Source organism: Columba livia, chromosome 2 (assembly GCF_036013475.1).
Source record: "Columba livia isolate bColLiv1 breed racing homer chromosome 2, bColLiv1.pat.W.v2, whole genome shotgun sequence".
Classification (NCBI taxonomy): domain Eukaryota; kingdom Metazoa; phylum Chordata; class Aves; order Columbiformes; family Columbidae; genus Columba; species Columba livia.
Genome location: NC_088603.1, coordinates 131,214,992 through 131,287,080, shown reverse-complemented (window position 1 = coordinate 131,287,080; position 72,089 = coordinate 131,214,992). Strand labels below are relative to the sequence as shown.

Sequence of the window (72,089 nt, the reverse complement as noted above, 5' to 3'; positions counted from 1 at the left end):
TGCTCTAATTCTACACTACAAATCTTTAAATGGCAGTTATATTTTAATTAATATGATTATGTGCTGCCATTAGCAGACCCTCCCCCAGCACATTTCTCCTGCCAAACCCATGAATGCCAGTAAACCATTAACATAAAAGGGCTGTTTGCTTATTAAATTCATCTACACAAATAGGCAAGGGTTGCAATTGTTGATTTGCCATTGAAAGAACAGAACATGAGTGAGTTGCACAGTAGCTGGCAGTTGCAATTATCTAGTGTAATTAAGTCTAATTTATAAGCCCCCCTCAAATGAGAAAGTAACAATTTTTGTTAATTAACAAGAGCATTTGTAAAGCTCGTTAACTCCATCATTCACCATCTGCTTGGATAGATGGGAGCATGCAGTTATTATTGTGGGACATGTTGCATATGTGTATTTGTGTAGTAATCTGTTTGGAAAGTCTAATGATTGAAATGGGAGATAGGAATGGATGTTATATTACAGTGAAAAGAAGATCTACTGTTTTCATTTATCTTTACAGCTATGCAAGTGCTTTGTCATTATCTTGTGCATACGGTTTCATTATTCTGATACAGCACTCTGTTACATTGCCTCATACCATCATCCCTACAAGCCTGCAGGGTACAAGAGCACTTATCTTTCCTGATGACTGTTGAATCATTTAAAACAAGTTATTAGTGAAACAATTAAAATGATATTGGTTCACAATTGTATTGATAGCTGCCAGGCATAATGAAACATTCTGAATAGCAGTTGGGGTTCTCAGAATGGATAGAAAACGCTGTTAATCAGAGACAAGAGAAACCTCTAAAGAAAAACTAAATTGCAAGAACACATTAATTGTATTGGAACATTTCATTTAATTGAGAACAAAAGGAAGGTAAAAATCATATTATCAATGTTTTATGAACATGAAGGAATAAGAAAATTGCTATGTCATTTGTCACATATCTTATGTTGGAAATGAGAATTGAAAAGGTTGTATTTAATTTCAACGGGAGCAGGCCAAATACATCATGTTGTTATGCATTTTGTTTTTCACTGGGATTGCAAAAACTGAAAGGAATAAGGAATTTTTCTGCATTAGAAAGTGACTGTGAGTGAGTAAGCAATAAGCAAGTTACAGTCGGCTAGTCAGCCATGTAAGTGAACGGGACATCTGTGCTGTCCTGCCCATTCATGGAAGTCTTGAGAAATTGCTACTATAAAATCAGATATGAACAATGTGCAAATGGCACTGCACACACACACTTCTTTTTCATTTTTCATATTTTCTTAGGAAGAAGATCATGATTGATATTGTGGAATTGTAATGCTCGTAAGAAGTGGGCATATAATGCTTCTGGTTAATAATAGGCATATTTGACTGATCCGATGCTCTGTTGTAGCTGCTGGAGAGGCTCAGATCAGATGATTCTCATTTACACAAAAGATCTTAATGTGGTTGCAAATGTACGTAATTTAAAGCCTCTTACCCTGAACAATGTTATAAAGGGTCTCTGCATAAATGGGAATTGGGCCCACTGAGTTGACTGAACACTGGACAAATTTATCTTAATCCCACCCTCCATCACCACTGACCTCCTGACAATGGGAAACATGGAGAAAGGTTTGCTGTTTATACCAGGTTACTGGGTGGCTCTGTGATTTTCCCCTAGGGTGAAAAGAGGGATGAACAAATGATGTAGACATCATTCTTTTTTTTGAAACGGTGGTTGATATGAAAACGTAAGACCATTGACAATGAAGAAAAGTCTTCTAGCTTAAATATAATTAAAGTTTCATTATTTTCTTTTTTTTTCTTTCCCTTTGAAGTTTTCTGGTATGCTGTGGACAGAAGGGAAAGCTGCCATTTCTCCAGCTTTCAGGATGAACTCAGAAAGATAGTGGAGTAACAAATTTCTGTGTATGACATTTTTCTTACTTGGCCTTGAAAGCTTTTAAATTAGACACAGTTAAAACACAGATCAAACTATTTTAAAGCGGAGTTGGCATTTCCTTTGGTTCACAAATTATTGCATTATATGCATCTTTTTCTTACCTGTGATTGTTGAATGGATAGTGTTTACAAAGGTATCTGAGCTGGAAGCATTTCATGAACTACTTAGCCCAGAAAATCTGTTAGGAATTTGTTACACTGTTACACATAAAATTGGTCTTCCTTCCTTCCTTCCTTCCTTCCTTCCTTCCTTCCTTCCTTCCTTCCTTCCTTCCTTCCTTCCTTCCTTCCTTCCTTCCTTCCTTCCTTCCTTCCTTCCATTGTAATATGGTCATTTCATTTGAATAGTACATTTCTTCTTTTCTCAGTGGATTGCCTAACCCTTACAAGTGAACATCTTGCCTCATTTTGGAATTTACTGCAGCAGTTCATTAGCCTCCCTGGGTTCTTGTTTGTGCAGCATCCCTCCTTTCTTCTGCTGTTTTCAAGATCCTGTGCAAGACACAAACCAATCAGAAATACTGTTGAAAAAGGGAAGAGTAAATTTCGTAACTGTTATTCATTGCATGTGCCATTTATTTATAAATTCTTACCTAATTTTTTGCTACTGACCAGCCTCGATGATGCGACACTGGACCAGTTAGCACAGTAAACTGTTAGTATGGCTATTATAGATTTTAAACCCAAAGGAATAAAAACCACTACACATATTATACTGAGTTATAATTCAAATTTATGGGCCTGGATATAATGCACGTTACTACAAATTATCAAAAGCAGGGACTTATTAAAAACCATTTCTGTCAGGGAAAGCTTTTTTTCTCATCTTAAGGCTGAGAATCGAATTAGACCTACATACTGATTGTTACTTAATAGAGAGGTAATAAATGTAAAGTTTATCACAAACAGTTATTTTGACAGTAGCTACAAAAATGAAATATTTGTTCTGTCAGTGTCTTAAGAGGAGAAAGACAGACTCATTTTGGAAGAAACTTAAGGCCAAAACCTGACTAACAGAACAGGAAAAGTAGCATCTGTAGGGTGCACTAGTATGGTGACAAGGACTGGCAGGTGGGATTAACTTTATGAATGCTGGGAGAAAGGCATGCAATTTTTGTGAGTGATTCTTCAGAAGATCAGCCTCTAAAGAGTGCTGGACATGGGCAGTTTTTAATGGCTTTAACTGGAGTTTTGAGTACTGAGCACTTGCAGAATTCATTTCTGTAGTAGAGAGAGGGAAAAAAATACAAAAGGATCTCACTGTGTATGTGGTCTCCTGATGTTTTATTTCAAAGAAAAAGGAAAGCTGGAGTTTTGCCTGTCTAGAAAGAAAAGAAGTATATAGACCAGATTTATTGGCTGCCTAGCAGATTTTACATTCAGTTTTATTTTTACATTCAATTTTCTGCCATGTGCATATATAGATCAGCTAGGCAAGCACCTTCAGCATAAAATACCCCTTGCTTGTCTATAAATATGTTGATTCACATGCAAATAGGTTCATTCATACATGAATACGCATGTTTGCCTTGATAAAATATTCCAGACATTCATGACAAAGAAGTAAAAAGCCCAGCAATAACAGTACAGATGATCACAGCAAAGTGAAGAAAAAAAAAACCTAATCAAAATCCTGTCATGGGCTGAGCAAAAGTATTCATAAAAATATGGTTCCATTAAATTTCTAACGTCTGCTTTTCCTTATTTACTTGTTATGCAAGGAAGGTCGTTCTCATAAAAACAGATTTTACATATGAAGATTGCATACTTGTGTGACAAAGAGGTTGTACAGATGGAGAAAACTGCCTAAGTGAGCTGCAGTGATGAAGAGCTGCACTTTCACTAATTTTGAACCAAATATATAAAAAAATATTTATAGAGAAAAGGGTGCATATTCCAGCAAAAGCAAATCCTTGCTTTGCAACCAACGGTTTATTCATTTTAGGATGATAACTAGGCTTTCCATGCCATGGTCTTATGGTAAAAAAGGTTTCTATGACACTGGTTCATCACTTAGACAGTGCTTCAGTACTGTTGCAGAGACCAAGACAAAAAGAAAACACGTTAATTTTGCATCTGTTTTTAGCTCAGAAGACTATCTCTGGTTTTGCTAGTCACATTTTTTACTCTAGACAGTAAGTCTTTTTGTCTTTTCTGATCTTTGGATATTTCAATAAAATAAAAAATTTGTATTGGTGCTCTCTGGCATAGTTACATGTGCATGCTTCTCATTTAGGATGACACAGAATTAGTCCTCCGTCAGCAGAGAGACTTTCTGAATGAGAACGTAATTGCCATGATGGGAACATTTTTCCCTACAAGACCAGCACGGTGTTTTAGCTTAAAGATCTCTTCCCTTTCTGTGGTAGTTACTCCTCTCACAGGATAGAGCATAACATTTCCAGGGTTTCATGCTCTTAGATTAGACAGCTGTTCACTGTGAGGGCTTCTCCCCTCTCCTGGCCATTCAGTTAGTTCTTGCTATGCTCACTTCATCCTCTGTAAAACATTCTTGATGATGGGTGACCAACAGCTACAAGTTGTTCCTGGAAAGGTCTCATTAGTATTCAGGGGTACAAGTCTATCCTTGCCTTTAGATCCTAGGATAATTTTTCCTTTTTTCATGGCTTTGTCATATTGGCAGCTTAACTAGAGGTTAGCTGTGACTGTTTGATCAGGTGAGCATGCATTGTTCCCTAATGCTCCCATGTCACTCCAGCTGATTAATCCTTGTTCCTTCATTAGTTCCCCAGTATTACTAAATTTTATCACATTTCTAACATTGTAGGTTTCAAAGACAGACAGATATTTTGGTATGAGATCCCAGTCCTTCTTCACTATTGATAATTCACAATATTAGAATCAGCAGACAATATTTGTGCACTGCTATTTTTTGAAAAAGGTATTAATGAAGATATCATGCAGTGTGGATCCTAAGAATGAATTTTCTGGATGAAATTAGTATCATACTTGCCTCACTTCCTTTGTCTAGTAATGGGGTTTCCTTTTCCTTTTTCCTTCTTCATTTTCCTTTTTTCTTTTTCTTTTTCTTCTCCTTTTTCTTTTTCTTTTTCTTTTTCTTTTTCTTTTTCTTTTTCTTTTTCTTTTTCTTTTTCTTTTTCTTTTTCTTTTTCTTTTTCTTTTTCTTTTTCTTTTTCTTTTTCTTTTCTTCTTTTTTTCTCTTTCTTTTTCTCTTCCTCTTTTTTCTCTTTTTTATTTTCTTTTTTCTTTTTTTTTTTTTATTTTTCCTTTTTTTTTTTTTTTTTTTTTTAAATAATGCTCAGTTTGCTAGAGCAGGAACTTTAGAACACCATAGTTGGGATTATTTCTTTCTATATTTTGTGTGTATTACACCCATTAGTTTTACTTCTGCCTTAATTACAGGTAAATTTATTTCTTTTTCTTTCACATTATCCCTATGTTTTTTTCAGTTATGTCAACATCACTTCATTACTGAAAAAATGAGATGGAGTATTTATTTATCTTTTCCCTTTGATTTTACTGTGGACTTTTAGAAATACTTTCTCTTTAATGTACCCCATGGATATCACACTTATTTTTTTCTTCTTCAAATTCATATTAAGGAAGAACAATTTGTTCTTTGTTTTAACATTCTTTATCTTCATGAGTTTGACTTGGCTCATAGCAACTCTTTCATGTCTCTAGATAAAAAACATAAAGACTTTTTACCATTCCCTGTAGGCTTTCTGTTTTTCTGTATATTTTTTCCCGGTGTGGTTATTCCTTCAAATGTTTCAGGAGATCCTACCTAGAAGTGTTTTCCCTTGCTTTGGATACAGAGTCTGATATCTTAGATTTGAAGACTTTCCAAACTTCCTAAATATTTATGTCTCACTGCTCTTAGGTGTAGCTGATCTCTCTAACTACTTCCCTTAATTTATTAAAGTTTCCTCTCTGGAATCAAGAGTCTTAGCAGCCTATGATTTTTTTTTTTCTCTTTCTTTTCCCAGTTCTTCTACTGAAATGAAACCAGATCTCTCTGTGAGCAGTCACCATCATGATAAAATTATGAACCAGCTATCTCACCACCTAGCAATGCAGAATTTTCACTCTGCATCTTTCTCTGCAACATAACTGAACATTAGCTGACAGCAATTTCCAGTCCCACTGGTTTAGATAATAAAAAATTCAGAGTTGCTCCTGCGTCGTCTTCATTTAAAAGCTTGAAGTCAAGTCATCAGGTCAGGCAAATCTTGGGTACGAAAGTTTGCTGTTGTACTGGGATAGAGTTAACTTTTTTCATAGCAGCCTGTATGGTGCTGTGTTTTGGATTTGTGACCAAACCAATGTGTTTCAGCTGTTTCTGACCAGTGCTTGCACAGCATGAAAGCCTTCTCTGTTTCTCACTCTGTCCCTGCAGTGAGATGGATGGGGATGGGTAAGAATTTGGGAGGGGACACAGCCAAGACAGCTGAGCTGGCTAAAGGGATAACCCGCAGAAAATGCTGTCATACTCAGCAATATAGACTAGGGAAAAAAAAAAAACCACAAAAGTTTTTATCTCAACCCTTGAGTTTTCTTACTTTTGCTCTTCCCATTCCTTCCACCATCTCACTGGGATGGTGAGCAAGCAGCTATCTGGATGCTCAGCTGCTGGCCAGGGTCAACCCACTACAGTAATTTACTTAGGAGAGGTGAGAGCCTAACGTTTACAAGAAATTTTCTGTGTCTCAGGAGTTCAGAAATATGCGAGTGCTGTGAACAACATACTGCTACAATAAGTTTCAAGAGTTTTATTTTAAACAGTTGTAACAAAAACACCACTGATGGGATTATGCAGTGATTGTCCTTTACCACAGTATTGTATTACCGTAGCACCTACTTGGAATGTTTCTAGGACAGATATATAAAATGAAACTGCCTCTGTATCCTTATATTGTAACCGAATAGCTTGAGACATTTTTAAACGCACAGGATGTTGAAGTTTGACTGGGAGGAAGAAGCTTCTTGTGTTCCAAAACCTCTGTGGATGTCTTATATTACCCCCTGTTAGAACAGTGTACCACAATAATTCAGTGCAACTGGAAGGAGATCTTGAACTTAACCACTTCTTGGCAGTGTTAAGAAGGTGCAGCAAAGCTGAATTACCTCCCAGGCCCAAGTAGCATGAGGTGCTCCCTAAGTCACCCCTGGGCTAGTCTAACATTTCTACTGAAGTGGCTGCGTTGATGGGAACCTGGATCCCAGCAGGCTGTGGCAGGACTTTGTGCAGCTGGAGAAAGCTAGCCGTGTATCAACTGCTGGGAACAGTTTTTGCTTACATGGGAAGGACTCCCAGCCACTGCTTTAGCTCCAGTGACCTATTCTCCTGTACTGAAAACTAGCAAAGAACTTGGCAAGGCAGGAAAAAAAAAAACAGGTTTCTGAATTTTGGTTGGCAAGCGTAGGAGTTCAGTAGCTACTGAGAGTATAAGAACCTCAGGGCAGAAGACCAGTTGCAACTGCTGAAACACATCAAACTTTTCTACAAATATCATACTGTCTATGACAAATGTTCTCTGCAGAGATGTTTATCCTAATGATACCTACACCTGCTCACAAACACTTCCTTTTGTTTCTCTGCTTGACATAGGACTGCCAGAGGATGAGTATTAGTGGTGCCTGTGCTTCAATTAGTAGTGTTTGTCTCAGAACTTAACAAAGCCTTTCCTAACATTCTCACTGTATCAAACCTTTTCTCTTGCAACTCCCATCCACTATCAGGTAAGTTCAGGAGATGAGAAAAGTGTGCCTGTTTTCAGCAGGGAGAGCATTTATTCAAAGCACTTCTTTCTGCATGTTGATCTGTTACATGTATGCCCAGCTACCCCTGTCTTAAAAGAACATTCTTAACCTTTGACTGGGATTTTGAGGACTACAGCAGCCTCTGCTGTTTTGACAGCCTGTCTTTGTTGAAGTGGCTTTTTGGAACTTGCATTTGGTATATTAACCATAGATGTGCTCGCTCTCATTTGTTTAATTCATACTGTACTGAAGTCAGCCTGGCTAGTACATTATGCATCCCTTTGTACACTACAGGGTGTTTTATTAGCATGATGCTTAGTAGCTCAGCCAAGGTTTATCAATTTATAATTTGAAGTTGCAACATCTGGGTCTGGGAGCAGCATGTTATCTACCCAACTACTGGTGTAACTCACAGATATCAGAAATTAAGCAGAAGAATAAGATATTTTCGTTCTCTGGGACTGACGAACTGCAGTAGGCTTCCCCCCTTCTAGGCAGTATTAACCATGTGAGGCTTTCACACACAACTACCCTGTTTATGTTATAATTCCTACTCACATCAGGCAGAAATAGGATTCACAGAACACAATATAGCAATAAACACTGGTTAAAAAATGTAAAAAAATGACTGACCAGGCATGCAATATGCTTCTTGCCTCTGTATAAATCCTATGTGGATGTGGATGATTTGATTTACTTTCCATATCAAAAGCAATATCTTTCCTAAGGCAATATTAGAATACTTTTTAATGATAACAGACTGTGTAGCGATGACTTTTTAATATAAATTTAATGATTTTTACTGTAGACCCTCCTGTTTGAAAACCTATATGAAATCAAATGGATGCTAGCTAAATACTATCCTCCCCATCCGAACTACAGGTGAGTGTGATTTTGAAAAGATACTTCCTTAATTGGACTGATTTTGTCTGCTGAATATAATGGTGACAAGTTTAAGAAAGAAAAACATTTAAGGATTATTGCCTTAAATTAACAATCCACAACTTTGTAGGCCCAGTTGCAGTTTATCTTGTTAAAGATAGTCAAAGTTAGTATTCAGATATCCTTCTTACATTTTCCAGGGTCTCTTGGCCTTATTAATTCAAATCTTACTTTCAATGTATGCATGTAGCCAAGATAATTATTAGAAGGAGAGATCAAAGAAAGCATATTATAGTCCTATTCCATTTTCTGCTGATGTGAGTGATCTGCCTCTTCTTTGATGTTGTATGCTTCTACAGTGAAAGTACAGAGGATAAAAATACTACACCATGTAATCTGGCATTTATCCCATGAGAGCAGAATTCCAAATTGTGACACATGTCAAGAAGTTAAAAAAAAAAACTTAAAAGAGCCCTATGCTTTATACAGTGACATACTCTGCATTTAAACACCATCAAACATCATTTTCCATTACAAATTTAGTCCCCTATATAAAATTCAAAGAATTTCTGTAACTTTAGTCAAAGAAAATGACAGCAATAGTTATAAAATAGCTGCTATATTTACTAGTCGTCACATTAAGACTGCAACTTAGCTTTATTCAAACCAAATTTTTTTTTCTTAAAAAGGCAAAGGGAAGACAAAATTAACATCTTTGTGAAAGCACAAATGCATTTTCTGTACAATTTGGTTTCATCTCCAGCAGTTTGTTTATTCTAATAGGGTTTTGTCACCCTTTGTAAAACAGCTGTGATTCTGGGTGCAGAACCCAGCACTGTCTCTGGCTCATAGGATTCCTCCTCAGAGTGAGGAAGCAGGATTTGGCCTTTATTATTGTATATTTAAGAGGTAATTGCCCTACATTTCTTGTCAGAATTCTGTCATATTGACACATATATTGGAAGTTGAACTCATCATATTTCTGCCTTTGTAGCATGACACTTGATTATTTCAGATTGTAAAGAGCAGAAAGAATGTCACTTACAGCAGCATAACATTTGGTCTTCTTGGGTTTACTGGAAAATGTCAGAAGTCTTTGGACAGGTTGAGAATTTTTCCTTCACTATTGAAATCAATGAGAATTCTGTTATTATTTCCAGTGACTTAAGACAGTAATGCCTATTTCATTATGTCTAGAGGATGAAGCAGGCCAAATAAGAGCTTCACATTTTCCCTTTTCTTCATGCTTAATATTGTAATGAATTCCAAACAGGTTCCTTATGAAGTATGAAGATTATTTTAAATTTTATTTTCATGATTTATTTCCATTTTCTGATGTCCAGGGTTTACAGGGAGCAGAAACAAAACTGTCAAAACATGAGAAAAAAGAAAAATCTGTTCACAAATGACAACTGGAGTTGGGAAGATCCAGAAATATCACCAAATACCCTAATTCCTATTTAACCTTTGCAGATATGAGATGTTTGTGTACTCATATATGGATTGTCAGCCTTAGATTACTACTCTTGCAGTTGTTGCTAAGAATGTCCTGATCCTTTCACTTTATCATTCAGGAAAAGTCTGTTTCATTTCTGCTATTTTCTAGCAATGCTTCCAGGTTTTGGTGAGCTTTTTTTTTTTTTTTTTTCACTAGAAACTGAGAAAACAGTCTTGCATGTTGTTTTTTTTTTTTTGCAATGTAGAGCTTTTGTTATCGACTGAGGGACAAAATCGCAGCCCTGTGAAGCTGACTCATATTGGCAGTTCAGGATTTCCCTAAACAAGACATTCAAAGGAAAATATTACTGGATTTATGGTCTGGGATCCTCCTAAACTCTAAGTCACACCTAGGTAGACATGAGTGCAAGAAACATTCCCTTTCATCTACGTCTGCCTTGAAGATTACCCCAGATTCTATCAGACTGTCATCTGGCACAGGGGTACATGCTCCTGTCACATCCAGGCTTGATTACTGCAAATCATAAGACTTAGGAATGAATCTTGCTGAAGAAAAAAAAAAAAAAGCTCAAGGTGATTTAGAGTGCATCTGCTTGTCTGTTGAGCAATATGGGCCATATTGTTCTCTCTCCATAGTGCTCCCGCAGAGTTTGGAATCCAGATGTGCTTCTGAAGATTTTTTGTGTTTTGTTATTAAAATGATTGTCAGGTGGACAGTAGGATTGCTCCAAAATCTAAACTCTCTCTCCAATGACTTCAGTTCTTCAGCTAATTTCTTTTTTTTTTTCCTCAGAAATTCCTTTCCCAGCTCCTCCATGTGTCAGTAAGGTGCCAGTCTGGCTACTCCAGCTGTGGCTCCTATGTTCTGTCTTCCTTAAAAGTCTGATGCGCAGAAGACTGCCAAGACATAGGGCTTGTTCCTTGCAATACACTAATTTGCTTGGAGGGAAGAGGACAGAGTGCGCTAGACAACACGAGAGTATTCAGAAACATTTAGAAATATGTTGGGAAACCTAACAGTGAAAACTTGTTGGAAACAAATTCCAGAATTTTGCCTTCCAGAGAAGTTTAAAAACACTGAATTATAATCTGATTCATAGGTATTTTTTTTTTCCTGAAAATTGAGACGTTCCCATTCAACAGATATTCCAATTTATCACTGGTTCTGCCTACAATTTTTGGAAACTTGTTGTGGATTCAGACATGACTGTCCCAGGAATTTGCAGAGTGAAGGTTCCCAGGGCACAAAGCAAGGAGCACAGGCAGCACTTGTGTTTAGCTGCCGTGAAAGGCTCAGCAGGGCTCTTTGCTCCCTCCCTGTCTTGAGCGTGAAGAAACCAGCCAAGCAAAAGTCAGAAGTTCTTGGCTATAATTCCCAGACTATTTTCAAAAGGGTGATGTTATACTGTGTTTTTCCTTTCATCTACAAAGAATGTCTTGCATTCATGCATGCGGCTGTTCCAGCAATCCACCTTGTACAAAATCATTCACTAAGAGAGGTCTTCTCTAAACAGTGAACAGAGTCAAAGAGAAGAAGTGACAAAAAAAAGCATTTATTTGTTCCTCTTCAAATGCCCCCTTGGACAGAGAGGTGAATTTGTGTTATCAGTGTGGTAGGAAGTGGCTTTTTCTTTTTATTGAACTACTGACTTTACACTCAGAGCTAAAGCAGAACAGTGCTCTCACAGTGTGGCATTCCAGCAGCAAGCAAAAAGTAATAATAAATGTTGGAGACCTACACGTGAGTAGCTTGCTCTCCTATGAGAAGAACTGGATTAATGAAAAATTAAGATGTTGAAGGTGGTATATAGTTACTTGGGAAACACTTTGTCTCAGGAAACTTGAGAGGAAGGAAGGATGTGTAATGAAAGTAATGGACTGAGTGGCCTTTTAACAGTTAGTTCCCTAGTTAAGTTGTTCACTTAAGTAGAAACAGCTCCAAAATCCTTGTTTTATTAGAGAGCATCTGTACAGCACATAACCTCACCCCGAATGACCCCTGCCCTCTGGTGAGCACCCAAACTCTGTTGCTCTGTAAAGGCATGGAGCTCATGGTGAGTTGTCGGTGGTGTTATTTTGATGCCTCTGAATGGCTGAAAGAGGCCACAGTACTGATGTGCAGGGTGTTGGGCTTCCAGGATATAACTGAGTAACCACTACTAATTCTTAAATCAAAAACTCTGATCTGCCCAGATATTTAAAGGGCCACTCGGCCAGAGGGCAAGAGGTGGGGTGTGCACAGGAATTAACTTTTTTATAAAAATATGTATTCCTTACTTTTTCTGAGTAAATGCCACAGATACCTACATAAATGGTGCATAAAGCTTTCATGGATCAGGCCTCAGGCTAGACATTTAACCGGTCCCTACTGTATTCACATACAAACAGTTGCACAGTATATTAAGAACTGCAATAATAGAAAAATAGCTATAAAATATTAGCATGATTTTACTTTTATTTTTATAGCTCCTTGTCTTGCTTGACTTATTTTTTTGGAAATAACGAGAAAGTCAGTAAAATATTAAAAGCATAAGTAGACTGGAGGGGTACTGGGCCAAAATTGGGAGACATTTTAGACTTTCCATGTTCATTGATTATACTGGAAGAAAGCTTAGGAGGGAAAATATCCGAGTCTGGGTTATACCGAATACATTTCACATACAATCCTCCTAGTTATCAATTAATTCAACTTACTTCCTCATCAATTTTTTTCTCCTTTAGTCCTGATGGTTTTATGACCTAGACCCAGGCGATACCCTTAGGCAGTCCATCTGATAATTGACACATTTTCTAACACAGCATAGTGATGCCCAAGTCAGTGCTTTCAGGCCGTGACTTCAGCTTATTGGAGACTGCAGCAGGGACTCCTTTTATCCCTCATACATCAGAATACACTGACAGCTCTCCCAAGCAGGGACGAGGCAGATCTCTCCCTCAGGAAAATGTATGCGAACACCTCCGGAACATTGTACTGGTTGCTAGGCATCACACTGGTGACATCTTTATGATAAACATGGTATGCAGAAGAAGGCCTAATAAAAGAATAACAAATTATTACATCCAGAAGGCAATTTTACAAGATTAACTGGTGTAATAAATTACCGCTGTAGTCAGAATACTGTGTTACCTTTTAAGGTATTTCACAGCAGAGTCTAAATGAACCAGCCTATAAAAACAGAGAATGTCTCACAGAAAATAATAAACCTATTCTTATATTTTTTTAATACTCATCATGATACCTATGCGTGGTATTTGGCTTGCTGCATGGTTGGTTCAGCAAGTGCTTGCTGTAAAAGAAGGCTATACATGCAATTCATACCAAGATGTCTCTGTTCATAATTATTTTTTCCCTGCTGCTGGACATTCAGTACCACGGCAATCTACATAATGTCAATTTGAACAAAAGCCTGTAGTATCTTATTTATAAAAATATTTTCATACATAAAACATTACAAAGAAAATGCCAGTAGCCAAATACCTTTCCTACTAATTATCAAATATTTTGATTTTTTCTGCATGCTTTTTCAATACAAAAAAATCCCAAACAAACCCACAAAAAGCAAACCACCTCCCACATTTTCACTCTCTCCCTCCCTTTCTCTCTCCCATTCTGACTTGCTTTCTTAATTTTTTCATTCATTGGTTGGATATTCAAAATTTGTTCATTAGTGGTTTTGTTTGCTTGTTTGTTTGTTTAGGTTTTTTAATTTTAAGGCTTCATATTTAACATTTAGAATATGATAGCCCTTTTGTTTTAAAACAGCTTTGGAGGGAAAAAGGATCCTTCATTTGAACCTTAACTAAAAGACACCCCATGTATTGTCATGTACTACTTTTATACTAACACAGAAGTGAATTTACATTTGCATTTAATTTGTAAATGAATTAGATGTGTTTTCTTGTGGTTATTTCAGTCAAAATCCCAAGATTTTCCACAACCCATAAAAAGCAGAGCCTACATCTGGAGTTCAAAGGCCATGGATGTACTGCAATTTATCATAAACTCTCCTATGTTACCCTAGCATAATACATTAACAGGATAACACAGCTTTGTGTTTGTAAGCTGCAGACCATTTGCATCTGGTTATGAGGTCATATTCTTGCAGTTCCACCAATTTGATATAAAATGCTTTTATAACTGAAGACACCAACCTCTCCACTTGCTCTGGATGTGGTATTTGCCCTGGTTTTAGTCAGAGATGCTTCTGAGCATTAGTCTGCTTCAGCCCTGTCCCGGGTTTGGCTGTGTGCATTGCCTTTCCTTTGCTAAGGGTAAGCCATGTGGGACTGCAGCCTGACAGAAAGCAGCGCCTCCCAATAGCCCTTTTGCACAGCTGGTCAGAATTACTTTTTCACTCCCTGTAGGGAAGGAAAATTGCCAATAGGAACTCGGTGCCATGAGCTTCCTTGGTAGCTTAATCTAAAAGATGGCTTTACATGTGAACAGGCTAGTGTTATACTGGGATGGTCAAAATGGTTGCAGCATTGTAAATGCAAACACAGAAGAAGATGCAAATATTTGAAAAAGTGCCAGAAGGGTAGGTCTACCCAGGCTGTTGGGTCCCCAGTCTGCACGTGAACTGACAACTCATTTTAGAGATTCCCTCTTATCTATCTGCATAAGCGAAACAGAAATACATGTGTTTTTATTTGTGGATTACCTGAGTTCACACACAAAAAAAAATGTCTGTGGCAATCTTGCATACTGAACAGAGATCTCCTGAATCTCCAGCAAAAAGTGTGAAGCAATGTCACAGTGGAGAGAATAATGGGTGGTGCAAGATGAAAGAAAAATAAATAAAACAAGAGAAGGAGGAGCTAAGCATGGTACACATCCCTTGAGGCACTCTAAGAGGTGACTGTTAGACATCATCATCATTGGGGTTCAAGTGGAAGATTCAAAGAAAGCTCTTTGCCTTCAGCAAACAAAACAATGGGTGGAGGACATGGAAGGCCGGGAGACAGCATGCTGGAGATAAGATGACACATAAGGGCTGAAATGAGAGATTGAGCTGTGGGAAGAGACCAGTCAGGGCAGTGCTGGGGGAAGGAGAGAGAAGGGGCATGAGGGGCAGAAGACACGTGATCCAGGAAAGACCTTGAAATGTAGGGATTAATCTGAACCCATGAACTTCATCAGACAATATTCTTCAGTTTACAGATGGCTGACTGTATGTATCTATTCGATCTGGCCAGAAGGTTGTCAGTAGAATATGTGTTATTTGTAGAAAAATGCCTAGAAAATGCAGATCACTGGTAGGTAAATGTCAGACTCAACACAGTTTAAAAGACAGAAAATAAAAGTGTTTCTGAATGGTAGTAGCTTCTATTTCAGCAAAACATAAACAGTGATGTAGTCTTCCTGCATCAAAACAAAATCTATTTAAAATAACAAACTGTAATTAAAAGCAATTTTTTTTTTAATTTTTTTTTTTTTTTAGAATTATCTAAATCCATTGTAATGCTTCCTACTTCTTTGCAGATTTATAACATTCAAGACTTTGATTTCATGTTTTAGTTCAGGACCAGGCGGTTTTTGAAAACTGAAGAGCTCTTGAAAGATAAGAAAGATCATCAGTACTTTTTTTTTTTTATTAATTGAGTGCAAGACTCAGTGTCTTCCTGTATTAAAAGTAAGTGGTACTTTCAGCAAACAAATTTCACAAGATATTTTCACAGCGTATTCTAATAAGGCATTGGTGTCACAAAAAGTTTACTCCCACTCAGTCAGATGTAATAACTACTTACATAGCTAGAGGACTGTTAAGCGTTCAAATGCAGGAATACTTGCACTGAAAATACAACACTGCTAAGGTCATCTGTTAAAGTAGCCAAATAAGTAAAACTCTAATAAATTTATCTCTAGGAAACATTTATAATTCTTTAAACCTTGCCCTCACTCTGCAAGTTTAAACTGTAATTTAAGAAGTAATAGTTCTTTGGCTACAATTATTTCAGGATATTCAGCATGAATACCTAGTACTTAATTGAACAACAGAACAGTACTAGATGCTTTTCCATAGATTTTATTTGATTTACTTGTTTTAAAAGGGAACACTTAATAAGTCACTATAAGGAAGAGAGCAGCAGCTGGATGGAGCGGTAAAATGTGTTGTGCATGGGGTATGGTAAATGCAACTTTTTGCTAAATACACAGGACTTGGAACCCAGTTCTAAAGAGTTATTTGCACAAGACCTTTATCTGAATGATATGAGGGGGAGGATACTCTTCATAATCAACAACCATTCAAGGGAAAATTGCACTCGGGAAGAAAAGGCAGCTCATCAGCAGCTCGCTTATCAACTCCACAGGCACATCCTTGCACACAGACTCTTCTGTATCAATGAACCCAGATGAGGTGTTTGGGAAGAAGCCAGTCCTTAAACCAGAGTAGACACCTGTAGTGGTGAAACAGAACCTATTGGATCAAATGTACTCTGCAATTAAGCACCATGCAAATAAGAAAAAAAGGTCAAAACCAACTTCTGACGAGGTAAGCTGAAGCACTGAACCGACATGGTTTCAGGGGTTTAATTTTTTATTGTTTACACATTTATTACTGCATCTTTTAAAAAAAGAAATAGCCAGCAACTTCCAACTGCAGTGTTCAGTTGGAAAGAAGTCATATCTGCTATTTAGAATTTTCTTTCTGAGCGTTATAAAAAGGAAAAGAGAAGATCCAACCAAGAGTTACTACAGAAGTAACCACAAAGTAAAGCAATAATTATTTGTGAGCAATGGTATCAAAAGATCACACGTATTATATAGATATGTGTTAAATAGATCAAGCTAAACTGTCACAATGGCTCCTAATGCCAGAATATGTAAATTTCAACATCTTACCTTGATTTTGTGTATAGAGAAGTCATTGGAATGTTAGTAACCATACACTATCAGGTCCATATCTGTAACAGAAAACATAGGAGTAGATAAAAGTTCTCAAAGCATGAATAGATAAAATCAAAATCTTCATACCATATGTAACCATGGAGCAGGTGGAGTTATATATAACCAATTATTAATATAAGATACTGGCTTTCTCAAAACACATTAAATCACAAATTACTTGAGCCTGCTTTCCTAAGGGGGAGGTTATCGCTCCTCAATATTGTACAAATAGATCAGTTTTGCAGATGCTACACCATAGTATCTGAAGTTTACAAAAATTTACACAGAAACTAGTTAAAAAAAAAAAAAAAAGAGTATGCAAATCTGCCACTTGGAAAATCTTCCTGCTCCCATTAAGCCTACTCACATCTGATCTCATCTAAAAGTCAGTGCTTTGAAATGAAAAATTATATGACAACATAGATTGGTTGAGAAAATCCAAGTTAATGGGACTATTTGTAACTTTTGACTACTGCTGCAATTTTGAGATTTTTAAAATGCTGAAATCAGAAAGAAGAATTTTCTGCTACCTACACTCCAGCTATCTCACCTATCACTTAATTTCTTGCAGAATCTTATGTATCTGCTGTGGGAGGAAAAGAGCTTGAGCACAGATGTCATTTTGTCAGTGGCAGAAAAAAACCCCACATTTATAATATACTCCTGGAGCACTGTTGGGAAAAATAATTGCTGGCCCCCTTGCCTAGGGTACACTACTTGTATTCAGCCCTTCAGGAAAAAACAAAATCACTTTCCCAGGAATCTGAAAACAGTAAGGAAATTCAATGAGCTGAGCATGAATAAAGAATATTGAAATAATTGCTATTTCTTGCCTAAAATACAAAAGGTTTTTTTGTTGTTGTTGTTTTGTTTTGGCTTTGTCCTTCCCTTTTCCTTTTCCTTTTCCTTTTCCTTTTCCTTTTCCTTTTCCTTTTCCTTTTCCTTTCCCTTTCCCTTTCCCTTTCCCTTTCCCTTTCCCTTTCCCTTTCCCTTTCCCTTCTCCTTTCCCTTCTCCTTTCCCTTCCCCTTTGCCTTCCCCTTTGCCTTCCCCTTTGCCTTCCCCTTTGCCTTCCCCTTTGCCTTCCCCTTTGCCTTTCCCTTTGCCTTTCCCTTTGCCTTTCCCTTTGCCTTTCCCTTTGCCTTTCCCTTTCCCCTTTCCCTTTCCCCTTTCCCTTTCCCCTTTCCCTTTCCCTTTCCCCTTTCCCTTTCCCCTTTCCCTTTCCCCTTTCCCTTTCCCCTTTCCCTTTCCCCTTTCCCTTTCCCCTTTCCCTTTCCCCTTTCCCTTTCCCCTTTCCCTTTCCCCTTTCCCTTTCCCCTTTCCCTTTCCCCTTTCCTTTCCCCTTTCCTTTCCCCTTTCCTTTCCCCTTTCCTTTCCCCTTTCCTTTCCCCTTTCCTTTCCTTTCCTTTCCTTTCCTTTCCTTTCCTTTCCTTTCCTTTCCTTTCCTTTCCTTTCCTTTCCTTTCCTTTCCTTTCCTTTCCTTTCCTTTCCTTTCCTTTCCTTTCCTCCCAGAGCTGAATCTGAAATCATGAGATTGGAGTACCTGGACCGAGAAGTTTGTACAAGAGTAATACCAGTCCAAAACAAACTCAAGCCACCAGGATAGCCTTTCCAAGGTTACTTAGTTTTGTTTGAAAACAACTGTTCCAACCCCTGTCCCACAGCTGTAAGAAGCCTGCTCATCTTGCTTCCAGAAGCAAAGTTTGTTCTGGCCCACAGAGGTCATGAGGAGACATTTTTTCCTCAGAGGCTGCTGTGATACCAGCCTGTCCACGGAGATTAGTGGAGATGTTGTGCCTTTTTAGCTTGTGCCTCTCCCAGCCACCGACAGCATCCTCACAGCTAAGTTGAGGAGGTGTGGTCTAGACAATAGAGTAGTGAGGCAGGTTGCAAACTGGCTTAAGAAGAGAAGCCAGAGAGTGGTAGTCAATGGTGCGGAGTCTAGTTGGAGACCAGTATCTAGTGGAGCGCCTCAGGGGTCAGTACTGGGGCCAATATTATTCAATATATTCATTAACGATTTGGACGAGGGAATTGAGTGTACTGTCAGCAAGTTTGCTGATGACACTAAGCTGGGAGGAGTGGCTGACATGCCAGAAGGCTGTGCTGCCATCCAGCAGGACCTGGACAGGCTGGAGAGTTGGGCGGGGAATAACCTGATGAAATTTAACAAGGGCAATTGTAGAGTCCTGCATCTGGTCAGGAACAACCCCAGGTTCCAGTATAGGTTGGGAAATTACATATTAGAGAGCAGTGTAGGGGAAAGGGACCTGGGGGTCCTGGTGGACAACAGGATGACCATAAGCCAGCACTGTGCCCTTGTGGCCAGGAAGGCCAATGGCATTCTGGGGTGTATTACAAGGGGGGTGGCTAGTAGATCGAGAGAGGTCCTCCTTCCCCTCTACTCCGCCCTGGTGAGACCACATCTGGAATATTGTGTCCAGTTCTGGGCCCCTCAGTTCAAGAAGGACAGGGAACTGCTGGAGAGGGTCCAGCATAGGGCAACGAAGATGATTAAGGGAGTGGAGCACCACCCTTATGAGGAAAGGCTGAGGGAGCTGGGTCTCTTTAGTTTGGAGAAGAGGAGACTAAGGGGGGACCTTATTAATATTTATAAATATATAAAGGGTGAGTGCCATGAGGATGGAGCCAGGCTCTTCTCGGTGGCAAACAATGATAGGACAAGGGGTAATGGGATCAAGCTGGAACACAAGAGGTTCCACTTAAATTTGAGAAAAAACTTCTTCTCAGTAAGGGTGACAGAGCACTGGAACAGGCTGCCCAGGGGGGTTGTGGAGTCTCCTTCTCTGGAGACATTCAAAACCCGCCTGGACATGTTCCTGTGCGACCTCACTTAGGCGTTCCTGCTCCAGCAGGGGGATTGGACTAGATGATCTTTTGAGGTCCCTTCCAATCCCAAACATACTGTGATACTGTGATTAGGTGACCTTTAGAGAATTCACAATTCTGTTTTTTTTAAAGGTTGCAAATTTTGCAGGAAGAGTGGTTAGAAACAAAAGGAGAAAAGTCTCAGCATATCTCGCACTTAGGTTAATTCTGCTTTTTTTCACTTTTCTACAGTTCAGTGGACAAGCAGACAGATACTTTAAAACAAGGTCTTTCTGTTAACACACCCTGGTTTTAGAGGGTCTGTTCTAGGAGGAATGTGCAAACCCAGGGGATCACTAAAAATCCATCTTCAAAGGTAATTCAGATTCAAATATTCACCCTTGACGGCTATTCACTAACCTGAAGGAAAAGCAGTGCTTCCCACTTAGCTGTTATTTGCTACTTACTACTTTGGAGATGATACTGTACACTGAGCATGTCCGGAAAAGTTATCATATACACATGAAGGTATTTGTGGTTGTTACGGAGGCACCCCAAAACAACTCCAAGCAAGTGATAATCTTAAACCAACTTTCACTCACAACCAAAACCAAAACCAAATGACAGTCCAAAACCAATGAGAAGTGTGATTGAGTGAGCAGAGTATAATCCCAGAATCAATCAGCACTCCAGCAACATTTAATAAACTGCAGGTTTGACATACCAGTTGGGGATATTATTACCATACAGCCACAGAAGAATGATGATCCACAGTGTGCACTGACTCACTCAGAGAGAAGCCTCTCTCACTCAAGGGTACCCAGAAGAAATAATAGCTGGCCCAGGTGGGGGAGGTAGGGAGGTTAAGGGCTCACTCAAGGATATATCCAGGACAAATAATCATTTACCAAGGAGGAGGCAAGGGCTCCTTTAATAGAGTCCCAATCACAGTTCTGCTGCTGCAAGAAGACCACTGAAAGGGAGTCTGTGGCAGGGGATCTGTTTTTTTTATAGACGGGTCAGGTCTGGGCTGTGGTCATTACAAGCATGGTCCAGAAGCTTCTCCGGGCCTGTGCACCTTGTTGGCTGAGGACCCTGCCTGTTGACTGAGGTTCTCACCCATCCTTCTCCCCTAACCAAGGGAGTGTAGGTGACAGCATTCATCATGCTCTGGGGAATGGAGGATGTGATGGCCATCATCCACCAAGGTGCATAGCTTCACTAGCTCCATATCAAAAAGAAGTAAATAATTTAAGTGTCTAGTAAGTATTGAAGGCCTCTTTCACTGTAACACTTGTTTTCAAAATTAACATATTTTGTTTATTTCATTCTGGTTTAACAATCGAGGAGGCCAAGCCCCATACAAAATATTAAAATAATTCTGTGGTGTTATTTATTATTTTTTTATCATTTTCAAATGTACTCTTGTCCTGGCTGTTTTATATCTTTTTATTATAATCGGGCTTTGCACACCATTAGTGTGCAGTGATATCCATAAGTTATTGATGTATTTTGGGAGACATCTGAGCATGTCATTTTACCTGGTAGCTGTGTGAGATAGCTGAGGCAAAAGATTTCTAGGCTTTGGTTTTGTTTCGTTTTTTCCTTTTGGGTTAGACATTTTTGAACAGTTTTTCAAAGTCTGATTAAAACATTCAATTTTCCAGCTGATCTGAGGGCAATACATGGATGAGTATGTATATGCTTAGTGCTTATTCCTCTTGAAAATCTGCAGATTCCCCCAGATATGAAATGAATAGTCAGAGTCTAGTTTTCAAATTTCCATTGCAAGTAAAAAATTTTAACAAGAATTAGATTACATGTGTGGAAGCAGCACAGCGAATAAAGTTTGCTTCAGGCTGTTTGCTAGTTAGTTACTGTGAGAATGTAAGGGTTGTTACTACAGCCATTTTGAAAGGGTCAAAGGAGTCTGTAGCCATCTACTAGGAAAGAAGGATCAGGCATCTGAATTTAACGCAAATAAATTACACAGTTATAATTATTTTGAGAAATGGCTAGAAAGTACTACCCAGGGGAATGGCAGGAAGATGTGCAAGGGGAGGTTTAGATTGGATATTAGGAAAAGGTTCTTAATCCAGAAGGTGGTGGAGCCCTGGAATAGGCTCCCTAGGGAGGTAGTTGTGGCACCAGGCCTGATAATATTCAAGGAGAATTTGGGCAACACCCTCAGACACATGGTGTGAATTTTGGAGTTGTCCTGTGCAGGGACAGGAGTTGGACATGATGATCCTTGTGGGTCCCTTCCAACTCAGGATATTCTATAACTCTATGAATTTTACAGACTTGTCAATTTGTGGCTGTTATAGCAGTGGATTTGGAACTCATATGATCTTGACAGTATCATGATCAGTGTGTTCAGGTTCATAAATATAGGGAACTGGTAAAATGGGTTAGAGAGAATTCATAAGAACTCTTTTCCTTTACTGGTTCACATAAAACATTGTGCAAGAAGTAGGTTCATTTGAAAGTTAGGTTGATCTTTTTCCCTCTGTGCAATTGGCTGGTGGGCATCTCTTACCTCCTGGACCTGAGCTCTTCAGAAGCCCTGCTGGCAGTGTCAGGCACTCTTAGAGGTGCCTGTTTCCTCAGTGTCAGCACAGGTCACCTCTTGGTTACCCATCTCCTTTACCAACTCCTGAACTCTTTTATATAATTAAAAGCCTGATAATGTGACAGCAGTGCCAGTCATGATTCTTCTTTCATTTCTCCCCAGGTTCTCAGGGTCTCCAGACACATGTAATCACCAGGCATGCAACAAACTCTGTGCTTCCAAGGTGAATTAGCAAAGAAAAGATTGCCTTGGACTAGAAGAAAACATATGTGAGAAATCAGAATATTTCCATGGACTTGAAATAAAATATCTTCACCAACTTTAATAGAAAGTACGGATGATTCCAATCATCAGTAAAAAGATTGTGCTCATCCTCTATTAACTTATTTGATAAAGAAAACAAAACATTGGCTTAATGAATTATTTTATACATTGTAGAACCAGAGATAAGTTCAGTTATGTTAGACAAAGTTCATGGAAGGGACTGTCTCACATACTTCTTACCACAATTCCAATGTTTTTTGTCAAATGCATATGTTAGTTTTAGCTGTTGGGAAGTAGTTATCTTACAATGAGAACATACATTATTAGCCTGCTACTAATAGGTCACAAGTAAAAATGTCACACAGTGCTTCTGTAATTGCTGGAAGTTTAGAATAAACTTGAGAGGAAAAGATTTGATTGCAAAAGATCACAGGCGGGACCACAGAAGCCACAGCTACTCGTTTGGGTACTACTGTGTGGCCTAGGAATGGAGTTTATGCTTCTGTTTGAGATCAGGCACTTTAAAATAATTTCATCCTGTTAAATTGCCATATGGAAAAAAAAAATAAATTGGTTTCCAACCAACTTCATCATACAATACAATTCAGAAATTCTCTTCAGAGTCTGCTGGTGTATTCTTAAGTACAATAAAACTATGCAGTAACAACAGACCCAAGAATAGCTTTGCAAAATCAGCAGCATCATTCTCTAGGCAGCATTAAATAAAAGCATAAATCCAAATTGTCGGTGTGAAAGTGCTCCTTTCTTCCTGTTAGTGAGTTTTATAAAGTATGTAATTGAAACAACGTGCCTAGAATGTTCTGCAAAATTTATCCCATGCATCGAACAGTAAGAATATTCAAATGACATTATTAAAGGTCTTAACTTGACAAAGAATAAGCTAAGTTCTAACAAAAATAGAAACTGAAAAAATGTTTTTTTCTATAAGTCATTCTCCCCAGCCACTTTATGGTGTGCTTTTAGAATACCCCCCAGAAGCATCTACTACTGGCCATGTTGGGGGAATTAGGAATGGAACAAATGGACCACTGGTCTAATTTGGGATGATAACACCTGTGGTACATGGAAAACCTTTGATAAAAAGAGATTTTACATATCACTGGCACTTAATGTCCTCCTGTCTGTGGGAGTGTGTCATTGTCCCTCAGAATCATTTTATTCAGCTTGCACAAGTTCAGATGCATAAAACTACCTCTTTTTTCCTTGTTGGCAGGAATTTGAAACTCTTACTCTGGGAGCTAGTGTATTCTATGAAGCCATTCTTTTCTGGCTTTTGTAGCTCCTAGGACAGCTTTTTTTTTCCCCAGACAAAGTCAAACATCTAAGTTCCTGTTGTATGGGAATCACTTCTTTTCTGATGCACCAGTGCCAGAGCACAGCCCAGTGTTGGACTCAGCACAGCCTGTCACAATGGAGACAGAGGTTAAACAAGGAGGTTTATTCAGTTCTGTTGGGGAAGAAACACATCCATTAACAACTTAGAGGTTTAGAGCAGTCAAAAGGCCCATTTCAAGAATAAGAGTGTCAGTTTTCACAATATTGAACTCGGCAGGTACACAAAGAGTGTCAGGTGTCACCAGTGCGATACGATAGCCAAGTGCAGGGGTTTCTTCCTTCAAGTCTCCTAAAGTAGTTCAGGCTTCAGACTCTTTGAAAATATTGCAGATGCAGGCAGAATTGACACAACTGAACCAGTGCCTGGCGAACTGAGAGTAGTTCAGTAAAGCCAGGCTGTTCTCCAGGGAACAAGTGTCCCAGGGTGCAAGTACCATTGTAGAAAATTATTTCAGGAACAAAACAAGCTGAACTGCATTTATCTACACTCAATTCTAAGGCTGGGAGTGGAGAACTAGGAGTCAATCACAACCTTCCAAGTGAATCAAAAGCTGTATTTCAATTGGCCAGGCTCGTAGAAACATTTGTGGCAAATGAATCGTAGGCCAATAGTCAGCAGTTGCTTCAAGTTTAAATGAAATTTGTTTCAGAGCAAATGCAGAGGCAAAATGGTAACCAGCTTAGCAAATGACATCTGAATAGTGGAGAAACAGAACAGACGAACATAAAATTAGGAGGAGACTGGAGAAAAAGGGAAAGGACAAACAGAGAGTTAGAACAAAGGTTACAGGGAAGGAAGAGGGTGGAGGGAAGGAAGAAGGAAAAGGGGCTTTAGGACTAGGAGCATCCCAAGCAGTGCTCCACATGTTTCCTATGAAATTCATAGTTACCCATTTGACAGGCTGTGGTGATAGTTATGCTAACTATAGAATATTCTCTTCACTGATCAAAAACTAATATAATGCAGAATGTTAGCTATATTTCTAGGTTCTGTTTTGAAGCACATTTCCTATTAGCATTGGTCAATTTGGAATTTACTGCAAAGGATCTCAGTTTAAGTGGTAGTCAGGACCTCTCAAAAAATACTGAATGTCAAGAAATTTTTCAGGAAGTTATATAACTATTCAAATTTGTTTGGGCAACACCATCCTCTCTTTTTTTTTTTTGGACAGAGTTTCCCTAGACGGTTCTCACTTGACCTCCCTTTCTTTGCTTCCTATAGCCTCTTTGATCTGTATTTTAAAATATTGTCAAATCATACCTCAGAGTCTTCGCTTGTCCTTCTCTTTCTTTGGCTTACTGACCTCCATATGTGTTGCTATCTCCCTTCCACTCACTAATCCCCTCACATCATATAACAAGTATTTCCTGTTTTCTTGGTAAATCTGCCAACTGCATGGGTTGACACTCCCCATGTTCTCGATAGAGGTGTGCCCCTATGAGTGACAGACACCCTGACACCTTAACTGATATGATTGTTGTGTGGTACAAGCTGGTTTTCTTGATGAAGATAACTGTGCTCTCATGAATTAGTAGGCTGTCATTTGTTAGTACCGGAAAGAATATCTGAGGCTGTTTTATTTATATATTTATTTTATGAGAGTTCTGTAAATTTAGTATCTCAGGTTAGACTTTGAAAAGCGATTCCCGTAACTAGGGTTAAAGTTTCTGAAGAACTTTAATATATTTGAATAAAATTTTCAGTACTGCAGATGACTTCTAAAAATGCAGCCTTTGTCATTAGGCAGTTAAACTGGAACTGAGCTGTGCTGAGCTTTTTTGAAAATCCATTCCAAAACCACATCTGTATTTTCACTCATTCCCTTCCTTATTTTATTTTATTTTTTATCATGTTACTAGTGAATAGCATCATTATAACTCTACTCATACCAGAGCATTTTCCTGTTTTCTACATTTTGATTAGAATACATTTGGCCTAATTAGAAATATGAAATCAGGATGGATGATAACAACCCTAGAAACACACTTCAAACACCGTTACAGGCATTTCAGGAAGGGGTCAGAGAAATAAACTACAGCTCGTTAGCCCGAGGCTATGAGTGATCTACCGACCATACAGAAAATTGGCAGCCCTTCCATCTTTGTCCTCAAGGAGCCTGTGTATTAAACTAATTGTTAAATATAGCAAACAGACTGGCAGTCCAGTCAGACTATTTTTTGCACATGTAAAATAATGGGGTTATTTGGATTTCATTGAAATGCTATCCGTATATGTTTTACAAATGTGCAAGCACTTACATGCTTCATAGCAAATCTTCAATACTGGTCTGAGATTTTAAAGGAGCCACTCTAGTGTAAAGTGCCTAGTTAGAGAAATATATATATATATATATATATATATATATATATATCTTATTTATGAGGGAGAAATAAGTTAAAATGCATATTGAAATACTTTGATGGCTAATTCTCAGTACATTTAGAGTTGTTTTGTTATATGACAACATTTTTTAGAAGCATACTCAAATATTTGGAGTAGAAGTGAAAAATCTTATTGTGTTCATTATTCTATGCTACAATTTTCTAATTCATGTACATATATGTATAACGACTGTGACATGCTTCTCACTTCTGAAATGATAGTTACTGAAATTAAAAGCTTTTGTGATGGTCAAAAATTGCTAAGTGAGGTTTGTTCAATACTAACTGATATTATTCCTTACAATTCTCATTAAAAACTGGTGATGCACCACAATGACTTTGTTGATGACAATGAAAATTATTTCATTCTATTTCCTGCTTGGAATTTTTAGATTATACCAATCCACTGTCCACATCCTTTTTGAGATATAATGTAAAATTACCATAACAAAGGAGAACACTATATGCACAGAGAACATTGCCATAAGAAGAAATTGAAAACAGCATATAAAACAACCTGTGAATGGAGAAGAATGGGAGGTGGGAATGAGGGAAATAGGGGAATTAATTTTATCTAACTCTACTTATAGAAAAGGTAGGTCTATATTCTAATTTAGTTGTCTATTATCCTCCATCTCCTAACCAAAACAGTTGCTTCAGTTTAAAACTTTTCCCTGCAATGTTTTACACGTAGAGCTAGTGGATTTTGTTTTAATTGTTGACTTTGTTTGTAACATGTATACATGACAAAAATCCACGTGAAATAGAAATTGCTGATAGCTTCTGTGCTTAAATTAGAGAATTGCCATTCTCTGCAGGAGACATTTACAATCCCCTGGTCAGAATTAGTCCCAAACTTCTAGAATCAGTAGCTTATTAAGGATATTTCTTATGCCAAATATTATTGTCAATATTGTATAACTTAAGATAGGTAACTTGAATTATTTACTATTTTTGTTTTCAGACAGTTATACCCTTTCTAAAAATCAGACCATGAATTTGAGAACAAATTTTTTTCTCTGACTCTAAGCTAGACTTTCATAGGTTTTATGTCACAAAAAAAAAAGTAGTTGGCTTTGTGTTGTGAAAAATGTAAGAACTGTTAGTATTTAAAAACATTTTCAGCACAGATAAAGAAGATTACAGGATTTAACAAGTATGCATTTATTTGCATCTTATTGCTGAGGAAGAGTTGATTTCAGTAGGATTACTCGTGTGCTTAAAGCTAAGTGTATGCTTTCATGGGTCAAGCATGCAATGATCAGAGCTAGAAGGACTGAGATTTTGTTACTTACTTTGTCATCCTTCCCCTCTCATCAAGTAAATTAAACTTTAAGCCCTCCGTGGTTCTTTTCAGTGTTTGTCAAGGACTTACTTCCATTCCAAAGGAATCCTTGCTGCTTCAGTGTATGCCATATCCAATGATCACACACAAATGGGTGACGCCATACATCTGATTGTATTCCAAACAGCTGCAACCAAATCAAAGGCAAACTTTCACTAACCTCAATAACTGAAGAATTTGAATTTAAATAAAATCAGTTGGCAAATAGCAGCAAGGGAGGTTGCTGTCACATTCTCTTCCATCTTTACTTGTGTTAGAAGTTTATCTTTAATGTATTTTGCTTTTTACTTGTAATGGGAAAAACACATCCATATGATGGAGGTGGTGGCATACAGTTTTGGTTTGAGTTGTCAATAATCTAATCCAAGTTGGGAATTATTTTAATTTAAATCTGCACAAGATTGCAATATGAAGAAACCTAGATTGTTGCTTTAATGTCAGAATTATTTTAAATTAATTCCACTGTAGTTATACTAAACAAAAAAGTTCATTATGCTGTATTATTTGTTTTGTTTTCTAACTATCATGTATTCTCAAACTGAAACTGGAATTAAAAGGAGACAAAGTAAGTAATCCTACAACTATGACCTGGTAACCTAAATATTTATCCAGACTTCTTGTTTTTTTTTTTACTTTTGTATGTGACAAAGTGTTCTGAGAAAACACATAAAGTGGCTGATGGAAACAAAGCTATCAAATGTATTGTCCATTATTTTCAAATTCACAGCCTTTCTACACAGCATTGATAAAGCTGAAGCATGGCTTACTATCGGGTGGGTTTGAAAGAGTCTCTTTACACATTATCTATCACTGGCACTTAAATAGCCAGAAAGTGCACATAACAATAAATGAAATGGAAAATGGCATTTTTAAAGAGTAGAAACAGCCTTCAAAGATCAGTGTAATTTTTTCCCATGAACTACAATCATATAGGCAAATTCTGCATTCCTTTCCTTAATGCAGACAAGGCTTCTTAGGTCCAGAGTCACCAAAGTATTTAAAATCCCTTGATCAGCCAGGACCATCAAAAGGAAAAGATAACATAGCCAGATTTCTCTAACAAGATCTTTTAATCTAAGTCAAGACTTACGAGTGCTTGTAAAATAATATTAAGCAACCTAATCTGTATTTACTAAATCTAAAAGCCACGAAAATAGTTCAGAAACCCCACATTCAAGAGTACATCAAAGATATAAATCTTCCATTCAAGTTGTAGCCTGCGTTGTCTTCAAATGATTTTATACCAAGATTAAGACAGAAGCACAGTAAAAAGTCATTGGAAGATTCCATGATACATACAGGTATATTTCCTTAAACAAAAGTCCTCTAAATGTTTACAAAATTGAATTTTACATGGCTTCCTTCCTTCCTTTTCCAGTATCATGAAGCAGAACACCTAAAGACTCTACCCTGTGGCCTGTAAAATGTTTTTACTTCCTGTGAAGCAGTGCTGGACTTGCTGTGAACACTATAATGCATCAAACATGGAAGGTTAATACCAGCTCTTTCTGTAAGTTTAACTCTAAAAATTCAAGGCAAAACAATATAGATATCTATCTATCTATCTATCTATATATATATATATATCTTTTTTCTTAAGTGAAGGAGGTGTACAAGGACTCTGTATACACAGACACAAATCAGAGTAAAAGCATACCATTTTCAAAATAATGTAAGTGGAATTAATGTTACAAAAGGTCTTAGCCTGTTACAATGGACCATTTAAAGCATGAGACAGCTACATAAAATGCACACATTAGTGTTATCTTTTCATTTACACCAACTTCAAAGCATAGTAACAGCACTGTAGTTTATTCACATAAATATATTAACAAAAAGAAGTTTCAAGTGTATCCTTCTTATAAAATCTCATAATTAAACCTGTTGCAAACTCTTAAATATTGAATTCTTTTGCTTGTATCAGTTCAGACAGATGAAGAAAAGCTTTAGTAAAACATGATACTATCAAGTAGCTTGCTTCTCATTTTATCTGTTTCCCTCCCTGAGAGTGCAATGGAAACAATTAACCACATTTCGATTAACTGCTTGAAAAATCACCAGCTGTTTTTTCTCAGCCACTTAAACCTATTATTTTGACCCAGATTTAGCAAGCAACGCAGACACTAGCAACGTTTTTCCCTAGGAAAATTGAACCTGTAACATATTTATGACAACGGCAAACAGTATCTATGGAATGTCCATTTCCCCTTTTTTTTTTTTTTAAACTACATTAACACCAAATTAATTATCAAGCAAATAGGAAGCTGTCAGTGTGGTTCAGATCAGCTGAGAAACATACAGGATTCACCACAGACCTGTAAATTCATCTCAACTCTAGCCTCAAGCAAATCTGATTTTCCCAACCTGATCATCCTGTCAACAGAGCCTGGCAGGAGTTTTAATTTCTGTGATGCTTAGTTGATGTATGTGAGTCAATGTATATAATGTGAAACACTATAGATCATAATACTATTTGCTGGCAAACAGCTGCATCATATAATGTGTGGGTAGTTGACTGGCAATGGACTTAAATGGTGGCTGAAATGGAATCACCAATCTAATTTTCACATTATTAATAAGATTTCCAATGAGGGCCAATACAGAGCACACTTCACTCCTCCTCTCTTGTTTCCCACGTCCTTGCAATAGATTATTTAAATCATATAAATAAAATATGCAAATGTCTCATCATTTATTGTTTATTATGCTTGAGGACAGGTCCATAGTTGAGGTGCAATCAAAGTTCAGAGCCCTTGATAGATGGTCTGCGAGCTTTTTCCAACATCTTAGCAAGTTTTGGTCTGAAATAGACTGGTCTTGTAGGACCAGGCAGACTTCACTACACCGAATCAATGCACAAATGGCTCTCCTGGCACAAAGCAAAAGGCACAAAACCCTACACAGTTCAGAAAAGAAAATCATCCAATATTCTCTTACACCTGTAACTCCAAAAGACAGTTTCTATGTTGAAAAGCTCTCAGACAACATTCATTGGAGGTTCAAGTTTTTTATTTAGAGAGGAGCATTTCCCATTGCAAAAGACAGAGAGGACAGGAAGTTTCTGTGAATGATGCAGCTGGTCATTTGTAAAGTGCATATTTGGACAGATACAGGAGGTAATTTGGAGATGAAGCCAAATAAATGTACTCGGTGTTTTCTGAAGAAACCAAGCCACTTGGAAAAACACCAGGAGGGATATGGGGTAGATGAAACTTAACTTTAAATTCATTCCACCATTTTTTTTTGCATCAGATAAATCCACAATTCGGAGTTCTGCCCAAAGGACAAAAAGATTGACATTCACTAGACAGTTAAAAAAAAAAAAAAAAAAAAAAGAAATGGAAAGCTTTTCAGGTATATGCTCAAGATTGTATGAGATGTTCAGTTTAGGTCATGGTAATTGAGGGGAAATTTTCATCTCTTTACAGTTCATTTTTCTCATCTTTAAAATGGGAGTTGTAAGTAGCATTTAGCTTGTGACAAAGATAAAAATAGAGATTTACATGTCTTCAGTGAGAGCAGTCATGTAAGTATGAATGTTTGCCTCAGTTTTACAGGTGCAGTATCTGAATCTGAGAAATGTTTCAATAAGTCGAAAATAGTGAAAAGTGGTTTTGTCTGTTTGTGGTAAATTCTTGTAGTGATCAAAGTAGTAAAATCTGAATGCTCCCTCTAACATTTCAAATTTTTTTACCTTCCTTAAACAAATGGCAAATTGTTTTATTCCTTCTCTGGCTCTTGCTTCATTATTTAAGGCATCTTCCATGCTCGTTCTAACAGTGTCTGAATTTGTTCTCTCATGTCGCTTATGATGACTTTTGTGTGTTTATGCAAAAAGCAGAGGAAAATACCCGCTGATTATCTTTGCAAGTTACACTGAATTTGAAATAGTGAGGACAGCACAAACATGCTTTTACGAGTAAACTATGCAAACATGACATGGAAATCATAGAGGGAGCATGTGGTATGCATGTAATACCAACATATCTTTTTCTTACAAAGTGTATTATATCACCAGAGGGACACTTTAAAATGAAACCTTTCAGAGTTTTCAGATATTTCAGTGGCATGCACATTTATAGCTAGCAATTAAACACTGAAATTATGGATAGAATGCAATTGGAAGTGAAAATCTAAAAAGTCTGCACTGATCTAAGAAGACAGCCTGATGCAAAGCATCACCTCCCAAAGGCCCTTCTGTCTATGTAGTTTTGAAACACACACTAAACCAGCTGCCAAACCTGGCTTTTAAAAGGAGGCTACAAAAAAGGTGTTCTGCATTTTCAGTGCATGCCACTTTACAAAGGAAAGAAGCTCTGTCTGGCTGCCATGTAGTCAGGCAAAAGGGAGCCAGCTTGCAAGTGATTAGAATAATGAAACTGGAAAGGATTAGCCACATTATCCAAACATGAAGCAATAGGCTAGTCAAACTAATCCCCGAGGAATAGTTAAAGGAAACAAATGACATGATAGACGTAGGGTTACTTCTCAGTAAGATAGCATTAGAGCATGTGGTACTTGCACTCATGTTCTGCTCACATATTTTCTGAAAGCGTATGCAAGCATGGAGAAGGTAAGCCAACGTGTCTGTGTGACAATATAGAGCTCGTTTTATTTTAGATTCTGCATGTCTTATCTGACTTTTAAAAGTAATTAAAGTGTTATTAGACTGACTGATATCAATGGAACATCCACATCCTGTGGAGCCCTTAATTGCAGGAAAAGAAGGGTAATGATCCAGGTTTTAATATGACTGTGTCTATTGTGCCCTGTTGGATGGATTCATTATGCAGTGAGTGAACATTTTTTTCCTCATTATTTAATTATTTTGGAACTGTAAGAAGTAATTCCAGTTCTAATCACATTCATATTTTAGGATAAATTAGACCCAAATATTTTTTCTTTTACAAAAACTCATCATATATGGATATGATGCCCCAGTTCCATATTAGCATATTGTTAAGTTTCTATTGATACAGAAATTTGGTTAATAGATTTTTGCTAGACCTACTAAAATTAAAACCAGATGAAAACAAGACATGTACTGGTTATTTATAGAAGAACTAATTCAAAGTCCACTGGCATCAAAGAGAGTTCTTCCGAATTCATATATACACTAAAACTGCGAATGCAAAATAGGGGTAAAGGCTGCATTCTCGTTGAAATTACCACACAGACATGGAAAGACTTAGATTGATGGCAAACCAGAAACTAAGCTGCTACTAACTAACCTTTTGAAGACTTAAGGCTGCACCACAGATAAGGCTTTTAAAGAGGATAGAGAAGGGCTCTGACAGAGCCATAAACCTCTACTCAACACATGCTCTGCACCAACTCACACACATTCATGCAAGCAAACCCAACGGCCACCTTTCCCTCCCTTCAAGCCAAGTGCAAGGAATACCCTATCATATGGTTCTTGACTGTGGATGAGAGTTTTAGGGCATGTGGGATAAAAAATACTACACTGTATCAGAGATGCCTCAGTCCTTTACAGTGTTTCTGACTCATAGGTAGAACACAATTCAGAGGAATTCAGTCCTCCAATGGACAATCATGAATTAATCTGCCTACGAAGTTTCTTAACCATGATCAGTTAGTTACCGGCTTCTGTACTGAAGCTTGAGGGTGCACAACCCTACAACATTTTTCTTTCAGTTTAATGAGGTGCTGAGTATTCTTATTGTTCATATTCAAATCTCACCTTGTTAAAGATCCAATGATCAATAAGCTTCAATACCATCCTTTGACAATGATTTCCCCAGGTTAATTGCACATGTTATCTAAAAAATATTTCCTTTCACTTTTTATCAGCTGCTTGATAAAAGTACTCTTTGTAACCTTTTTAGAAGAGCTGAATTTGGGAAGAGCTTATCAGGTTCTGAAGGAGTGTAATCATCCATTCCTAACCAAGTGATATATTAGATCATTTATTTGTGGCAAGACAGACATTTCAATAGTGCTTATTGTTTCCCATAATGAAAGGTTTAAATCTTCCTTTAGGTTCCTCTGAAATTTAATTTTTGTTGATGGAGACAAGCCAGTTTGTGCAAGATTTTTTTTGATGTCAGGGCTTCAGAATTCACAAACTATTAATTATATTTTTCCAGTCTATAACTCTATGTTGGGAAAAAAGGAGGTGGAGGAAATCAAGTACAATAGAAGCTTTCACACACCGTGTCTTTAAAAACAATAAATTCCTTCCCCTTAGCAGGATTATTTATTGAACTGCTACTTAGTCACTGAAAAGGGATTTTGTCATACGCTCTACACCACTCACGAAAACTGCATCCTATTGTATTTCTGTGTTTGCATTTGGCAGAAGTGCACAATGCAAGTGACAAATTTATCTCCTTGGCCAATTTAACCCCCAAAATGTGCTTTCTACCAGAGAACTAAGGTTCCATGAATAGAGTGTTCTAAGCCTGAGTGACTTGTGTGTGAATTCCCTTCTACCTACTTTTGAGCAGGAGTTATTTTAGAGTATAACTTACCTTAATTAAGAAAAGCACTGTGTTAGCAAAATACATTTATTGTCAGTAAAATATATTGATATTTCATCCAAATCACCAATGTAATTGATACATAGTAATAAAAGATTTTATCCTGCAGTCTTTGCTTAGATAACATTCACACTGTCAAATCGTACAGCTTCCATGGCTCTAACACCATACTTGGTTCCTTCTGTTCAGTTTTCAGTCCAGGAAAATCTGTGCTTTCTCTTCTCATCTGCAAAGCATTCTGAGGTCATGTAGAAAGGTCTGAACAAAATTTTCTCGGAGAAAATCAATAATGATTTATGTTATCTGACTTCAAAAAAATGTTGTTTCATTAAAGTGATAGACAATGAAGAACTAATCTACTAAGACAACTCTGAATTCCAGTCAAACTTTTATTCTGTTTTCCAGCAGCCAAAGCACTCTATCACAAAACAGCTCTAGTTTCTCTGGAGAAGTTGCCTCATTTTTCAAATACGCTGAATTCATCAGCAAGCTGGCAATTTCACAATGTGTGCTATGAATAGGAAATTATTCAGAAAATACTATTGGAATATTCAGAAAATGCTACTCATTCAGCTGCTCTAATGGCTCAGATCCTGGAAGCCAAAGTAGCTTGACTCCAAAACTTTAAAAAGAAATCTAATGATACATAAACTAATCTCATGATTTGGAGTCACAAACCATGATTTTTACAGCATTCAGTCCGGCAGTGCTGCTATTAGTGGTGTATAATGGGCAAGGGAGCAGGTGTTTAAAAAGATTGCAAACAGCAATATTTTTTCTTCCACCTGAAAGGAGATTGGTTTATTCAGAGAAGACTGCCTGGGTAGTTCTTCATAAAATTTCACAGAAGTTTTGATTCCCTAAAGAACTGGTTTTGTTCACAATTCAGTACTGGGGTTGAATGAGTCATTGCTGCCCACAAACTGCCGAGGACCAGGAAATTCATTCATCAGTTACCTCCTCTTAAAAGCTTGCCAGGAGTACTTTGGCCCTCAAATGTGTACATTGGTGTCTGCTTGCACTTATGCAGTTATTTGCATGTACATGACCCAGCTTGAACATTTATAGCTGGTTTCCCCAGGATTACATTCCATCCTCTCCATGTCTTCTCCCATTTACTACTTTCCTCAATTTTACAATGTGATATATGTGGGGACAAACAAGTTAACTCTGCACAAATAAATGCAAGAGACTTGAAATACACGGCTCATTAAACTAGGCAAAGTATTATTTTGATAGAATTATGTCACTTGCTGGATTCACACCTACTTCTTCCCAGTGCTATTCTGTGCTACACAGAAGTACTCTTGGTACCTCGGTGTGACAACAGAAAACACCATTGTTACCATCCTCTCCCACATCTGTGCCTGACCTTTTGTAGGTGCACGCAGGTTGAAGTAGTTGCTTGTCAAGCTCTGGCGCAGACCCTGACCCCTCTCTCCCCCTGTAAAAAAAAAGAGAAGGAAGTTGCACCCTTCTCTCCAGTCAGAAGGAAATTACATGATTCATTTTCCCAGGTAGCTGACTGTAATGTAAATGCTTTCTACCAGCTCTGGTGGATCTGCTCAGCTGTTCAGCTGGTTCACTGGTAATACTGAACACATTTGGGACACTTCTGCTCTTGGTTGCAGACTCCAACTGGACTGAAGGGATATACTGAACTGGCAATTTGTGCTAGGGCAAGCAGACTGTCCTCTCAAAGCCTGTGCCTTGAAGTGTGCAAGTGTTTCAGTGCTGCCCACAGCTTACTTTGTCAGTTATTAAAGCAAATACTTTCCCATTTCATGTCAGCTTTTCATGCTAACTAGCACAATGAATTTGAGGCAGTGAGCTTCCTCCGATGTTGACATTAGGCACACAAAACAGGACACTTAAGAAAGGGCAGCACTGATCTGCCTTGGGTCCCTAATTCTTTTATTCACATACTCTGCTTAGGTGCCAGACAAAAGCAGGTATAATTCAATGAAAAGTAGATCTGTTGCCAGAGCATTGCAGCTCCATGTTCAGACACATTTACAAGCCCCCCCAAAATTTTCAGTGACTGTACCATATGATCTTAGCAGAATCCTTTGCAGAAAGAGTAAGGACTATTCACAGATGTGTGTATAATATAACTTATTAGCATTATTGCTCTCTCCAGTGTCTTGCATTTTTTGTTTTAATTTTATATCCTAATTCCTTCCTGAGAGCTGGGAAGAAATAACCTCTTTGCCTTTCACATCAAATTTGAAGGTCATGTGAGAGTCATTATTTACCTTTAAATAATACATTAATTCACTTCACTGTCTGTGACAGACACCTTACGTGTATTTTGTGTAATGTGTCTATGTAATATACCAAAACATCCATGAAGACACGCTGTTTCTATGCAGGGAGAAGGGCAGGCTTTCTGAAAGGTAAATGCTGGGTGAATATCTAGAGATATTGATAATATTTCCTTGATGTAATGGCATTCAGTTATTTATGTCATAAGCTAGATTTGCCACAAATCAGTACAAAATTTCTCCTGAAATAGTTTAAGTTTGTATTCCAATGCTGTCATTTACAAGCTATTTTTGACTAGATTTATATATAAGATACTACTTCACAGTTCTTGGAACAGGCAATGCTTCTAACGTGCAATCTTTTTCTTCAGCAGCCTTTAATATATGGGTGCAAGTATTACCTGTTATTGTAGGTGACGCAGAAAATGATGCCTATACTTAAGATTGACTAACAATCTTCACAATAAAACTCTTGCTTATTACATTGTTAGACTAAAGCTGTTCAGGATGAAGATTTTCATGCCAGACAGCTGCCTCAGGTTGCATACTTTGGGAAAATTTCAAATACAAAAGGTACAGTCACTTCCAAGAACAAAACTCTGAAAAAAAAATCTACAATTTTGCAAACCATGAATTTTCACTGGAACAAGATGTCCTATGTCTACCAGTGAATACGGCAACGGGTAATCAGGAAAAGTACAGACTGTACACCAAGTACAGTCACACTGGGTAATGTAGAAACCTTTGATGATATAATGACATATTCCTCAGAGATCTAGGCTTTTGTTTGCCGGTTTGTGGAATCTCTTTGGAGTGAAATGTGCCTTCTGTTTGTCTCTTACATTTGGTTTCCTTTTCTGTGGGAGCAAAAAGTGTGAGACCACAGTGGCAGGTACATGTCCACTGGAGAGGAGGTGGAAAGGGCTGCTCCATGACAGCAATCAAGCTGAGGGCCATGTGTGACAGCCAGGCTGGCAAGTCAGTGTCAGACTAACGGAGTGTCATCCCACTGTGCCCAGCTGGGAGAGCAGGGCAGTACTGGAGATGGAGACTGAGGTCAGCCTCAGCCCAAGGATAACAGTCACCACACCAGCGATGGGCCAGGTTCAGGGTCAGAAGCCTCTGACAAGGCCCCTCACAGCTATTCCACCTTCCATCTTTGACCAGGGCATGAGAGCTGGCCCCAAGAACAGGCAGCCAAAGCCCTCAGAGAGGGCAGAGCTTGCAGGTGCAGCAGGTGTGCTCAGGGCTTTGCCAGTGCCCTGATTAACCTCAAAATAGAGGCAAATACTACCACCAGGTTCCCAGCCACACCTGGGAGCTCGAACACCTTCCAATGCCTCTCACAAGGGTCCTCTTGAGCTGTCATGGTTCACAGAGGGCACTCACAGACTTCTCTTGCTTTCAGATGCTGTGTGGCTCTGGGGCTAGCTCCTTATCACTCCATTCACCCTTCCATCAGGACAAAAAAAGGGCCTGGCAGCATATGCTATTTCCTCTCTTGGTGTTAACAACTGTCTGTTCTGCCTGGCCCAGGGCCCCAGAAACATGGAGTATCGTAGTCTCATGTTCTGTTCTTAGTAAATACCATGAATGCCACTCACAAAAAATGTTTCTTCTCCACATACAGGTGAGGAAAAAAATGAAGTTGCTGAAGAAGGCATGTAAAAACGAGGCTAGGATTTCAAGAAAGGAAAAGACTGTTTTATTTGTAAGGCATGTAAATGTCCCGTTGGAAAATCTCCTCCTACCAGAATGTCCACATGGGGCTAGAGAAGTCACTTCAACTTTTTAAAATTGAGTGCTGAATGTTCTTTTCTTTGTGATCTACTTGATAGCTTTCAGATTTGCAGAAGTGTTTGGTCTCACAAACGTAACTGTGGCTGATTGGAGCACTGTAAGTAGGATGCTGTAAAAGCATCCAAAAATCTTATAAAATATTAAATATCCTTGAAAATTAGGATCTAAGCATCTAATTCTGGGACACAAAATGGAGGTACGCTTGGCTCCTTACCCTAAAGGCTTTGCGGTTTAATTTCCTATTTGTAAAAAAGGGTAAAAATAATACCACTTCATATAAGTATTTCTAAAGCTTAATTAGCTTAGATTTGTGGAACACTGATGAATGTTTTAAGGATGTATATGGTAAAATACATAATTCTCTACTCAGTGCTGGTTTAAGTGACAGGCTACAGAGAAAGTTGGTCATCATGCACCGCTTTGAGGTTCAAAGACATCCTGAATTATAAAAAGACTAAGATGATGAGGCAACTTGGTGGAAGTGTGTTACAAAACTTTGTATAAAATAATCCAGACCTATCAGTTTCTCTTTTCTCAGTCTGTGAAGTCCCCTGCATTTGGTCAGAGAGGAAGAAGACATTTTCTGAGACAGAAGAAGACTGTGGCACTAATTTGTGATCAAGCAGCATATTTTTGTTCAAGGCTGAGAGAATTTGGGCTGCTTAGCCTGGACAAGCGAAGACTCTGGGGAGACCTTATTGCAGCTGTTAAATACATAAAAGCAGCTTATAAGAAAGACAGAACAATGTTTTACCAGGGTTTGTAGTGACAGGACAGACAGTAATGGTTTTAAACTGAAAGAAGGTAGATGTTGATTGGACATAAGGAAGAAATCTTTTACAATGAGGGTGGTAAGACACTAGAACAGGTTGCCCAGAGAAGGTGTGAATGCCCCATCATTGGAATTGTTCAAGGTCTGGCTGGCTGGGGCTTTGAGCAACCCGATCTAGTGAAAATGTCCCTGATCATGACAGGGGGTTGAACCAGATAATCTTTGAAGGTCCCTCCCAAATTCAAACCATTCAGTGAGTCTATGATTCTGTGATTCTATGTTTGTTTTCGTTTTTGATTTTGATTTTTTGTTTTTGTTTTTACTGGGACTTCTTTTTGGTTAGCTGACCAATAAGTGATATCCAAAACTACATTACATCCAGTATCTTCAGAAAGCAGACTGACCAGAAGTCACAGATTAAGGCGAAGGCCACACTATGGTCCAGTGAGACATGGACTTAATCACAGGAAGGTGAAAGACGGGAGCTAACTGTGTAAGTTTCATTCTCACTGTGAGAACTGAAGTTTTGACAGGTCTAAATAGTCTGGTCAGGAGCATCTGTTACTTATGTACCACTGTTGATCATGTTACTCTCATTTTCATCCATTCTGCATTTCCTGTCTCACATAGTTGACCACAGCTTTAGCTGAGTGTTGGCAATGGTGGCAGTAGTGCAACTTTAGTTTGCTAACATCACTCGCTATTAGGGTTACATTTTGGAGCTTCAGGCCTTGACTTATCAAACAATTAAAAGTTACTTTAATTTTTAGCATGTTTCTGTTACTCAAAACTGGTTAACAAAGCTTAAGCAAGTGTCTAATTTTAGATCTATCTTTATATGTCTTGCTGAATCAGATCCTCAACAGGAATACTAAATGACTACTCTAGGTTATCTAGGGTGTTATAAGTGTCTCTCTTATTGTTCCTTGCTAATCTTTTTAATGTTTTGTTTGCTTCTTTCTTTTCCCTTGCTAAGCGCCATACCCTGGAGATTACACTGTTTTTCTATATCATGACTGGCTCATTGTTTATTTAGCGAGGCTATTGTCTAAGCTATATTAAAATTGTCCTCAGAGACACAGTGACACCCATAATGCATGTATCCTTATTACAGCTAGAGGCACAGCACAAAAGCACTACTAATTTATTACAGCAGACAGTGTAACCATTGAGCCCAGTTCAACCTTGACCAGAGGACCCAGGTGGCTTAGCCATGCAAAATATGTCTCATTTGTATCTAACTATTTTGTATTCACAGCTGATATATAGCTATCGAGAATATATGGCTATAAGGATATAATAGTTATAGGTAGAAATGGATGAGATGTCTTTAAATAGATTAGCTTTGATAGTCACTTTTCCTTTTTCATTTAGGATCAGGTTTTTACAAGACTATTGTAGTCATTGGGCTGATATTGAAGAAAGCACAAAGGGAAGCATGATACGAAGAGAATGAGGAAATAGCTCTAAAGCAGTAAAATGAGGAGAGGTACAAATGTTCTGAAATGACTGGGACAATTATTTGAATCTTGTTTATCATCAGTGATAGCTATAAGCAAAATTCAGAATGCAGAAATCTGAGAAAACTGAACTTTGTCTCTGATTGATTTGGACCAGAATTTCATTTGACCAGACAAATATCTGGAAGAGGAGCCTTGAATTTTACCAATATAACAAGTTATTTGCCCCATTGACATTTTAAAATTCAGTTACTGCTTTTCCTTACACCACCTATATTCAAATACCTGCATATATTCAGTCTTGCCCAGGGAGAGAAAATAAGGGTGTTATCACAAGAGGGATTATGGCCTGGAACCAAGAGGTATCACCCCCAAGGAAAATTAAACGAAAATGCAACAAGCATAGAAACTTGGTACCAGAAGCAGGAAGAATGAGGGAGCTGTTGAATGACAAATTACATGTGGAAACAATACTAAGTTCTCAGCAGAAGACTGGTTTTGGTGTTTTTTTGTGGGGGCTTTTGAGTCTGTGTGTAGGGGGGAGGAGGGGTTGTTTTTTGTTTTTTCATAAATCCTCCCTCCTAGATGGTAACTTCAAAGCCACCAGGAAAGCTGGCAGATAAGAGGGCTAGAATCTGCAGGTATAATGAGTGCATTTCCAGACATTAACACAGAGAAAAAAAAAAATTAAAAAGGAATTGTTCCACCTTACTGCAAAACTATTTTAGTCTCCTATTAAGAAGAAAGAAAAAATAAACTAGAAGAATTAGATTTCCAGAGTGGGCAGTAGTGGCAGCTTTCATGTTAAAGAGTCCATGACATATGAAGAGAGTTAACCAAAGTTTTATGCACTAAGCGTGAAATAGGAAATGCAGTGCTCACAGTCACTGGTTAAGAACCTCTTATCTCACTGTGGAAAGAAACTGAACTTTATATGTTTCTGTTGCTGGCAAAGCAGCCTGCTATGGTTATCAGAAATACAGAGGAAAGTCTAGTTAGAGATTTTCCCCCCCTTTGGCTTCTATGCAACAACTGTAGCTGATTAATCCAAGTCTACAGAAAAGTCAGCCAGTAGCGTAGATTAAACAAGAGGATTTTGTTGTTTACCCCTCTTCCTCCTCCCTCTTTATGGAGTTCTGGTATTGCAGAAATGTGGGACACTGATACATTTTCTTCTCACTATACACCACAGATCTGTGCAGTTGTGGTCACTGCAAAGTTTGACCACTGTTTTGCAAAGGCAGAAATATATTAAATTGATCTAGCTATGGGTTGCTTTTGTTTTACAAAAGAAGAACGGAGCACTTTTAAGAAGAGATCAAACTTCACTTGTTCCATATGCTTTAACTGCAGCTGACTCACTTAGAATTGGAGCAGGTTAAACAGCAAATGGATCACAATTTCAAGATGGCCTTTGTCTCAGCCTTCTTGGAGACCCCTGGTAAACCTGTTCTCTTCCCTGTGGCAAGGTCACGACAAGCTTGTTTCTCTTTCTTCCAGTAAGCTTGTTTCAGACTTATTTTTATCTTTGCTTTAAGCTTGTAATCCTTCTTTCTCTTCTCATCTTGAATCAGACCTAAGTCCTCAGATGCAGTGGAACCAAACTTTCAATGTTTGAATGCCCCTCTGCAATCCTTTTTAAAGGGTTTGTCTTTACAATTAAAGTCAGACAAGTTAGAAAGCTGCAGAGCAGGCTTACCTTCAGATTTTGGGCTTCTAACAAGACATTGAATATGAACCTTTCCAAATAATCCTTTTAACACAATTCCTAAAACAGTCAGGCAAACTGCAAATTTCAGGTAAATCCAAACAACAAATAAGCTGATACCTAGACGAACAGTGACCATTGCTAATTCAAGAAATTCTTTGAGCTTTTGGCTCAAAGTTCTACTACTGTGCAGTATCTTCTACAGCTGAAAGAGTACATGCTAGAACAAAGAACAGAAGGAAAGCTTTCAATATGATCTAATACACCTGGGATGCAGGGTCCAGATGTAAGACATCTAACTGAGAGCAATAAAAGGGCAATGAAACAGCTAAATTAGTAGCAAATTTGTGTACAAAAATGTTGCTAAAAAGAAAAATGTCAAGCCAACAAGCAGACCAAGAAGATCTAAAGATAACTTTGAAGTTATTAATTCTATACGTAGTCAATTAGGCAGCTGTTGCAGCCTTTGAGAACAACTTCAACAATGCAGAAAATGAGACTGAGTATGATGGAGTCTCCTGATGGAATTTATAGATGAGACTTGATCTGTGCCACAGGTCCAAGAGAAGAGCAATTAAAAAATAAAGCGCTCAGATTTCTGAGAACAGTTTTTTTCATTTCTGTCTTTATTTTTAATCCAGAGCTAGATTATCATACAGTCCTCAGATCAGGACTCAGGATCCCACTGCCCAGTATTGCATGAAATAATGGAAGGGAACAAAATGAAGATTGGCCTTTCCCCCTTGCACAGTGAGAGCTGAGGAGAGACATGCTCAGACACACTGGGATATGAGGTGATGAATACTGTGCTGGCCAAAAGTTTTGGAATGGGTTACTTCCTTGCCTTCTTTCTCATGCCCATGTCTTCCTCCACCTGCCAATCAGATGGGATATTTTGTTAAATTGCATTTACAATTAACAAGTAAAATTGCCTCATGATGCATTCAAGTAGAGTAGACTATGTTTTCACAATTTATAGATAAGGTTTGTCAACATGCTACAGTATCCTCTGGAACAGCAAAAGAAAATGCACTATTCACAATTAAGAGAATTTCACATTTCTTGTCTGCAGAAAGGAACTGGAAAGGACCTAAGACTGAGAGAGAATTTCAGCTTACCAGAGATATTGGCAGTTTCTTGAAACTGAGGAATATCTACATATGAAATGAACAAACTTCTCACATGGAAACACAGTTTTGCTTAAAAAATAAGTAACTAAAGGAAAAACACACAAGAAAATACTCCCAAAATATGTTTGCATAATTTAAGCCTGTAGATCATGCTCCAAAAGAAGTAAATGCAGAAGTACATGCGACTAATTCAATCTGACCAAATAATTCCCACATATTTAATGAACTTACACAGAGAATCAAGAATATATTTTTTCACATATGGTTGATGCAGAACTGCAGCTTACCTCTGATAATGGCACAGCTACTGGTGGATCTTCTTCTATTTATACAGCTTGATGTAAGAACTATTAGAATATGTTATTTTAATATAAAAGCATGCTGGAAAATCATGCACATTTTTCATCATTTTAAATTACACTTTAAATCAGCTTCAGTGGTTTTATGCTTCATAGCACCCTGAAGAACTTTATTAGTGCTTAGTAAGTTCACACTGTTATTTCTTAGTGTTCTATTTCTATAAGAAATACAAGAGATCTAGAAATCTCAGCATGTGGGTGTTGAGACCAGAAAGTTCTCCTTTCACGGACTGACAAGAGACTTTGCTTTCATGATATTTATACTGACTGTGGACCTTTGTGAATGATATTATGTAATTGATTTTTTTGTTTGTTTTTTTGATTTCTGAGACACTTTACCATTCCGCATTGCTGCTCTTTTACACCACTGAGAGTTTTATATTGTGTTCATGTCACATAATCTCCTCTTTTTTTCAGAATTTTTTTGGTATTGTTTTGTTTTAAGGTGGAAATTTTCACTATAACGAATTAATAAGGAAGCACATATAACCTTTTTTTTTTTCACAGTTATTTTATATTAAGAATAGATCAAGGTTACTTTCATTCAGAAATATATTTAGCCTTTTCTATTTCAAAGAAAATGAAAACGGCATTTAAGAAGTTCCCATTCTTGGACCACTTTGGTTTAATGGGTCAATAAGTTTTAATGGTCTATATGATGTATACACGCTAACTTTCCACCCCCACTCTGACAGACCTAAGAAATGTCAGCTCTGATCCTGTACTAAGAAAATACCAGATTTATTTTTTTTTTAGCAGTAACTTTGTATATAAACTGACAGATCTCCAATAAATTCTACTAACTGCAGAGGACGAGACACTGAACACCCTGCAAAGCCCAGGAAAGAATCCCTAATTACATCCTTTGGGTAGAAGATGACTAAGAAGAAATAGGAATCGTGGTCCTATTGCTATTGATGGCCAACTAAGAGGGTTCCTGAGCTTCACAAGGAGAAGGAAAATACTACTTCATGGAGAGTTCTCCATAAAGCTACAACTAGATCTGTGGCTGATGCAACTCTTACCCTGCAGTTGCCATTTTGGGGGTCTGACTTGGACAAGAAGTCACAGATGCAGTTTGGTGGGACTAAAGTTTTATTCCACACTTCACTGATTTTTGTGATCATACCTTAATGTCTGTTAATTGCATTAAGCCCACATCTTGCCACTTGTCACTGTAGACAAGCAGAGACAAGGAAGATCACATCATGCCATTTTTACTGACTATGAACAAGTGTCATGGGCTAGTGGCACATGTGGCATTATCGTGGTGAAAATTATAATTTTAATCAATGCTACTCAGTGTTTTGTGAAACTTTCTGAAATGTTGTTAGGAGAAATCTTATGCTGTCCTTATTTGGATGCTGGTTGGTTCCTTTTTTCTCACAGCTGAGGTCACAGTATTCCTTTCTGTATTTTCCAGTATCAAGTGACAGAAGATTCTTACCTCTCCCATTATTTTAGTGATAAAGCAAAGGTTCCCATTGACTGTGATAATTTTATAAGGCAAGGCTGGCTATTACTTTACAAGCTGCTAAGCTGCTTCCCTGTAGAATACCTTGCTTTCAGTTGCTTATGAATTTTTCAAAATCCTGATGGTTTTATTGACAAAAATCACAAATATGAGTGGTGTATGAAATAAAGCTACAGCCCAACCAAGCTGCATCTGTGACTACTTGTCACAGAAGGAGGACCTGCTAGCCCATGCTGGCAGCTCTCTTGTCTCCACTGCAGCAAGATCTCTCCTTATGTGTTCACAGTCAACAATCGAAGGTAAAGAGCTGATGTCATTTATGAACTAAATCAACACCCTTGAACACAGTAATGTGGAGACAGAGGCAATAATCTCAGTGACCATTATATTAAATGACAAATATTCTTCTATTCAGCAGAAAAAATGTGATAATACTTCTTGATTTTCAATTTGTTGTTGTTTTTGTTTGTTTGCTTTATTTTTAATTTTTGAATACCTGCAAAAAGGAGCATATAAGACTTAAAAGCACAATCCATTATTTGTGTATGTATATACAAAGAGGCAGTCTTTAATTTTATGTCACACATTTTTATTTTTCCATCAGACTTTTAGTACAGGGGAAGTAAGACACTCTTGAGAGCAATCAGTTGTGTAGAAAACTCATGTGCTGGGCATGCTGTGGACTGTGGAGTGGATGAGGAAAGGGATTGCAAGAAGACAAGGGAGAGCCTCAGAGCTGTAACAGTCAAGGGCTGACCTGGGAAACTGTATCTGCCTCTGCCACAGAATTCCTATGGGTTGCCAGGGAAGATGCTTAAGCTACACTACTAACAATAATTTTATGTCTCCCTGCATTTTCTTGAGATGCTGATTTGCAGATGTGTTGGATGTTTAAAGAAGCAACTGAAATTCCTGGAGCTGGGGAAAAAAATGTTTTCTTAGATCTCTAAAATACTTTCAAAACTCAGTGTCCAGTTTTTCTCACTTGGGCACTCAAAATTAGTTGACATTTCTGATGTGAAATATTTTTCATCCTTAATTCTTCAACTGTAAAAAGGGAATAATGAAAATTCCTCACATAAATGGTTGATGTGGAAAGAAAACAGTGTTTTAGATATCCTGGGAGTGCATGCCTTCAGAAAAACCTGCCTTTACAGAAGGATTTGAAAAGTGTCAGTTAAAATTTTTAAGTTGTGAGGCCACAAAGAAAATGAGGCAAACTTCCTACTAAAGGAAAATAACTAAACCCCTCATTGTCATACATATACCTCAATGAGTGAATTAATGTTGCACAAGCAACCTTACTTCTGTCATCTTCTAACTTATCAGTTTTGAACTTGGCTTTCAAATAATAGCTTATGTGTGAGCAAGTCTATGTGTGACATAGCATAGGTTGATCCTAATGTAGATTATATTTTTCTTGATATCATAATACTATATACTCAGCCCTGAAAGAGAATTGGTAATTGCAAACTAATCCTGTTTACTAAGTCTTGACACTTTCATAGTCTATATCACAATAAGAATATATTTTAATTATTTGGTATAGTAGTTTGTATCTTTGGAAGTGGTAACTCTGGAGTTCTAGAGCATGTGGACCACATTTTGGCACTGATATTTTCCCTAATGGAAAGTTACTTCTGTAACTGTCTATGGATTTGCAAAGCTCACAGTATTTTTCTCCAGTCTTGAATACAGTGCTACAGATCTCTCTTGCAGGAATACAGTTTTATTCAGTGTATTCACCCCAGGGGAATGGGGAGGATTTTAAAGCATCTGTTGATAACACTGTGGATTGAAAAACACCTTTTTCAAATACACGCTTGGAGATATTAATTTACATTTGGTGTCATGATAAAGTTAGTTTTGCTGATCAGAAAGAAAGTATCCTGACAGAGATTTTTTGCATCACTCGTTCCACACGAACGCAGACAGAGTGGGGGAGATTTCGCATAATTCTGCTTCTCTAATACTGAGGCCTCTGGCTCCCTCATGATTTCCAGCAGAAACCATTGCTCTCTGATGAGCTACTGCTGCTTGAGAGCAAAGCTTGCTTTGCTTCCAGACCTCCCTGTTGCCATGGGCTTTCACCCACAGCGAGTTAGTGCCACAGTCCCAGCCTCAATGATGGGAAGTCAGACTTCCCTGAGCATCCAGACCAGCAGCGGTTTCCTTTGCAATGCTACCACTGTCATTAAGGGACCTAGAAGTCCTCAAATGGCTTTTGTACACCATCAATTACATCAGATTATTGCAGGAAAATCAAAAGCATATGAGAGAGATACAATTGTAAGATCTGACCTCTTCCCAAAGTAGAGAAAACAAACAAAACCAAACAAAAGAGAGAGCAGTGAATATAACTCTGTGGGGAAATTAGAATGTAAACTTGCCTTTTAACTTCAAGAATATTTTTTAAGGAGAAAGGGACATTTTTTCTTCAGAGCAAATCCTGTAACCTTCATTTAACCAGTAAAAAATGACTGAGGTGGGCAAGATTATGAAGGTGAAGTTCTGACAGATATTCTTCCATCCCTGCTAGGACAAAGGTTATGCTCTTGTCTTTTGTGTTTCCTGCCATTTTCTTCCAGGCAGCTGAACCATTCCTTCTGAAAGGTCTCTTTGGTCTGGGGCCCCTAAAAGCTCATATAATATCTTCAGCAGGTTTGTATTCTTGTCTCTTCTTCTTTTTTTTTTTTTTCTTTCCTTTTTCGTTTCTCCCACTGAAACCCGTTTTGAGCTTTAAGGGTTTGAGGTGCGTAAGCTTATAAAATTGTGGCAGCAGCAACAGCCTTGAAGAGGATACAATAACCACTGTACATCTGCTACGATGTTCTTAAGTATTTGCGGCATGCTGGCATAAGCCTGTCAGTTTTTGTAAGGGCTACCTGTTACAATGCACCTAATTAGCTTACTGGCTATTTGGAGACAGCTCTACTGGTTTTTCTATCATCTAGTCTTTATTAAGTGAGCTATTGCTGAGACGAATGGGTTCTTTATAATGATGAGGTCCTTTTTACGCTTATTAGTCCTTAAAGCAAGCCTCTTCTTATAGAACAAAGTTCTGTCTCTCTCCCCCCCTCTCTCTTCCCCTCTCTCTCTCATTTTTTTTCTTAAGACTTACAGTGGAAGAAGTAAAGCAGCTCTTTTCTGCTGAAGTATTTTATTAAAAGTTTTAGTGGCTGCACTAAGAGCAAGGTGCCTGTGCCTTTAATCATTTTCATCTTTAAAACAGAACCTTATATTTTCACATCTTCAGCTGTCCCAGAGGGCAGCTAGGCCATCTTTAACAACATTAATTTCTCTTTATGACAGGACTAGTACTGCCCCAGGTCTTCAGAACTGCCTAAAATGTCTGGAAAAGTAGATAATGAAGAGGATATTAGAATTGTAAACAAGAACAATTTGGTAATAAAAACCATATATTTTCTCCATAGGACTTTGAGCTTAATATTGCAGCAGCAAAAGTGTCACAAGTCGTAATTTGTTGATGGCCACTGTACATTAGTTACTGTAGGAACATGTGCATAAAGGGCAAGAACTATTGGCTTTGCATTAAAGAACATCTAAGATGGGTAATACTAATTTATTTGTTTTGATTAATACCTTTTGTTTGCCTTTATCAGAGTATAATCCTACAAAAAAAACCTCACATGTTCTGCATTGTAAATCCTGCAGCTGGTCAGGAAAAGCTGCTTGCTGAATCTGGAAAAGCTGCTCGACACCTCAGCCACACCATTCGCCTGAGCTGGAGCACCCCCCTGCCCCAGGAATTAGCCTCACCTCCATGACATTGTAGCATGGTGCAGATTCCTGAATAGAGAGCCAATTGAAAGACTGAAATGCTGTTATCTTTTCTGCTATAATTATGTAGTTTACTAGCTGCACATCCGTGCCTCTGCCTACCCTTTATTGCTGACAGGGTTTATGAGTGTAATATGATGGAGTAAGAAACAGTAGATTTTTCCCAAGAAGCCGAGCACAGCTCTTTGTCCACAGAGAATGTGGGAGGGAAGTATAAAATGGTAAGCATTGTAGTCTGCAGATGTCATAAACAGGGCTATCTTTTCATCTTAAGGTGCACAGCCACTGAGAAAGTTCATGCTATACTTAACCTTTGGCCCTCTGCTGATCTTTTGTTGCTCTGCATTAGTGTGCTGAAATCTGAAAACATAATCCTTACAATACTTACCACCTTTCTTTCAGTAGTAAGTTTTCCTTCATAATTTGCATCTGCTGCTGTCAGCAGCCCAAACAGTCCAGCTTTCTTCCCTCCAGTCATCAGATTTTAGACCTACTGGATAAAAGGCAACCAAAGAAAAGGACAAACAAAAACAAAACCGAAAATCCCAGAGCGCATTGACATATTTCATACTAGTTGACAGCAACATTGTGTGTTTTCCGTTAGAAAGTTATGGGCTTAATCAGTCGTCTTGTTTACTCAGAGTATGCAGTATTTCAGCACTAAATGTTTTAAGCTAATTGGTCCAATACTAAAGTATCACATTATGCACTTTAGTGAGGAAAATAAATTGGCTGTGTTTTCTGAGATTCTTTTTAGAGTATATGCATCGCCCTCTGCTTCCTCCAGCCCCCCACCCGCCCAGTCAGGACAATAGCTATTCTGTCATTAATTCAACATCAAATTATTTCCTTGGTGAATCAGTCCTGAGGCTAATGAGCTGCCTGCACTTGCAGTTTGCTTCATTGTTTTTAGTGGAGTTTCAGATGAGGGCATATCACTTTAAGGCTTGGTGGTGATAGCGGGATCATTCCCCAGACAGGGCTCACTCAGCCTTGATACAAACTGAAAGGCTAAAATGAGCACTCTTCTATTATTTAGGCACCTGTCCAGAGGTTGGAAGAAATCCTACTTGTGCGGATTTAGCTAAAGAAAGCAGAGATAACCACCTTGCCTTCTGTGTCTAATAAGATGTGAAAGGGGAGAAATAATGAGTATTATGCTGTATTTCTGATGTAAAAGGCTGAGAAACAATACTCTCTGAACACTGGCAGCAATTCCAGTCATTTTCAAATGAAAAGGACTATTTGTTTCCAAATTACACCAGCCACTGGAATGCATACATATATGCCTCCAAAATCCTCATTTTGTGAAGTAAAATTACCTTTCAGTAATTTAGTCACTGCAGGCTTTCCCCCGCTGACTGGTCAGGAGCTATCAGATAGCTTGCAGCTGCAGGCTGAAACGGGACCATTTTTTTTTCAGGACAGGCAGTTAGTTAGTAGAGCCATCAGTGTGGCATCTGTCATCCCGCTAGGCCCAAATTGTTTTCTATGATGGATGTCACAGTCTGTATGATCAAAATAGGAGCCCTGCTGCTTTTAATTGCAAAATCGGAGTACTTGCACATTTGTTATTATGCTGAGGTTATTACCTCACACAAAATGAATTAACAGGTGAAAATAATTGATGAGAGGAGTCTTGGGATTTTTAGCCTCTTCAAAGAGACTTTGTAATTATGGCATAATGAATGTTCTGAGACATATCTGTGGGGGGCAGCATGAGACCACCAAAGATCTCTTTAGATTGATGATAAATTCACTGAAATCTACCGTAATACTGCTTAAATTTACTTGGCAATTAGTTTAATAGGCCTACATGATTCATGATAACGTAGCGAGAATTTTTAAATAAGTTTGTTCCATCCATCTATAAATTAAGCCGCTTACCTCAGCTTTCTTCCCAAGGTGATGGAATATGTTAACTAATCAGACTTTCTGAAACAAAGATGATGTTGGGCAGCGATTTTGGTTACTGGAATACTTTTCTGTCTAAATACATTGCTGCTTTCATCTTGCACAATGAGACTCTCCTGCCCCACGCTACCACCACCCCTCCAACTCCTCTCATCAAATTTTGTCCAAATATAGTATTGATAAGTCCTTTTGTACAAGGAGACTGTGCAGTTGTCTCGTGAAGTAAATTGTTCAAGCATTTTGTAATCTGAAGTAATTGTTCCTGGCTTTCTGACCACTGTTCCATTCAGACTTGGTCATGTTTCAAATTCATCCAGCCCCTGAGCAGAGCCAGACTGATGCACTCCAGCCCATCTCTCCTCTCCCTCTGACACTCTTTGGTTGCACGAGGTGTCTGCAGCACAGCGCGCTTTCTCACCAGGCTGTCCTGCTGATGCTGAGGGGAAAATGCACTTTCATTATATTTTCAAATTCCTGTATTAAACAAGCAGGGCTGGCTCAATGAGGAGCGGGTTTGCATGTGATGTCCATTCAATTAAGCACATAAGCAGATTTTAAATATCAGATTTTAAAAGTGCCAAAAAGTAAAAACTGTCTGATTAATTCAATAACTAGTAAATAATTCACTGTATAAAACTCACAGGGGAAAGCCTCCACATGGTGTATGAGCAAAGTTCATCCTTTTTCTGTTGTGCATTACGTTATTGACATACCAGATACATTCAAACACCTCAAGGTTACTCATTAATTTGCGAGAGTTGAAATCTAATTTAATTCCAGCTACTACTGACATCCTGAAGATTCTACAATAGAGTTTGTAACAGATCTGCCTTCAGTTCAGACAGTGGGCTAAGGGAAATACACGACAGAGGAAGGGAGAAGTTGTTACTAATTAGAAAATAGCAAAAAGAAACCTATCTTGGGAACCTGGATGATAGGTCACATGGGGCTTTTCACTAATTTACTATACTGCCATAACCTCTCTCCACACCCACAATACATTATTTATTATCATCCCAGGTATAAGGCACACAAAGATTAGGTTAGATTAGGTATAGGCAGATATGCACACAATTTACTTTCCTCACAAGACAATGACAGTTTGTTTTGTGAGAATTCCATTTATTCTTGGGAGAATTTCTAACTGCAGCCTTGAACAGTTTTCTAAATAGTATGTACATCACCCTAGTGAGCTAAAATGACATGTATCATTGGGACACACAGCTGATGTTCAGTTAATTTGTTTTAAATTCTGATTCCCTTCCCTTATGCACACACCATTAAAAAAAAATCTTTGTGATTTCTTCTTTATTTTATTGTAGCTACATTTTACATCAGTAGTTTTGTCTCTTTTTCTACATCATGCATTCTTTTCAGATTTGCCGTCAATGTTTGGTATTTAAAAGTATATAGTATCAAAGGGTCTCAGGAAAAGAAAGAGAAAATGCCTAGCAAGAAAATATAATAAATGCAAGACAAGTAGTGGATTGCCCCACATGTGAAGCGGACTGTGGTAACTCATATCAGGCTTCCTGTCACTTGCTGAGACATTTTTCATAAACCCTCACACGCTTGCATTTATCTCCAGTATAAACCCCAAGATGAATTCTCCAAAGGCATTAACAATAGATAAATGCTTATTAAACAAAACAGTCTATTCAAGAATAAGTATAGCATCTGTATTAGACGCAGTAAGATGTTTATAAAATTGAATACACATTGTGTCTTTTGGCTGGATGCTATATGCTGTTCTATGAAATTCTTCTCATCATTTGGTTATAATCTTAATAAACATGAAATAAAAGACCACCAGAAGCTCTAGTTTAAATGATATCACCTCTGGTGCTAGCTTGATTCATAATATATAGGGGTATTCTCTGGATAACTTATAATATAGTAGCATTAAAATTAGGGAGAAGAAGGGCCAAGGGAAGATTACTTTATGTGTATTTCAGATCGGTGGACACCGCAATATTTCTGTGGAAGTTCTTTTGTTAAAAGCATTTCAGAATCCAGCTCATAACTTAAAGAACAGCAGAATGCACCATTACAGTGAATTCTGGAAAAAAAAAATAATAAAATATCTCCTACAAAAAAGAACAGAGAAACTGCCACAAAACCACAAAGGAAAACAAACAAAAAACCACAAACCAAAACAAACAAAAAAATCCAGCAGAATTCTACATGCTTTATGATAGCTTTAAGACAAATGATACATGAAAATGCCCTGCATAATTGACTGCAAAAGCAGATACCAGTTGTCTCTTTCTTTTGAATGCACTATGCAAGTGCAAATGTCTATATGGTGCCCAGTGACTACAAACAGTTCCAAATAGAGTGTTGTTTTTCTAAATCTGGCTTTATATCTACACATTTGATGTGTTGTTTAACGATCATGGAATGTAAAACGGACAGAATAAAAATAGCTGCATTATTCATGGATCATTATAAAATATTGGGGAGGTTATGGTTTGTGAGTTACTCACATCAGCAGGCAAATCCAAATCCTACAATTACTATCTAAAATTGCAAGGTTAATATGTAATGAGGTTGCAAATTAATCTCATGGATGATGTAAGTATGTTAGCATTATGTATAACCTTGGTCCTGATAGCCCCTTCATTCAGTAATTAAACTGAATCTGACTCTGGGTCTGTTTTCTTTAGATGGTCCCTCTTCCTGAGTAATACCCCATAGGACCCCCACACTACTGATGTATTACATTAATATATCATCAGAAGCAGTTGTCATTCCAATGATATATTAGTGTAATACACGAGAATGAGGATCACTGATGATGTATTTAGTCCTTACAATATGGCATTGTCCAGGGAAGCCAGGGTCCAATAAGAGATTCATTACAATTACACTATGAAGTCAGCTAATGCACTGCAGGTTGGGGGATGCATTTCTCGTATCAGCTAGGTAATTTTGATGCTAAATCCAATGTCTTATCATTGTTTACAGTGCTGCAGACTACAAACTTTGTGACAGCAGGTGAAAATAATCCCCCCAAATGGACAAACCTTCTCCTATGTCTATTTACATCTGTCTTTTTCTGCTGTGCTGATTTTCATGAGCTATGTATAAACTGTAGGCTATTGTTTCTTTTATCTTCTCTTCTTCTTGGTATATTTCTCTGTTCTGAAAATATAAGCATCTTAGACCCGGGACCTGCATTTCATAAATGATTGGAAAACTTCTCTCACTTCCTGAAATGTCTCAAAAGCAAATATTAATTAAGAATAATGGTAAGATCTGCATCCTGGTTTGGGTGCAGGCTTGACAGCTTGTCGTCAGAGGTTTCATAGCTGTTGAAGCTGTCTTTCCCCAGTGAAAGATAAAGTTTCTGGTATCACTGTGAGTCAGTGATACTGCTGAAATAACAGGTCATCTTTCTCACTTTTTACCTCAGTGAAGGCTGCAGGTGGATGCTTATTTCCTCTCCTATAAGAAGTGGTTATTGTTGCCAGAGCTACTAAACAAGGAAGATTTGAAGAAAACAGGTTTTCTTTAACAGTTACTAATATGTTCTCTGTTAATGGATCTTGCAAAACATAGTCTAAATGTAGATGAATGAGAGACTTGTATTCAGCACACTCTATCTAACCCCTGCTGTTCTTTCTGAGAGGACAAGAAAGATGAAGAGGAAAAAATGAAGACTTTCAAATGCTTATAATATAGGGCTAAAAGAAAGAGGGATTTTTTATGCATTAGGAAAGCAGTTACTGCTCAGTCTCGTACAGCCTTTGATTGCATCATAAATAAAACGGTAGTGCAAGTCACCCTGGACATACGATGTATTGAGATACTGGCTGGAAGGCCAATTGAGAAGTTAAAATTATGGTGGTAGACCCTTAGGATGGTGATGGCTGGACACAGAATGAAGTGATATGCTCATTTATTGAAGAGGAAAGGAAAACGTGCAGTAGTTTTATAGCATCTTCTGGCCAAAGTATCTTTCTGAAACCATTCATGTTTTGAAGAAGTTTCTTGTCCTTCTTGTCCTAGGATGATTAGCTTGGGCAGAACAAAGGAAAAAAGAAAAATAGTTAAAAAAAACCCAACAACAACAAACAACAAAAAAGAGGAAATGAGAAGATATTGACATATAAAGGTGGCCTGATGGACTTCAATTGCCAGCAGCTTCTGGGCCAGCAAAGCCAATTCCACCTCTGCAAAAGGAAAAGCCAAAGAAGATGAATGTGGTGGGTAATTGAAATGATATGTGACAATGGAGTGAAGAGGGGTGCAAGTAACATTAGTGTATCTACAGTGATTCATGTATGTAGGGAGAACTTCCCAAATATCTTACAGACATGTATCTGGAATTTTAAACCAGTTGACATGACTGCTATGACTGCTAGAAATTTGTAGAGTAATCGTAACAATAGCTTCAACATGGACTACCAGCACGTGTGCCTTGAATGCCAGTCCCCCCACTACTACATGCCATTTTTAATGATGTTGGTCAGATGAAAAGCAATACAATTATACCTCTAGGGCCTTCATTATGATGACGTTGATCAGCTGAGCAGTGGGTTGGGTGCTGCCAGACGATGCCCACCTTTGTGCTAGTGTTGTGTTTCTGTGTATGGAGTTCAGGATTTCCTCCAAATAATTTTCTCTTAGGGATTATATAGAATCACAGACTCATTTCAGTTGGAAGAGACCCTCAGGATCATCAAGTCTAACCATAACCTAATATAACACTAAACCATGTCCCTAAGAACTTCATCTAAACACCTCCAGATGGTGACTCCACCACTTCCCTGGGCAGCCTGTTCTAACACCTTACAACTCTTTCTGTGAAGAATTTTTTCCTAATATCCAATATAAACCTCCCCTGGCACAACTTAAGGCCATTTCCTCTTGTCCTATCACTTGCTACTTGGGAGAAGAGACCAACACTCTCCATGCTACACCCTCCTTTCAGGTAGCTGTAGACGGTGATAAGGTCTCCCCTCAGCCTCCTTTTTTCTTGACTAAACATCCTCAGATACCTCAACTGCTTCTCAAAAGACTTGTGCTCCAGGCCCTTCACCAGCCTTGTCACCCTCCTCTGCACTCTTTCTAGTATTTCAATGTCCTTCTTATGATGAGAGGCCCAAAACTGAACACAGTATTCAAGATGTGGCTTCACCAGCACCAGTACAGTGGCACTTCTCTAGTCCTGCTGGCCACACTATTTCTGATACAAGCCAAGATGCTGTTGGCCTTTTTGGCCATCTGGGCATACTTCTGGCCCATATTCAGCCAGCTGTCAACCAACATTCCCAGATCCTTTTCATCAGGTAACTTTTTGCATCTGGATTTGGCTTCAGGCATGAGAAATTCCCTGGCTACCCCACAGTTGTAACACCTCTCAGAAAAAGGTTTCAAAGCCCTGAAAAGCTTAAAGACCAGTCTGTGGCCTTGCAAGGCATGGAAACTGGAAGATGACTATTTGGCCTCTTGCTTCTTTCTTGCCCTGCTCTCATGCTTGGGGTCTGCACAGCTGTAGGCTTTTTGTGTTTGACATGAGCGATCCCATCGCACTCACTTCCTAGAGCTGCTGAAGGAAGGGAGATCACTCCCTGTTGTCACTTCCATGGTGTGAACAGGAGTTGGTGAAACGCAGCTAATCTAAACCAGTTAATCTGAACCAGGTCATCTAAGTGCGGTAGCCTCAGAACAGACCATATTTGCCCAGGTGCAACCTGCATGGACTTTGTGAAGCTCCGTGTCTGTCCGCGAGGCACGCTGACTGCAACCCTCACTGGCACTTCCAAATACAAGAATATGGCTTGAATACCCAACACATCACTTCATAACATGTGTATCTAGCTTTTCTTCAACATGTTGAGTGGGGAAACTGAGGCATAGAGCTACAAAGTGATTTATCCAAGTTGCAACTCTCTTCTTCTAACTGTTCTGCCTCAGAAATATGTGTTAAACTTTATTTTACACTTTATCTTAAGACATTTTTCACTAGTATCCTCTTCTATTTCAAACTCCACGTTTGTTAAGATCCACCTTTCCTAGATGATTCACACAAATAACTTCCTGAGAATGTTTTAACATTAACTTCTTTTATTTAGATGGACCTATTCTGCAACTTAATAGAATGTGTTAAATCTGTTTTGATTTGTCTTAGATCTTCTTTTTTAAAAAAATTCTGAGGTTCTTTGTATCTCCTACATTTATTAAGATGGGTTGTGATTTCATATAAATGTCCAATTTAGCAAGACATTATACCAAATGTCCTTGAGGTTTGCCTAAATATTATCCTAATTTGAAGCAGCATTTTTCCTAGACTTGCTATAAGTAGGCTAATTCTTATCTACACACACTATCAACAGAATAATGAAGTATTAGACTAAGTTTCCCTGTGTTTGGGCTGAATAAAGCTACTATGTAGATGCATGTGTGTCTAAAAATTTCTAGTGAAAAAAGGAAAAAGGAGAAAAATAAAAAAATACTTAAATGTCATCACAAAACAACAGAGGAAGGGCAAATCCTAATTAGCATTTAATGCTCCAAAGTAGTGAACCAATAAGACTTTGAGTATTATATTAAATGTTTCTTTCAAACTAGAAAAAATTTGTTGTTGTTGGTTTTGTTTGTTTGTTTGTTTGTTTGTTTTAATGCACAGCTTCTTGCTTTTCCATCAAATGTGTTTTCATGCAAACAGATTTAATTAATTGTCTAGGGAATTAAATAGTCTTTATATAGCAAAAATATTGTGCTAATTAAATACCAGGTTGATTATATATTTCTCAATTATTACAGTGTTTATACTAAATTAATCAACAATATCTCCACTACCTAAGGTGGAGTTTCCTAATAGGGACTCTGTCTTTGTTTGCCAGTTACTTTGCAGGGTAGAGCCTAGTGCTGACCAAATCTAAATGGTTCTTTTGTCAACAAAGAATAAGAAAAGAAGAAAAGGTTAAACGAGCACTAGGGGGTGGGGAAGAAGAGTAAGAAGGTACAATGTCACCTCCATGCTGTGACAGCTATGAATCAATTATTCACGTAGCAATTGGTAATATTTCTGAAATGCTGCAGACTAGCAAGAAAATGTAAAAAGCACTTTTCCAAGTAAAAACCATAAACAAAAACGAAGTGGGGCAAAGGGAATATACTGAAGAGATCAACAATAGTAGAGAGATAAATTGTTATGGAAAACACATTCAGAAAGCTTGCAAGGGAAAAAGTATACCAGATGAAAGGGTGAAACTGCTGGGCTCAGATAGCTATAGTCAGATTAATGTGATCTGAAAAAAAAAAAAAAAACAAAACCAAAAACCCCACACATTACAATATCTAACAATAACAACATGTATTGATTTCAAATTTATTTCCTATACCAACACTGGTAGCATGACACACAGGGAAAAAGAAGGGAGAGAGAGATCTGCAGAAATGTTTAACGTCATGGTAAATGGAAGGAGAGCGACTGTCACAAAAGGAAAATGAATTCTGACCATCATTCGAGTTTCATGCTCTCTGCATTAAACCTTGCTGTAGGTACGATTTCAGAGTAGCATAGGCCCTAGACAAAATAATATTTGCTTAAGAGAAATAAGAACATTAAATTTAGCATTTTCTGATAACAATGTGTAGAACGCACTTAACTGTATTCAATATTGACCTTAAAACAGTATTTCTGCTTCCAACAGTAGGTTTTCTTTAGGCTCAGAGAAGTATAAAGATTCCAAGCAACGCACATTTTCTCTAAGCTAGTGCTAAATCCCAGTTCAACCATATGATATTTTATTCAATTAGAAAAGAAAAAAACTAAAGGCTGGGGCGAATCAGAGGAAAAAAAAAATGCCATATGGTATGTTTTTCTCCACTTAATTTGCAGACAAGTGACTGTAAGATGAAAGGACAAATCACAGAAATGCAGGGGAAATTTCAGCCAGAGCAGTCAGTGACTACAGTAAAATAGAAGAGGTCCAGTCTTTCACGGGATTAAAAATGGTTTGTATGAGCTGTAATGAGAGACCCTTCGAGGGAAGAGCAGGGCCCCAAACTTTTTTATTTTTAACTGCTTAACCATCTGACTTTTTACTCTCTAATTTTCCGTGCTCCCTCAGATCTTTGTGCGACTCCCTGGTTTGTCATGCATTCCAAGCCACAGGATGTGTCAGCTTAGTGATATTCATTAGCTGGTCTGTGCGCCTCCCAGCTCCTACAGCCTCCCTCCTCTTGGCTCTGATTTCCCTCTTTCTCACAGAGGAAATGTCCCCTTTTCACCACTGCTTTTTTTGGGTTTTTTTCTGCCTCTCTTTTCCGGTTGTCCAATCTCTTCCCTGAGACTGACTGTTTCTTTTACTTTTGCACACTCTGGCTTGTTTCCTCCTAGACTTTTCTCCCCATTAGAAGCCTTCACCTTCACATACACAAAACCCAAATTGCACACTGTGGTACAAATGAAATCCCCAAATTATCAAGTGCAAAATTAGCATTAATAATCATAAGACAACAAACAATAGGGCTTTTATGTGGTTTTTGTAATTGCATGAAACTAGTTACTTTGGCAATTATTGTTTGTGCCTCATTAGCATGCAAAATGGTTTTTTAGACTAACCCGCACACAAAAGAAACCATTTGTGATGAGAACTGTGCTTTGTTTAATGTTAGACACCATTGTATTTGCTTTCTTAATATAACAGTTCTAATTAGTACCTGGCACTCATCCTGAGTTTTTCAGCTTGAAAATGCCGAAGGTGACAATTGAGTCACAATTCCATGGCACTCTTTGTCAGTACCTGTCAAAATATAGCTAAGTCTTCAGGAGTTGTGATCTAAATACTAAAAAAAGTTAATAGTCCAGAAAGAAGCTCTCTCTAGGTAATTTTTTAAAAAATAAAATTGCAGATTAATGTTTGGTTAAAGGCATAACGTTATTAATACCTCATGGTTAAATGTGGTCTTGGCAAGACTGTCATCTCTCTGAATACTGACTTTGCATTTCTTTTGGTTATCTGACCTTTATCTGTTCACCTGATTGATTTTTTAATTTTTAGTGATTCATTAAAATAGCATGAGTTTATTAGTGACAAAACTTGAAACCAGTTCATCAGTATATGCAAACTTTTCAAAAGTGAAAGATCACTTGTCTTTGAAGATTTTTTATTTTTTTTTAAATGATCTCACTCCAGAATTGTCATGATCATGAGCCTATTTCACCTTTTTTTTTTTCCTGACTTTAGCTTAAATCCTTCACAGAGCAGCTAAATGTAGTGGTAGGAGAAACATGAAGACTCCTGCTGAGCGGTTGTCTCCAGCTTCATGTTTGTGTATGAGTAAGTCAAGAAAGAGCCAGTCCAGTGACACTTTGTCAGTGTTGCTTTGTAATTATCACAGTATGAAGTGATAATATTGTGTGTTTTCTTTTCAATAACAGATATTTATAAAGAACTTTGCCATTCACAGACATGGCCTGTGTTTTGGCTCATAAACACCAGACTTCCATATTTTCTAGTTTGCTTAGACCCACTGAGAAGCTGACTATTGGAAGTAAAATTGCCCACTTGGCCCCCATAATTCAAAACTTCCCTCTCAACTGGCCTCTTTCTAGCTCATTAACTTCGAAGGAAATACATTTTTTATGTGTTTTATTCTATCCTGTTTTCAAAGCATTGAATGCAAGGAACCCTGAACTCTTTTTCTTTGCTGGCACCTGGTCTTGGTGATGCTGCACTGCAACCAGCTGGTGTATTTGCTGACTTCAGTAAATAAAAACCAGAGCCTTTAGTTATTCTGTGCCTCGGTCTCCATTCTGAACACGGAGAAGACAACCTCACTGGCTGGACTCATGCAGCAATGTCCCTCATGTCAGAGGTGATGTGGCCAGTGTGTGCATAAAATTAATTTATTAATTCATCTTGTCCTCATCCCTCGCTATGTGTCTTCAGTTACAAATTCAAGTTGTTCATGCCGACAAGATTTGCCCAGTGGAAGCTGCGTTCTCACAAAAATAAACCAGCTGAAGAGAAAGCAGATGGATCAGGGATGGAGGCGGAGAAAAAAGTAGGTTAGGTGACTGGTCACAGGTTCTGTAGCTTTCCCTTCCACCGTCTCCTTTTGTCACTGCTCCAGGAAGAGGATTATCCTATCCTTTATCATGGTGCTGCCTTTTTAGTTGAGTGGGTGTAAACACAAAACATGAGAATTTGGAAGTCAGTTCTTATTCTCTACCTATGAAATGACATTACCTCACAATAAACAATAGCATATTCAACACTCTATATCTACTATTAGTTTGTTTTTACATGTATAAACTGGGTACCTTGTATCAGAACAAACAAAATTTCATCAGTAAGTGATAGTATAGATCTGAATAAGAGAGAAACAGAGAAAACTACGAAGAGACAGAAACTGACCTAAGCTACTGGCTTCCAAATCAGGCTTGGTTTTCATTATTCATGGTCAAGTTGAGAGGTCTTCAAAGAATTTATGTGACTGGCTCTCTACTCACAGGTGTTCCAAAGTTTTCACTAGCTGTCTTGAAACCTAATTCAAGATAAAGTCCAGGAGACTACAAAGTCAAATATTTCATTTGATAGCATCTTTTGCAACTAAGACCTAATTCTGCACATGCTTATCTATAATGCAACCTGCACAAAAAACAATGGAAACATATGCATAAGATTCACAGTTAAGGGACAGGAATCTGGCTCCATATTTTCATATTTTGGCAGATGCAGGGATTCATTGCAAATAAATGCCTCAGTCATGCATTTGGAAAGGAGATTTTTCAGTTTATTCTAAAAAGTTCCTCTACTTCGTATAATGCAATAGCCCATAAGGTAATATTTATATCTAAGTAGTTTATCCATATAATAACCCATTGAATAATTAATTCATAAAATGATAGAATTAATAAAATTATGAAATGAATGGTGTTTAGGTAAGTTTACACAACACAAAGAAACATGTATAGAACCAGAAGCATGGTTCTACCTCCACTTGGTACCCTGTAGAGAAACTAGTTTGAACCCCAGGAGTAATATAGCTAAATTAGTGTTGCAGTGTGGCTTGAACTGAGTCCAGCTACTCAGGCAACTACTTAGACCCCAAGGAGCAGTGGTCAGTTGCCAAAGACATCTGGTTGCTTGAGAAAAAGACCCAACTACTAGACCACACCTCTGGAAAGTCAGAGTATTGTTTTACTGTAGCTGTACTTCTATTGCTTCCAGAGGAGGAAAAGGATGTGGAGTGAATGGAGCAAAAAACCTGTTGCAGACGGAGGCCAAAATGGTCCTGGAGTAAACCTCCTCAAATCTTGCCAACATCAGCAATCATCCTTTCCTTATTTTCCGTATTTTCACCTCTCTCCCAAGAGTGTCAAGTTCTTAATAAGCTGTTATTAAACAACTTTCTGTTTCAGTTCCTGTCTTCCCTCTTCCATTTTCTGTGGTAAGGTCATTTCCTGTTGGAATGATAAAATACAGTGTTTCCTCAGGCACTGAGAAACTGACTGTGCTGGTCGCCCCACCACTCTGGCCATCCCGATTGAAAACCTAGTGATCTAGAGCCCCCCTAGCACCTGTCTGTCTGATTTCCTACCTCTGTGCATAGAACTGCCCAAGTAACTCATATAATTAGTCAACCGTTCTCTCCCATCCATTAATATATTTCTACAACTTTCTGTCCCATACTTCTCTTTTCACAAAAGCTTTTGCCCTCTACCTGCATTACCATGGAAATATCAGTGGACTGATGTGAGAACAATGTTTGAACAAACGGAAGCAGAATTAGATCCTTAGCTCTTTGCTCCATCAGGACTAATGAATGCTTCTTCGAGCTGTGCGGCTTGCAGAACCCAGATTAGATCAGGAATCCGTGAACAGCATTGTGCTGTGTACTAGAAACATGGTGGTTACATCTATCATAGTAGATGGACTTGGCCAGACACCATTCTCAGACAGCAGGCCTTAAAGCTTAAATACATACAGTCAGGCTCTTGTGTCCCCAGAAAAGAGTGATTATGTCCAAATGACCTACTTGAAATGGTCCTGTTTGAGATTTACCCTGGCATTATCTAGAAGAGAGATGGTTAGCTGATGCCAAAAGTGATTCCAGGGATTGTGCTAGCAATTTAATTGCATGGACAATCTTGTCTCAGTGATTGAACCCACAGAATAGCAATAGGCTAGGGATCTCAGTTTATCCCTATAGAGAATGGGCTTAGCGACACAGTATTGCATGCATTGCAGCCTGGTTGTGAAGCTTAACTGATATTTATAAAATATGCCAAACCCTTGCATACAAAATGCTACATCAGTAATAAGTATTAATAAACATGATTATATTAAACCAGTTCTGTTTTCAGTCATGTTTCGTAAGACCACAGTTGTAGCAGTGAGTTTTCATACGAAAGATCAAACATTTTGCCTTCCATTGTAAGACATTCTTTGTAAGCTTTTCCAATAAAAACAGCAGAATATCTCATACATATTGAAATTCAATGACATTCTTAAAGACTAAGCATTCATTTGCAAATGGCAAGCAATAATACTGAATTTCTCTTTACCAGACATTTTTCAACATGTATTTCAAGCTTAATGTCATCAATAATAACAAATTAGTAAGCTTAAAACTTACATTAAAACTAATGTGATTTTTGTTTTCTATGATCACATATCAGATGAATTTAGCTTTAATCTAAATCTAAGAAAGCAAGATTTCCTGCTCTGTTCAGTTCTATTTAAAGTTGAAGTCTGTCGTGTCCTCAAGCCTAACTAGTTCTCAGCCCTTAAAAAATGTTGCGTTGTTTTGTTTTGTTTTGTTTTTCTCACAAATTACATTCAGCAAGAAGAGAGACGTCACAGTTTACGTGAAAGCTGGTTCTAAACCTCTGCAGCAGACTTTTAGTTTCCAGTCTTTTATTAAGGGAAAAAACAGAGCCTTTCAGGGGTGGGGTACTAGCGCTGACAATTCTCCTACTCTGACTTTGCCTCGTTTGGTGCCAATCTAAACTTAAAAGTGCTACTGCCACAACTCTGACACAGCGTGAAAAAAAATATAATTTCCCTAACTGACACAGCTATGATGTTTTCCTTGCAATATTACCTCTTATTCTTTTTGGAAACTGGCATAGAAGTAACTGTTAAAAATGAATCTTTTGATTATATGAAGTACCTCTCCATTCAAAGAATTTTCTAATATAATTCACATAACAACCTCTTTTCAGTGTCGACCAGGCCTGGGGCTCTGGCTTTGTGTTATGGATAAATCTTCACAGGTAATATACGGGATTTTAACTCCAATACAGGTGTTGGAGCTTAAAGTGTGTAAAGTGGGATTTCTAACTCATCTTCAGTTCACTTCAAAACTCACTCCCTAAATGAAGAGCATTTCAGTGCTGTGTCCTGCTCTGTCTCTCAAAACACAGGGAAAAGCCTCATGACCCTGGACTGAATATGAGAGTCTGTAGGAGGCACTCTTTGAAGATCTGGTCATAGCTGCAACAGCAAAGAAAACTAAATCTGTTTGCTAAGGAGAGGGTGACAGGTTTTGTTTTTCAGTTATGGCTCTGTATTTGAGTAGAAGAACTCTGACAGAGAAAGGTGGCAGAGCTCATGGCTAAGAGCCCTGTGACTATGCGTTACATACTGTGATTCATATAGGAATGAATACTCAAGACACTGCTTGTGCTGATGGGTTCTTTCTAGTCACTAAGATAAACTCATGACTGGCTGAATTCCCTGGCTTTTCTTAATTTCATGTATGTGTTTGAATCTTCAGAACTCCAGAGGGTTCCCAGACCTATTGGTTGCTTACTTTCTTCTTCCCTGTGAAACTGCAGGTTGTTGAACTTGATTGTAAGGCTTTTTATCCTTCCTGGGTGCCTTCTTAGACATCCCAGGCACATCTCTTTAAAGTCTTTCTTTCTCCCAGACTTGTTCCTTCCAACAGCCCCTCCAAAACACATTTTGTGAACCAAAGAATGGGGAGAAGTGTTGTTTCCAACAATTTCATGTGTTATTGACTTTTTTCCCTCCTCAAAATCACTTTAGGAAAAACTGTCTCAATTTTTGTCTCTGTCATTCAGAGAAAAAGTGAGTAAAGACAGTTGCACCACTTCTGCAAGTTCCAGTAAAGGAACTATGAATCACACACAGCATATGCGTGAACATAAAGGCCCAAAGCTTATATCTTTAAGTAACTTCATATCTAAAATGAACTCAGACTTTGCAGAAGTCGTTTCCAAAAAACATCATGGAATAGAAAGCCGTGTATCACCCCTCTTTGGTGACTGTTATGTCTTCTTTGCTAAGGCAGAAATATTCCTCATATCCATGGGGACACAGTTACATAGCAGGTATCAGACACAAGTGGCAATTGAGAAATGAGCTAACACAGGGCTCACTGGTGCCTGTTTACGTTGCACTTTGAGGTATGAGGCCAGAGGTTGAGTGCCTTCAATCACTGAAGAAGTGTGTCACTAGCCAAGCAAACACATCCAGTGTGGGTCATGGCTGCTGGAGTACATTTCAGTCACTGAAAGTATAATTATCTGAGCTGTGCTGAACTCAGAAGCCTTTTTGCATTTGTCTGTACCTGTGTAACATGGCATTTATTTTGGAATGTCACATTTATTCAATTTAAACGAGTATTCAATGTATCAATTAATTGAAAGAAAATCTGTAAACTCAGAAGAAAAAGAATGAGATGGCAAAGGGTCCTTATTGATTGAACGTACCAGTTTCAGGCTCCTTTGCAGTTGTATGTAGAACTGGTACGTGATAACCAATATCTCTGTATGCTTTCTGATACCCTTTCCACCCTCCAAACAGACTTCAACAGGCTGGCACGTGGACAGCCTGAATGGTGTGACTCCCAGACCAATAACGGTGACAGGTACAGAAGGTTTGTTGCATAGCTGTTCTGAGAGAAGAAGGGAGAGTGAGAACAGAGAGGTCTTTTTCAGGGGAAATGTGTGCATATTGGGATAGTCACAGAGCTTTAGGCATGGGAATAGACAGTGGAATAAGAAGAAATCTGAATACAGAGGGTAGCTGGGAAGGAGGTCAAGAAGAGGCATATGATGGGGGCTTGAAAAAGAGGTGGAAGGAATGGAAGAAAAAAATTCCCTTGTCATGGAAGTACAACATGGAGTTGGGAAAATTGTTTAAAATAATAGCTTCAAAGTGTTTTTATGTGTCCTCTTTCCACATTGAGACAGATTTTGTATAGGTTTTTTGAAGGTTATATGTTGTCCTTCTGTGCTCCCTACAGTATACACAATGTGCTTAAACTCTTTCTAAATAAGTTTCTAAGTGCTCTCTTTCTGAAAACAATGTAGGAGACAAAGACCCTTTCCTCAGCATTAGAGTTCAGCTGCCCTATCAACACCTATTTGGGTGCTAAAGCTATTTCCAGATAGTGTGCATTGAAGAGACCTCCAGGCTCACGCCTGGATTAGCCTGTGGCACACAGCATCCCCCTTGGGACACAGGTTTCCTGTGGTGGGAAGATCTGCATCCAGCCAGATGAGAGTCAGAATCACCAACATAAGTCCTTGCTTTGAATCACGAGAAGAGGAAGAATGTCAGATGTGGTCCAGCTCTGTCAGAAGCTCAGTTTAGAAGTTATCCAAAGCCCTTTTTTATCAATGAAAGGTAAAAGCCAAAAGAACATATTGTATCAGAGAACACCATATTTTATAGGAAGAGAACTGCAGAAGTAATGATCTCATTTTCACCATTCAGCCCATGCTCGAACCTAAAACAACAGAGATTTGATGTCCCTTTCATGTCTGTTTCCCCAGTTCACAGCGTGCTCAAAGACTCGCCTGCACTTCCACTCCCCTCCTCATTGATGGCCTGTTTAGGCTGATGAAAAGCCTTAAAGAGAATTTGCAGCTGTCCATACCTTCTTGTTTACTCATTGCCAGTTGCTGAGGAGAAACATCTTCATTTGTTTGTTCATTTTTTGTGTGTGGGGGTTTATTTATTATTTTTTTTTCCCTCTTTCCACTCATTGCTATGTAGCTAGCCAGCTACATGTCCTTACCAGGCTAGACATGCCATCTCTCCCAGTGCTAAAGGTCACAACGATAGCTAGTAAGAAACTGACATTTAGTATGCAGAGCTCATGTCCCCAGAAAGATGGTGAAGGAACCCAGGAAGATGAAAAACTGTCATCCATTGTGTGAAGAAAACACTCGATGCAAAACTCACACCACAATAATTGCATTCATGCAACACACTTTGTGGCTTTTTCCATTTCTCCAGGTGTAGATTATACAGACTTGTTACATTTCCACGCACTCATATAGTGGCCAAACCATGATCTCAGGGAAGATAACATGCTGCAGGCATACTCCAACTCTGAATTTTCTTTACGAAGCAGGAGCTTGTAAGATTTGCTCTAAAGAACATAAAGTTTTTTCACTGAATGCCAAGTAGGAAACCTCTAACTGAAGTGAGGACCCCTTAGGGTCTTATGTTTCTTTAAACTCCTAAGCGTTTCTGCCCTAGGGATATTTTTAGGCAAATGCACTAAGAAAACATCATTGCATATGTATCATAGGGAAAAACAAGCAAACTAGCAGAAACAAAACACTCCCACACCTCTCCTTAGAAGTTTAGCTTTGTTTATTAGCTGAAGAGATGTGATTTTGCTTTATTTTAAGGGAACTATGAAGTCCTATGTTAACTGATAGTCTTTAGAGAGAGATATATATATGGCTTGTCTGACTGATGTAAAACCCCCTGTTAATTTCGCAAGACTTGTGCTGCACTGGCCACAAACACAGGATGAGTATTTACTGTGGCATTCAGCAGTCATTTTCATCCTCCAGTAATATCACAGTTTAGTGAGATCATATTCAGATGATGCCCATTAATGATGACATATGAAGTGCTGATAAACATAAAATTACATTCTTTTAGATTAAGCACATTTGTTCACATTTATGTTTGGGTACTTCTGATTCAGCCATGTAATGATGTTTACCATGCATAATGCCTTTCTTTTTACCAGTTATCAATTAAAAAAAAAATCTATCTATCTATATATATATATATCTATATATATATAGATAGATATAATAAAGTAATTTATGTCAAAAAGTAAAAACCACTCACCGAATACATCATTATGCTTCTAACTGTGTGCTATTGCAGGCATCAAAGCAATTTAGTAGTGTCAAGTTTAAAATTTATCGGGCTTGATGGAGTTTTGTTTTAAGCTTTGGCTTAGAAATTATTACTGTATTTTTATAATTTTTTGCGTACTTTAGGCATTTAAGACTCAAAAGATGAACACTGTGTGTGAGATTGTCAGTTTTCTTTTGTTAAATGTTGTAGCATTTGCTGAAATTAATTTTGATTAATGTTTAAGAAATTATGATCTTCACCTCATCCCAGGCTATAACCAATCTTTTGGCACTTCTCCTAAAATCCCCTATGAATCAGTCACAAAGAAGTACTCCCTACTTATACTCAGGATTTAACTAATGAAGTAAGAAACAGTTATTGCTTTCCTAATCTAACTCAAATATTGTTATTATATCAGGAAATCTGATTATTTTTTAAATTAGATAGATGTTAGATGCAGATATTTTGCCCGTGTGCAGGATGAATACTTCTGTGCAGCTTTGCCATTCCCTGGCTGGAGTCCCGGTGCTGTGCAAGCAGAAAGTGCCATCCTGCTGAGGCCACTTTGCGGGTGCTTTCTGGTGTGCATGTGTAACGAGCGATACAAGGGCTCTAGTTCAAGTCCCTCTCCAGTGATGTGCTGCTGAGAATCCCTCTTGCCTGAATGTACCTATCTCAGTAGCAGTTTCAAAGCTATATACGCATGTGTGTGCATCATTTTCATTAGTATGTGGAATAAAAGTTAGTCTATTGGGTAAACAGCTTTAGAAATTGAATGCAAACTTCACTCGTTCATGATTATATGCATCTATCCTAAAGTTCTTAGTTTTTTAATTTGCAAAATAATGGGGTATTCATACTGGTCTGAAATACTTACTCTGTCATTTATGTTACTTGCTTGTTAATTTTCATGTCTTTAGTGTCTTTCTGTTCACTATCACTCCCTTAGATTTAAGATAGTCTTTGAAACGCATCTTTTAACTAGTTGCTTGACAAGTAGTGATTGGAAAAATAGTTGCTAATCAAGAAAGAAATTTTAAATTAGACATTGCTTTTCTCACAGCTGAATCAAGGTCCTACATGTATTTTAGCAGGTTAGATTTTGAACACTTTTGATAAGAAAAGAACAAGTTATTCAACTGAGTCATTCCACTGTGGGATTGTAGTTCATGTTCACACCCAGGCTACACTGACTGCCTGGAGACTCAGAGACACGATCAAATCACCAAACACCAGTTGAACTTCAATGTTTGTCCATCCATACACTCCCAGCTGCTACAAAAGTAAGACAATCTAACTCAACTTAAAGCCTATAGCCTATATTTTAGGGTAGGTTGAACTGGTAGCATTCTGCGAATGAAAACATACATGTGTGAGCTAAGGTACTGTAACTTGTTAAGCCTCAGAAACTTGGTCTGGGCCATAAATCACGTCATGTGCAATCCCAGTATCAATTCCAGGTGACAGGAACCCATGCTCTGACACTAACCCTTAATTTCCTTATGGTCTTTGAAGGACTTTTGACATGAGATGATCCACTTTGGCCTAGTTCAGTGTTTTTGTTCTCCTACTGTTGGAAAAAAGGAGCAGCAAATGGCCTTACCACCTTACTAACACTCCATTAGCATCTGGCTTTATGATGTCCTGTGTTATCCTCCTCTCAAAACTTAAAAAGTGAGACATTAAAAATTAAGCAGATGAGATGCTGGGCCAGTACTGTTTATTTTTTTTAAAGTTTCTACACAGCTTTTTTTTGAAACATTTACTAATGAAAACCAAACTAAGGGTTTTGTGCTTTTTGTCAGAAAGTAGACAGTTCTGTGAATTTCAGAATTTGCTCTATATATAGTTTGAGCAAATAAACCACAAGGAAAAATGCATGTTTTAAGTGAGGTTTCTTTCCAGAACTCCACAAAGAGCTTGACTGAAAACAGTGAAAATTATTTTGTGGTTATGCAAAATATATGACTCATATGTGGGCAGATAGAGAAATATGTGATCAAAAAAGAAAAATCATAAAATAATCACATTTGTCTCATTTCTTTGGTTTCAAACAGTGTTTATACTGCAAATGTGGTAAATGCAGTTTCCTGTGCTATGTTTGTGTAAATTATGTTTATTTGAATAATGTAGTTTGGAGGCAAAGAAGTTGCACTCAGACTTATTGACTAATACAAAATCAAAAATTCCTTATAGAATTGCAACAAGATCATCTTGAGTTCATGTCTGTTTTCCAGGGAGTTGGGATCCTGATCTCTGGCCTCCTGATCTCTGGTTGTGATCTGCAGCAGATCTATTCCTGGTGGTGCAAGTCAGTACTGTAATCTGCTTCTTCAGATGGCTCTTAGCTCATCTTTTAATGCAATAATATTTTTTGCCACATTATTTTTAGGAATCTGAAGGAAGTATAGAGAATAAATTTATTTCCTGCCACTATGTTCAGATTATTTTTGTTTATGCTCAGCAGTTCATGCATTGTGATATCCAGAGTATCCAATCCTTGAACCAAAATTGTCTCATGAACATACAGGGTCAGAATAAGGTTTATAGGAGAAATAATTAAAAGAAGAAGCCTCCTGATTTTTTCTAACTAGTATAGTTTCTGTGTTTCTCTTAAGCAAGGGAAGAAGGAATTTAGAGCTTGCTGAAAAAGGGTGTAACAGCAAAAGGATCCTTTGTATCAGTCCGTCGTCTGCAAAGCTAATAAAACTGTAATACAGCTATTTGCCGTTTGTTTTTAAGGGGACCAGAAATTCACTCTGAAGCAGAATTCTAAAAGTATTTTGCAGTGCACTTGATGCTGTTTGTTGTTTCCAAATCCTTCTACTCTCCACTTTCCACGAAAAACAAGCACATAAAGTTCTTCCTTCATATACCTTCCAGGACATGAACCCAAGTGTTTTTATTTCTAAATGTAATGATATAGTTAATGTTGCTGTTGTGATTGAGAAGAACAGAGGACCACTACCAACATGAATGCAAACTGGGTCAGGTTACACTGCTTTATCACGTGTATGCCATGGGTAGGGGCACACTCTGTTCTGCCGACACTGTAACTTCTCAGGCCACTGGAATTTAGCTGAAAGTCTAAATCTAAGATTTCTGGCAAGCCTAACAGTAATACAGTTCAGTCCTTCCAAGCATCTGTCTGGGCTGTTGAAATACCATAATCAGTAGAAGTATAGCTCTTTAAGTACCGTTACCTTTCCATCTCGATTTTCCTCGCTTTACAAAGAGAACAATAGTGTCCTCACTGTAATGCTGGAAGACTTCTTTCATTAATGTATGTATGGCACCCTCAAATTTATGAATAATAGATTTTGGACTTTAATGAGAAGTAATAATGATTTCTTTAAAATCCTTGGTCATATATTAAAGAGAATTCTCTATCAACATCAACAAATTATAGACCGCTTACTTTTTTAAAAGGAAAAGTTATCTGTTGCTTGTTTCATCAACTGAATTTAAAGTCTTATCATGGTATTTCTATACTAAGTGGTCTTTATCATGCAATAATAGTTTGATAAAACTCTCAAAAAATGGAGCAAAAGTTGGAGGGAGGATAACTATTTTCATATTATAAATTATATGTAAAATGGATGGTTTTCATAATGATACATAATGCACTGCTTTAACTGTCTACATTGTATTGTACAATGCTTTGTCTGTGTGGAATTGCACCAGCTGTACCTGCTGTGCCTTTGTAGAGTCCTATTCAGCACTCCTTATTCACTCCCTCCTTTGGCAAAGCCCCCTCTGAAGTCAGTGTGTGATATGCTACAGTAAGAAGTGCTGAATAGGACCCTTAAATGATAACTCCTTGGAGGAGGAAACTGCCACTTTTCTCACACTTCTCTTACTGTATAATGCAATTTGCACTGAAGATGTTATTAAAATAATAGATTGAGCAACTAGATCAGGCAAATCATGAGAGTTCTCAAGAAATGTCATCCTTTTTCAGCATAAAGAAATCAAGGAAGGTTTTGCTACATCAGCATTGCTCTTACTCTTAGATATTGTTAGAATTAGTTTTTAAAATTTTGCATATAAACTCCAGAAACATTGTATAAAATGTTAAAATGGCAAAAATTAACATTTTTCAGAAAAGTATTATGAAGTTACAAGATTTATTAACCATTG

General features: G+C 38.0%; 1 long non-coding RNA gene across 1 annotated transcript; it reads left to right on the top strand.

Moving 5' to 3' along the window:
* The first annotated feature begins 16,267 nt into the window (after positions 1-16,267).
* LOC102088072 (uncharacterized) lies at positions 16,268-55,053 on the top strand. The gene is made up of 3 exons (XR_010470633.1): positions 16,268-16,521; positions 29,041-29,172; positions 54,859-55,053. It is a non-coding gene; the product is annotated as an uncharacterized LOC102088072 (long non-coding RNA).
* Positions 55,054-72,089: the final 17,036 nt, after the last annotated feature.